Here is a 67,812-nt window from a genome sequence, read left to right on the forward strand (position 1 = left end):
GATGACCGGAGTGGCGTCACCACAGGTCCTTTTCCTGCACACAGCAAAAAAGAAGACAGAAGAGAAGCCGGGCTGCGCGAGTAAGTGGATTAAGGCGAGTTAAATTATTATTTTTTAACCCCTCCAGCCCTATTGTACTATGCATTCTGTATTCAGAATGCTATTATTTTCCCTTATAACCATGTTATAAGGGAAAATAATAATGATCGGGTCCCCATCCCGTACGTCTCCTAGCAACCGTGCGTGAAAATCGCACCGCATCCGCGCTTGCTTGTGGATGCTTGCGATTTTCACGGAACCCCATTCATTTCTATGGGGCCTGCGTTACGTGAAAAACGCACAAAGAGGAGCATGCTGCGATTTTCACGCAACGCACAAGTAATGCGTGAAAATCACCGCTCGTGTGCACAGCCCCATAGAAATGAATGGGTCAGGATTCAGTGCGTGTGCAATGCGTTCAACTCACGCTTCGCGCGGAATACTCGCCAGTGTGAAAGGGGCCTTAATGAAACATTTTGTTCCTCACTTCTCCAGAGGACCAATTAATAATTGGATTATGTAGTTGGAGCCATGGCATACCCAAAATAACATCAGCTGGCGGTTTTTCCATAAAAAACATACAGACCTCAGAATGAATAGCACCAATAAGCATGGAAATGTTAGGGGTACAGTACTCAATACAACCTTTGGCTAGAGGTGTATTGTCAATAGTGATGACCCAGACAGGATCAGGCAGAGAAAGTAAAGGAATGTGCAAGGATATAGCAAAATATAAATGAATAAAATTGGCAGTGGATCCAGAATCCACAAAAGCAATACCAGATTGTTTACAAGAATTCATAAGAAAAACATACTGATAATAGGTCAAAGTCCCCTCAATAGAAACAGAATCCCATTTTCTTTCGAAGCTCTCTCTGCCTTGAGGAGACATAGTAACTTCCAGCTGCTTAGGTTCATCAGTGGAAGCAGCTACCTTGGAGAAGGTGGATAGCAAATCTGGACTGCAAATTGGAACAGGTGTGGATGAACACTCTCTTCTGCATTCCCTAAGTCATCTGTCCAAAAGCCCAAATAAATTTGCAGTCTAGTCAAGATAGTCAGGTGAAGGTTAGCTCACTAATAGGTCCTTGAGTGTGTCAGAAAGACCCTGGCAGAATTGACATCTGAAGGCCAGGCTATTCCATGTAGATGCGACACAACACTTATGGAAATCCGCACAATAGTCCTCGAAATCTCTGTGTCCCTGAGGGAGTGAGCAGAGGCGTACATAGAAATCACTGGGCCCCATGACAAGAATCTGAATTGGGCCCCCTTGTGAGTGACGCATAGCACCCCTTAGGGTACGTGCACATCTGCTGCAGAGGTTCCAGCAGAAGCCTCTGTTGCAGATTCTGACAAAAACAAAGGGCAAAATACTGCTGCATGCCGGATCTCGAATGACCCCATGATTGTGCCAGCAGTGTTTGGCATATGCTGGATCTGGCAATTCTGGAATTCTGCTGGAACAGAATCACGAAATCTGATCGCAAGTAATTACCTAGCCTTAACCGATGAACTGTGCCCGCTGCTGCTACTTCTTATATAGAGTGCCATCCTTCCCTCATGGACTGTGCCTGCTCCTGCTTCACCTCCTCCCTGGTACTGACTTACTGTTTGTGCTGCTGGGAGAGCGCAGTCAGGGCCCGGGGCAGATCTTGACGGAGCTGGACTGGTGACACTGCTGGATCAGGTCAGGTCCGGACTGGTCAGTCAGATCACAGTTGCAACGCGTGCTGGCAGAGGCAGAGGAACAGGACAGGGACATTTTACAAGGTGTAGACACAGAAAACTAAAGGATTTAATCGAGTCACAACTTATGTTTCTCTGACTGCTGCAGAACCTCCAAATACACACCTCAGCTGCTGCAGAACTTCATAATAAACACCTCAGCTGCTGCAGAACTTTGAAATACACACATCAACTGCTGCAGAACCCCCTAATACACACCTCAGCTGCTGCAGAACTTCATAATACACACCTCAGCTGCTGCAGAACTTCATAATACACACCTCAGCTGCTGCAGAACTTCATAATACACACCTCAGCTGCTGCAGAACTTCATAATACACACATCAGCTGCTGCACAACCTCCTAATACACACCTCAGCTGCTGCAGAATATCATAATACATACCTCAGCTGCTGCAGAACATCATAAAACCAGGGGTGTAGAAATCGTATCGCCCAACGCCCGGGACATGCAGTTCCGGGCGCCGGGCAGGTAGTTTGTTCAGTAGCTTAGCCCTGCTGCGTGCAAGTAGCAGAGCTGAGATTACTTTGTTTACCCGAGCAGTGGATTGGCGACGAGCTGGGGCGTGGATCGGCGGTGACCGAGCAGTGGGCGTAGAGCAGTGACACAGCCGCGGGGAGGCGTGGTATAGTGACAGAGTGGGGAAGAAGAAATGACAGAGCTGGAGGCGTGGAGCAATAAAAGGTTCTGTCACGTTTCCGGCTCGCGGGGAGGAGCAATGACAGAGCCGTTACAGAGCCAGGGGCATTGGTAGAACTCTCAACTCTGCCAGCATGCCTCAGAGGACCCCCTTTCTGCAGGTGTTGTCAAACTGGGAAGGTGAGGGGGTCCTTTCCATGCCACATCAGCAGCTAATTTGCCTAAACCACCTAGAGGTACGGGTAGTAATGTGCTAAGAGCAAGAGTGTGCACTAAACTAATTGCTGTGATCACATTAAGGCCTCGTTCACACCAGGCAGTGGGTTCTGGCCTGATTATGTCCAGAATGCACTGCACCGCATTGCGGCCGGCTAACTATATTGTGGGCGTAGTGGTCTGTTGAAGTGATTGGCACCATAACCATGCCCAACGGCTGCAATGCGATCGGCTGCACAGGATGCCTGCAGTCCAGTCCAAACAAAATGCTGCAAGCAGCATTTTGACCGGACCTGTCACGGATGGTGTTGCAGAAAACTGGAAGTTATAAATAAACATCCCACTGACTTGATCCCAAACTAAGGAACATATGGGTGAGCCCTATAAAACCCCTAGAGTTCTCCCTGACTGCTATGCCCATGCAAAGATCTTTATGATAGATGATTGCATGCCCTCGTACCTAGACTGAGTGACACCTGAAAACCCTATAATAGTGAGGGGACACGACCACCGGCTCCCTGCACTTAATACGGAGGGAGTCAGGGTCACCTAGAATCAAGCCAGCACGAAAACACAAATAAAGGAAAAGACTTATCTGAGGAACCAGCAGTTGCAGCCTCTTGCAGTGAACACAATCCAGGAAGTAGTATAAACCGCAAAGTGAGGCAGTATGGGAGGGAATATAAAGGGAGGCAATCAGTGTAAATAGATGACAGCTGGGAGAGGGAGGAGAGATGAAAAAGTGAAACCAAAAACAAAGAACATCATGCAAGAGGTACAGAAGAACGTCTGCCACAGCTTCTCAGAGAGCTGGCGGTGACAGGACCTCAGGCATAATTGTGCCTTGCAATCCCGTGCATCTGATCGGCTGTGGCTACGGTGCCATTCACTTCAATGGATCGTCACGCCACCTCCTGCCCCACAACATACTGAGCCGGCCGCAATGTAGTGCATTCTGGACAGAATCATCTGGTGTGAACGAGGACTAAACTTAGAGTCATTTCACACCACAAAGACTGGAACGCAAGCCAGCCGCCTCCCTGCATAAGGAAGCGTGGCGGTGCATTGAAGTCAATGACACCGCAGCCACCTCCTCGCCCGCAGTGGTGGCACATTAGTGCCTGTGTTCCAGTCCAGTGCGATCTGCTAAAATAGTGCTTGCAGCATGTCCATGATGGTTCATGAGGGTGCCTCTGTTAACTTAAGTTTTTTGATAAAGTAAGCTACAGTTCTCGTTTGGAAATCTGTTCTGTTTAAGCTCACAATCTATTTTTTAGGTTTGTTTGATGAATTACAGTACATTTTGGGCCTGTCTTCTAAGTTGCTATCAATAAAGACCTTATTTAAATATGGTTTTGATTTGAAATTATTTTTTTTATCAGGACAAGTAGATTGTCATGAGGGACAAGTAGATCGAGCCCCTGCTTTAGGCTACGTCTACACGACGACAATAATTCGCGCGACAGATTGGGCACAACTACACTGCAACATTTGTAGCACAACATTTTGTTGCACCAATGTCGCACGACAATTTTTATAATGGCAGTCTATGGTGTCGCACTGCAACAGTAATGGCAGTCTATGGTGTCGCGCGACAGATAGGGCACATCTACACGATGTGCCCTATCTGTCGCGCAACTTATTGTCATCGTGTAGACGTAGCCTAAAGCAGGGTCTCGATCTACTTGTCCCTCATGACAATCTACTTGTCCTGATAAAAAAAATAATTTCAAATTAAAACCATATTTAAATAAGGTCTTTATTGATAGCAACTTAGAAGACAGGCCCAAAATGTACCGTAATTCAATCAAACAAACCTAAAAATAGATTGTGAGCTTAAACAGAACAGATTAGTCCTTCTAACCTCATAATACACATCTCAGCTGCTGCAGAACCTCATAATACACCTCAGCTGCTTCAGAACCTCATAATACACACCTTAGCTGCTTCAGAACCTCATAATACACACCTTAGCTGCTTCAGAACCTCATAATACACACCTTAGCTGCTTCAGAACCTCATAATACACAAATTAGCTGCTTCAGAGCTTCATAATACACACATCAGCTGCTGCAGAACCTCATAATACACACATCAGCTGCTGCAGAACCTTATAATCCTAGCTAGTCCTTCCTCTCAGTCCTCTGCCCTGCTCCTGACGAAGTGTCCGGCCCAATGGAGCTCTATGGGGGCTCATTTTTTGCAGGGCGATTTGAACTTTTCATTCATACCATTCTGGGGTGTGTATGATTTTTGATCACTTTTTATTAAATTTTTTTGTCGAAAATGAAGCGACCATTTGGACGCTTTTTTCCGTTTTGCGGTTTGCCGTATGGGGAATATATTTTTATACTATGGGCGTTTTCACACATCGCGACACCCGCAATGCGTATTTTTTTTATTTATTTTTTAGCTCTTATTTTTTTTGTGCATCTTATAGGTCCAAAAATACGGTATATATACACTGCTCAAAAAAATAAAGGGAACACTTAAACAACACAATGTAACTCCAAGTCAATCACACTTCTGTGAAATCAAACTGTCCACTTAGGAAGCAACACTGAGTGACAATCAATTTCACATGCTGTTGTGCAAATGGGATAGACAACAGGTGGAAATTATAGGCAATTAGCAAGACACCCCCAATAAAGGAGTGGTTCTGATGGTGGTAACCACAGACCACTTCTCAGTTCCTATGCTTCCTGGCTGATGTTTTGGTCACTTTTGAATGCTGGCGGTGCTTTCACTCTAGTGGTAGCATGAGACGGAGTCTACAACCCACACAAGTGGCTCAGGTAGTGCAGCTTATCCAGGATGGCACATCAATGCGAGCTGTGGCAAGAAGGTTTGCTGTGTCTGTCAGCGTAGTGTCCAGAGCATGGAGGCGCTACCAGGAGACAGGCCAGTACATCAGGAGACGTGGAGGAGGTCGTAGGAGGGCAACAACCCAGCAGCAGGACCGCTACCTCCGCCTTTGTGCAAGGAGGAACAGGAGGAGCACTGCCAGAGCCCTGCAAAATGACCTCCAGCAGGCCACAAATGTGCATGTGTCTGCTCAAACGGTCAGAAACAGACTCCATGAGGGTGATATGAGGGCCCGACGTCCACAGGTGGGGGTTGTGCTTACAGCCCAACACCGTGCAGGACGTTTGGCATTTGCCAGAGAACACCAAGATTGGCAAATTCGCAGCTGGCGCCCTGTGCTCTTCACAGATGAAAGCAGGTTCACACTGAGCACATGTGACAGAGTCTGGAGACGCCGTGGAGAACGTTCTGCTGCCTGCAACATCCTCCAGCATGACCGGTTTGGCATTGGGTCAGTAATGGTGTGGGGTGGCATTTCTTTGGAGGGCCGCACAGCCCTCCATGTGCTCGCCAGAGGTAGCCTGACTGCCATTAGGTACCGATTTGAGATCCTCAGACCCCTTGCGAGACCATATGCTGGTGCGGTTGGCCCTGCGTTCCTCCTAATGCAAGACAATGCTAGACCTCATGTGGCTGGAGTGTGTCAGCAGTTCCTGCAAGACGAAGGCATTGATGCTATGGACTGGCCCGCCCGTTCCCCAGACCTGAATCCAATTGAGCACATCTGGGACATCATGTCTCGCTCTATCCACCAACGTCACGTTGCACCACAGACTGTCCAGGAGTTGGCAGATGCTTTAGTCCAGGTCTGGGAGGAGATCCCTCAGGAGACCGTCCGCCACCTCATCAGGAGCATGCACAGGCGTTGTAGGGAGGTCATACAGGCACGTGGAGGCCACACACACTACTGAGCCTCATTTTGACTTGTTTTAAGGACATTACATCAAAGTTGGATCAGCCTGTAGTGTGTTTTTCCACTTTAATTTTGAGTGTGACTCCAAATCCAGACCTCCATGGGTTGAAAAATTTGATTTCCATTTTTTTATTTTTGTGTGATTTTGTTGTCAGCACATTCAACTATGTAAAGAACAAAGTATTTCAGAAGAATATTTAATTAACTCAGATCTAGGATGTGTTATTTTTGTGTTCCCTTTATTTTTTTGAGCAGTGTATATTTTGTATCACTGTAATCTCACTGGCACACGGAATAAAGATAGTGGGGCAGATATAATAAGACTTTAAGAATTTGTCGCATTTCCACACAGTCCATGTGCCAGAAGTTCAAATCTACACCAGATATGAGCTGGCATAGATTTGGACTATCATTAACGCCAGTTTTGGGCATAATGATAGTAAAACCGTTGGGTTGTGGAGGCAACACCCCTCCTAAGCCCCACACACTTTCCCTCAGCATTTTTTTTAAAAACGTAGCAAGAAAAGGGAAAAGTCTTCTTTGACAGCACTAAGTTGAATAAATGTCCACCAACGTGTCATTTAACAGCAGTGAATGCAGTAAAAATGAAGCCCGTGAAACAATGGCGCAATTGCATTTTTTCCCCAAACCTACCCTATTAATAATTTGTCTCCAGCTTCTCAATACAAACTATGTAATATTAAATGGTGCCATTAGAAGTTACAAGTTGTCCTGCAAAAAAACAAGCCCTCATAAGGCTGTGAACGGAAAGTAAAAGGCTTTTGGAAGGTAAAAAATGGTTATGACGGGAAAGGGCTAAACTGCTGTGGAAAAATAAAAGATAAGCTTTGATTTGTTGCCGTGGGCAACAAAGACATGTACTGAAAGACCCTTTATATAAGGTCCAATAAGCATTATCCTGTACAATCTACCCCCAAGGGAGACAGGGTTCTGGTCTTCATGGCCCACTGTGTATTTGCCAGAGAGGCCTTAGCATGCTGTATATCCTGGCACCTGGAGTAAGATGCCCCACTGCGGGCATGGTTATCTGTACCACCTCTATTCTACTATAGGTCATTGTCTCAGGTTTTTATATACTGGAATACTGGTGATACTATTTGCCAATATCTGTGATCCGGTATTTTTGTCTTAAACCTGACTGCTTTGGAGACAAGTTGTTGGAAATACTGTATCACTAAGTAGAGTCCCCCGATGAACCCGCACTCAGGGGGAAATGTGTTGGGACAGTATATGGATTGTGTAGGGTCCATCTCGGGGTAGGTTCCAGTGTGCCCTGTAACGTTAGGATTTCTTGGATGCAGGTTAGGGTCCCCAATCTTTCACACCCCACCTGTACCAGAAGAGCCTGTTGTAATTCCCCTACTGCACCCACTGAGGCAGTTACTAAGATCAGCTTTTTACTCAGGCCTTTTCCCCTCTGCGCTGCCTTTTAGATACGCCTAATTTCTGACGAGGCGTGTATCTAGTCATACATTAGGCACATCTATGGCAGTCCATGTGCGTGGAGTAAAAACTACGCCAGACCCTGGCTTTTAGCTAAGATTTGAGCCTGTTTCCAGGCTCCGTCATGGACCTGCACAGGTGGATCCACTCAGATAATACAACCGCATGCATCCATTCATTATCTGTTGTGCCAGTGAAAACTGATCCGTCCCCATTGACTTACATTGTGTGCCAGGACGGATCTTTTTGCCTCCGCATCGTCAGGTGGACACCAAAATGCTGCAGGCGACATTTTGGTGTCCGCCTCCAGAGCGGAACGGAGGTAAACTGATGCGTTCTCAGCGGATCCTTTTTTATTCGGAATACATTAGGGCAAAACTGATCCGTTTTGGATCGTTGTGAGAGCCCTGAACGGATCTCACAAACGGAAAGCCACACCGCCAGTGTGAAAGTAGCCTAAATCTGGTCCTGATTGTCGGTGACAATAGTCCTTTCTATCAATGGGAGCGAGAAAAATATCTGTATTTCCACAGTTGCCAACAGTCCCCAATTTGCAGGCACTGTCCCTAATTTTCAGAGATAGTCCGAGCAAATTCTTATTCTCACCAATGAGTGGTCCTGACTGGTTTGGGGGTCATTTTCCAGAGGAGGGCCATAAATGTCCCACATTTACCACCCACAACGTTTGTATGTATTTCGGTCTCCAGGTACCGTTATAGGAGCTGCTTCCCAAGAACAACCCTGTTTCAATGGGAAACGCTGGCTATTTTGCAAGTGGGGATATAACTGAGACATGGTCGCCCTGAAAAAGAGACTCCCCAGTACGTGCTCTCTTAGCCAGCCCTTTCTATGGGGAAGTGCTCTTCCTTTCCGCTTCTCTCCAGACTGGAAAGAGCAGCCCTCGGGGGATAGTTTGGATTCATCAGGATGCCGTCAATGGTTGTGCAGCCGGTACTAATCGGGTGAAGGAGCCGTCCAGCGAGGGAGGTCTCCTCCGCCCTCACGACCCGACTTCCCTCAGCGAGCGCTGGGCCTAAGTGCGGACGTGACTGGAGCCCGCGCCTTCTGAGGGGACGCGCCTGAGCGAGACGCTGCGCCCGACCGCTGTCTGCAGAGCGCCGCCCGTACTGCCCGCAGGTCTGCACAGGAGGGGAGCCATTACAAGAGGCGCTCGCTTGTAATATGTGAGTAGAGTAGACGCGCTGTGTCGGGAGCGCGCCTCGTCCCGTTGTCTGGTGTAGTAGTGACGTTAAAGGCGCGCTCCCGTAACTGTGCATTCGGGGTCGGAGTTCGTAGGTAAATGCAAGATGGCTGCCGGCGCGCCCCGGACCTCCCGCCGCCTTTGACAGCGGTGACTGTGCGTGTGTGCGAGACAGCTGCGGGAGAAGGCGGGCCCGGGCACTGCTTGTACGGCCGTCCTCCGCTGCCTGCTCCGCTGTGTGTAGATGCTCGCACTCCCGGGAAGCCGCAGCCACCCCGGAAACAACAAAGAGGTAAATCAGTAACGTCCCGAGCCCTGGTGACTCAGCGGAGTGTAGCATCCCTCTGCCGGGCGGCGAGGAAGGGGTTACGGAGCCGGATTGAGGGGGATTCGGGGCTGGTCCGGCCGAGCAAAGTTTCCTCCTGGAAAGAGGGCGCTGCGTGGAGATCCGCCATCCGCTCCATTTTGTTCCGAGCAGAAAATGGGCTGCGTGGTGTGTGCGGTATCCAGCCGCATGGCAGAGCCCGGAGAGGGGGCAGGGTACCTTCTGGGCACAGATGTAGACAGGTAGGAGGCGAGGAAAGTTGTGTCCTAGGAAGTCCCTAGGCGGACCTGTGTGAACGGGGTTCATCATTTGCCGCTGCTGGGCACGGGTTTATTTTCAGGGAATAGGAGTCGTGGAGATTTCTAGAAAGTCCAGGGTTGTGCAGATTATATTTTTATATATTTATTTTTCTATTTTTTTGCAGATTATTTTTGTACCAGATCTAATGAAGTGTTAATATCTGGCGGGGTTCACACCATCCGTTTTGGTGCTTTTTATTATATATATATATATATTTTTACCTAAATCCAGGGTTGGATCTAACTGGAAAAAGTATAGAAGGAAAGACTGATATTCTGGATCCACTTATGGGTTTGGCTGAAAACTGCATTGGGGCGGGAGGCTGCTTTCACAGTTTTAGCATATTTTTATTTTTTTTCTGCACTTTAGTGTTTTTAGTGGAAATTTGTGTGGTAAAAATGTTAGCTGAAGATCTATGGGAAATATGAGGCGCTGTCCTGTGGTGGTCTTTGCATTTTTGTTAATTATGTTGTTTTTTTCTTCTGCCTCTTCATATCCGGTAATCTCTATAGAGGTAAGAAACCGTGAAGAAATGATCAGGCTACGTTCACACCTGCGTTGTCTTCCGGTATTGAGATCCGGCAGAGGGTCTCAATCCTGGAAAAAAATGTTTCCATTTAGTACGCACGTATTCTGAATGGAAAGAGATCCCTTTAGGACGTCTTCCGTTTTGTGACCCGATACAAAACCGCTGCTGTTCTGTGTCCGGTCTTAAAAACGGATCCGGCACTGAAAACGATGTACGTCAGTGGTGACGGATCCGTTTTTTTAGGAGCCTAAAACACCAGATCCGTCATCCATTGACTTTCAATGTATTTAGTGACGGATCCGTTTTGATTTCACGCAATCGCATTCTAACAGAACAAATGCATCCTGATGTGCAAAATCAAAACGTTTATTTCCGGTATCTGATCTCAATACCGGAATTAAGAACGCAAGTGTGAAAGTAGCCTTAGTGGTAAGACTGGCGCTCATTCACAGTGGCCCTACGCCAGTGTGTTTTTAATTTTTTTTAAAAATTTTTTTACAAGCTGCGGTTGATTTCCGTCGGGGACACGGACTGCCCGAGGACGCATTTAATTTATGATGTAGGGTTTGTTCACCTTTTATGACCGTTGTACAGACTCCGCAGCGTGGCTGGACCTGTCTTGGTGATCATGCCTACCTGATCCATGGCGTTAGGCTCCAGCTCTGCAGTTCTTGGGCCTCCCCGCATCAACATCTGGTTTGATGGTGGGTCATGTGACCACGGCAGCCAATGACTGGCCTCACTAGGTGGCACGTGACTGCAGTGGTTACATGACCCAAAGTCCACACTGATGCAGGAAGACTTTGGACCTGCGGAGTCTGTGGGGCAGTGATGCAGCTGTAGTAGGATTACCACCCCAGGTCAAGCCACACCGGGGGGGGGGGGGGGGGGGGTGTCTGTAGGAAAGGTGAACAATTCCAGCAAGTGCATCCTCCGGAAGACTTGAGTAGAAATGTTTCTTGATAAATGACCCCCCCCCCCCCCCCCCCCCCACTGTGTGCAAAAGATGCCATAGAAGCAAAAACGCTGGCGTTTATACGGCACAATAAAAGCTACCAGTGCAAATTTCTGTGTACTGACTAGAGATGAGTGTTGTAGTCTAGTACTGACCCTTAGGGCTCATTCCCGCTTCGATATTACAAATCTGTAATTCTGTTGTTTTGTATTGAAAACCCAGTGCCACGTTTTTTATGCACATGGCATTTTTTTTTTAGGATGGCGCAAGTTCTGCTGCTGCTTTTAGCACATAGAAGTCAGTGGGTTGAATCTAAATGCTCGCTCCGTATTTGCATAGTCTACACGTGCAGATTCTGTTCCATTTTTCAGCAGCGTTACAAAAACAGCAACAGATTAGTCCTTTTAACAAAAAAAAATAAACCAATTAAAGATAAAAAGCAGAGCAGACGCAAATACCAAAGCAAAAAAAACCCAATGCGTATAGCATCCATGTATTGGTTTGTCTTTTCATATGCAAGTGCACAGGAGTTGTTCTTTACCCAAAGCCAGGAATTGGAGCAAAATGTAATGAGAAATCTTAAGGAGGGATTTATACTTCTCCTTCCTGCCGGTTCCTCTTCTGGATTTCTTCTTAGAAAACTGCGTGTGTGTTCTCAACCATAAGGCTCATGCACACCTCCGTATTTTATTTTATTTTTTTCGTGCCCGTTCTTTTATTTATTTTTTTGCGGCCTGTATGTGGAACCATTCACTTCATTGGGTCCGCAAAAAAAAAAAGAGGAAATGACTCATTCCGTTTCCATATGTTCGGATGGCTGTTCTGCAAAAAAGAGAACATGTCCTATTTGTCCTATACGTGGACAAGGATAAACATTGTTACAATGGATCCGCATAAAAAAAACAAGTGCAATATGGATGTCACACGGACGTCATCCATATTTTTTGCAGATTCGTGTTTTGTGGCCCGCAGAATACATATGGCCGTGTGCATGAGCCTGTAGCATGCAGTTGCTTTGGATTTCTTTTCAAAAGTGTGAAGAAGCTGCAATTTTCAATCATCTTTATTTAGGGTCCGCACATCGTCGGCACTCTCATAGAATATGCCTGTTCTTGTCCACAATTGCGGACAAGAATAGGACATGTTCTATTTTTTTGCGGATCCGAAAATGCGGACAGCACATTCTGGCACCATTGAAAATGAATGGGTCCTCACCTGTTCCGCAAAATTGCGGAACGGATGTGGACGTGTGAATGGACCCTTAAAGGGGTTATCCAACCCATAAAATGCCTCCCGGGCCCCCTCACACAGGTTGTACTTACCTGGCTTCCTAGCACCCGCATCGCTTCTGACGGCTGGCGCTGCATCTCCCCGTCACGCGGATGAAGACATCTGATTGTCTCAGCCAATAGCAGGCCACGACGGGAACGAGCCTCCCTTACATTACCCATGATGCTACAGAGGCTCGTTCCTGTTGCAGCCTGCTATTGGCTGCCACCCAGACGCTGGATATTTTCATCCGCGCGACAGGGAGCAGCACCAGCCATGCGGGCGTCAGAAACTACGTGGGTACTGGGGAGCCAGGTAGGTACAACCTGTGTGAGGAGCCCGGCCGTTTGGGGAGGCATTTTATGGGATAACCCCTTTAATGCAACAAAGCCTATAATCTAGAGGTATATTCATATGTGGCAAGTTTATTGCAAAGGTTTCTGTGAGTGTCCCATTTATCTGAATGGAACTTAAAGGGGTTTTTCTAGACCTAAATACTGATGACATGTCCTGTGGATAGAACATCAGTATGTGATCAGTGGGAGATCCAACACCCAGGACCCCTGCCGATCAGCTGTTTGGTAAGGACTCATGCATACGACAGTTGTTTTTTGCGTCCGCAAGTTGTGCGTCCGCAAAAAAAATACGGATGCGGTATCCATTTTCTTGGGAGGATCCGTTTTTTCCCCACAGATCCTTTGTAATAAATGCCTATCCTTGTCCACAAATGTGAAAAAAGTAGGACATGCACTATTTTTTTTTTGCTGAAGGGAAACACTGACAACGGACGCGGAACACAAACGGAAGAACTATCAGCATTCTTTTGCTGACCCATTGAAATGAATGGGTCCCCATCCTATCCGCAAAAAAAACCAGAACGGAGGCCGAGAAAAATAACTGTCGTGTGCATGAGGCGAATGAGACTGAGCTGTGATACCAAGCATAGCCTCTATACTATGGCATTGTGCTTGGTGGGCATAGAGAAGGCCACATTGCTCACAGGAGCACCGCTACCTTCCCAAACAGCTGATCAGTGGGGGTCCACTGTTCAGATACTGATGACTAGAGATGAGTCGGCTTCAGATGAAACATTAGAAGTCGATTTGCATAGAACTTTGTTCTAATACTGTACTGAGAAGGAGCGCCATACAGTATTAGAATGTATTGGCTCCGATGAGCCGAAGTTACTGCTCCGAACCCTTGCGAGACTTCAGGTAATAACTTCATAAATTAATTTGTACTGTAAAAAACCTTGGTACCGAACTCTGGTTCGGTTCCAAGGTACCTGATACAAGCAGGGGAGAGAATAAGACCAGCATTTAAAATGCTTTAATACATAGACCCCAAACTATTAGTCACTGTCACATGAACACTCCTATTGAATCAGTAATAAATGAGGTCTCATTGGCTGTGCTTTCACACTGGGTGATTATTGTCTTGATTACAAGGAACCTTACAAATTGTATTGATAATTGCTTTATGTAAACCCGCCTCACAGGTTAAGGGTTATATGTGTACTCTCTTTTTTTAAATGTAAAGATACACAAGAATGCCCACGTGCGACCGTGAGCTTCCACTATTAATTCTTCATCCTCATGATGCTGTGCCAGTCGCTAATCTAAGGGGTTACCGTGGTCCTCCAGTGGTGGGGAATAACCAGTCTGCTGGCAGCCAAAAAGTATCTCAGGTGCCCTTCTTCACATGAATGGCTTTAGGTTCAAAATGTCCTATGCAGCCTATAATAATACTGGAATACATGTGTGTATTGGATCTTCATACATATCGCTGGGCCTCTACTAGTGCACATAAAAGAAATCAATAGATACAATGATGTGAATAGGCTACATGCTGGCGATGCAGAACCGCCGCTCAGTATAAAGGTATGCGCCTCTTTATTATCCACTAATGTGCATGCATTTCCCTAGGAGACTGCTGACAGTAGTCCTATTCAGACATTGTCATACTTATGGAATTAAAACGTACTGAATATTTATTGTGTATCCGATAACCGTTTTCTTTCCTTGATGCGAGTACCGCTTGCTTCAGAATGAGGACAGTGCTTTTATTGTTGGACCTGTCATTGGGGAAACTACATCTTTGAGACTTTCTGTTCCAGGCACCTCTGCGGGTGTCGGCAAACAATGAGTCAGTATGGGGAAGAGAGATGGCCTTCGTGATCGCTCGTCCCCATACTGGGGAGGAGATTGCTGCCTGTAATAGTAGAGGTCTCCTCCTCTGACAAGCAGGCGACCGTCTGTTGGGAAAGAAGCGTTCCTTCCAATCTGCTGCTCTGTCATCCTGTGAAGCATGCACTAATACTACACCTGGCCATGGTTAGGAGGGGTGGCTTTCTGGTTGACCTCTCCTATACCTAGAGAGGATGCAGTAAAGATAAGAGGGGAAGTTATCTTATAGTTGTATTGTATCCACCCCTACTTTCCTTCCCATTCTACATTCTCCCTAAACAGCGAGGCGGACAAATTGACAACTGGGTGTTACCAGGTAAATGTCTGTGCCTCCTCACTCTGAAGAAATGAACACACCCAACAAATGGGTTCTAATCACTCACGGTCCCTACAATCTCGGCAATCTGCTGGTGTAGGAGACACATTTACAGGCAGCGATCTCCTCCAGATTATGCGGGGGAGTGATCGCTAATGCCATCGCTCTTCCCCATACTAACTTGTTGTTTCCGAGTAGCAGATCGTGATTACACAGTACAATCTGTTGTCGGGGAAACAAGGATTTTTGCGTTTGCACAATTGATCCAATTACGAGATGAACCAACATTTGCCCTGCCAGATCATCGCTAACTAGCATTACTATGAATCTGTCTGGTTCTCGGCCCATGTAAAGGGCCCTTTAAGGGGTTCTGCAGCTTTTTCTTACTGATGATCAATCCCCTGGATAGACCAACATCTGATTGCTGTTTTCACGCAGGCCCGGTGACGTCACGACTAGTGTCTCTGGCTTAGGCGCGGCTAAGCCCTATTGAAGTAAATGGAGCTTAGCCGTGCCTAGGCTGGTGATAGTCGTGATGTTATTGGCCTGTGGAAAGCAATAAGAAGGCCGCAGCGCCACTGCCTTCTCAAACAGCTGATCCTTTAAAGGGGTTGTCCGGGATCAAATATATATATATATATATATATATAATTTTTTTTTTCAATGTACTCACTATTAACAGTTGATTAAAGTTCCCCCCATATGTGTGGAGGTATTTTCGCCACTTCTACATGGCTCCGATGGTCCCCCACGCATTGTTTACATATATGTTTATCTTTGCCTAACTTCCTGCCGCACTGCACTGTGGGTTCCAGCGTAACGTGGCATCACGTGGTTACAGCTAACTATTGTCTCTGCCATAACTCCGCCCCCTCATTAATATTCCGCCTCCTTCATTCATTAGAAAATGCCATGCCTGGTGATGTCACCGGGCTGGAGGGGCGTGGCTTAGCACAATGTCTTCCAGCCTAGTTACCGCCCCTCCCTGCGATCTGAATAATTACAGAGGCTGTTGGTGACGTCACCGGGCTCCCTGCGAAGCGGAAGAAGAGGCTTCGCTCTGCAGCAAGGGACCCGGTACGTCACTGACTATGAGAAAATAGGCACTTCCGGCTGAGAATTTGCAATATGAAAACGGGGCATCAGACATGTGTGGCAAAGGTAGGATAGTCATGTATGTAATATTTGTTTTACTGTTGTACACTTAGAACAATGTCCCCAATCCCGGACAACCCCTTTAAGGTCTCTTTTTAGATGGGACAATTCTACAGGTAATTGTTGGAAAGGAAGCGTTCTTCCCTGGCAATCTCCTGCTCGTCCGCGGAGGAGACTGCTGCATTTACATGCAGTAATCTCCTCAACAGTATTGGAGGAGCCATCACTAATGCCATTGCTTGTCCTAATACAAACTCTGTTTGCCGGCAGCAGAGTGTGTTTCGATGGCACAATCTGCTGCCAGAAAATGATTTAGGTGCCTACACAAACGATCCAATTACCCGACAAACAAGTGTTTTGCTCATTCATCAAGTAATTGGCGGCACCTTTAAATCGGCAGATAATCTCTTAACGAGTATTCCTGGTGGATTCTCGACCCATGTAAAGGACCCTTAAAGGGGTTGGCCACTTTATGGTTAGTGACCAATGTGTTTGTGATATGACTCTTACTAATATAGTCCTTGTTGAAATTCTACACCATTTTCTACATTTCATGGTGTATGCTCCTTTGTTTACCAAGTCTTTTGTGCTGTCCACACAGAGGTCCTGTCTATAAAATGGCTGCTGATGGAGGCTCATGTGACCAGGCAAATCACTTCCACTTACCCAGTGACCTCCTTTTCATCTTTTTTGCCGCAGATACACAAACTTCCAGGCTTTTTTCTGTCATCCAGGTTGGTTGCACTGTTTCTCAGAATGCCTGATACACACTGTGCATTTTGTAGCCCAAGACACTTATGCTGCCCTTGGATTGGCCAGCAGCGCACATGTGGACATTGCTTGCTAATCCAAGAGCAGGGTTGGACAAGTAGGAAGTGTCTTTGTCTGCCGATGCACATTGGGCACCAGATAGTCTGAGAAAGCGGTCACAGGGTCCCTTTAAATCTTCAGATGCTGCAGTCAGTAGCTACCATGTAATCTGAATGATTGAGGTGCATTTACACAAGTGTTCCTCAACTCCAGTCCTCAGGGACCCCTTACCGGTCATGATTTGAGAATATCCCACGGAATGAATACATGTGGTACTTTCTTATGCACTGACACTTATTATATCACCTGCTCAATACTAAGGAAATCCTGAAAACATGACCGACAGGTGGGCCCCTAGTAGGGATCGACCGATATTGATTTTTTAGGGCCGATACCGATAATTTTGTGAACTTTCAGGCCGATAGCCGATAATTTATACCGATATTCTGGGAATTTTCATTTTTGAGAAAAAAAAAAAAATTCCTACACATCTGCTGAAAATTAATATGTTTATTGTTAATGTGTATTTTTTTTTTATAAGTCTTTTTCATTTATACTTAATATTTTTTTTTTTTTTTTTACTAACTTTTAGCCCCCTTAGGGACTAGAACCCTTGTCCTATTCCCCCTGATAGATCTCTATCAGGGTGAATAGGATCTCACACTGTCCCTGCTGCTCTGTGCTTTGTGCACACAGCAGCATGAAGCTTACCATGGCAGCCAGGGCTTCAATAGCGTCCTGGCTGCCATGGTAACCGATCGGAGCCCTAGGCTTACACAGCTGGGGCTCCGATCGGAGGAGCAGGGGAGAGGGGATCCTGTGGCCACTGCCACCAATGAGTAATACTGGGTGGGTGGGGGGGGGGGGCGCACTGCGCCACCAATGATTAATACTGGGGGACTTGGGGGGGGGGGGGGGGGGGTTGGGGCGCAGTGCGCCACCAATGAAGATAAGTCTCTCAATCATTCATATACAGGAGGCGGGAGCTGGCTGCAGAATCACATAGCCGGCTCCCGACCTCTATGAGCGGTAGCTGCGATCCGCGGCACCTGAGGAGTTAACTACCGCGGATCGCAGCTATCGCTCATAGAGGCCGGGAGCCGGCTATGTGATTCTGCAGCCAGCTCCCGCCTCCTGTCTATGAATGAATGAAAGGCTTATCTTCATTGGTGGCTCAGCGGCCACAGCCCCTCCCCTCCTCTTGTCTTCTCTTCTGTCATTGGCGGCAGCAGCAGCACAGGGGGAGGAGACACTGCTTCCTTCTCCCCTGTGCTGCGGAGGGAACACAGAACGCGCTGAGAGCAGCGCGATCTGTGTTCCCCATACGTTATCGGTATATCGGCAAAATAGATACCGATAACGTTCAAAATCCTCAATATCGGCCAGACCGATAATCGGTCGATCCCTAGCCCCTAGGACCGGAGTTGAGGAACCCTGATTTAGGCGAGTAGATTATGGTATAAGCTATTAACACCACAATCTCCTTTAGGGATTTAAGGCCGCAGTCCGCAAATCGCGGATCCCCAAAACACGGATGACGTCCATGTGCGTTCCGCAATTTGTGGAACGGCACGGACTGCCTTTAATATAACTGCCTATTCTTGTCCGCATTGAAGAAAATGGGTCCGAATCCGAGCTGCCAAAACTGTGGCTCAGATGCAGACCAAAGCAAAGGTCGTGTGCATGAGGCCTAAAACTGATATTCAGTGTAAAGAGAAGTCACGGCACTCCCCGGTTTTCATAAAATAGTGGGCTTTATTGGCTACAAAGCAGGTACGAACACGGGATGAAGACACACATCAGGCAGCCAACGGCCACTTCACGTGCGCAAGCACATTCTTGTGTCTAATGGGGGGTGCAACCACGCTTTTACCCCCTGCCTTGATGCACGTATGCAAACAAGCAAAGAACATTTAAAACGCTACAAAAATACATACGGTTGGTACATTATCACTTAAAAACTACAACAAACATATTACAAAAAGGAGGATAAATCATTTTTGCCATTTAAACCAATTGGACCGTAAGATTTAATGATCCACAGTGCTTCACACTGGAGTACGAACACTGCAGCCCTGCAGACTTCAATGCAGTACCATCCCCTCCATGTACATCTCTCTGAGTCTGGGGGCTCCTTTCCGACTCTCAATGGAATAAAGGTGTTTCCGAATATGCTTAAACAACAGATGAACTGTCTTTTCCACAAAATTACAAGAACAGAAAATGATTTCAGGTCAACATGTTATCAATTGTGAGACCGTATAGTGTATATGATCTAACCCCAATATACGCAATCTGACTACACAGAGCAATGTCCACATTTAAGTTCCCTTAGGTGCCAGTTCACTCAGCCAATTGGAACAACTGTCTTGAAATCTACCTTTTACGACATCTGACCGATATAATTGGTGGTTTCGATGTTTACTCTCGAAATTCAGAATCAGTTTTTTCTTTTCAAGTATCTTTTTATAGATTATTATATATTTTTTTCCCACCAAAAACATAATAAAGCAGTGCAATATGTACATATCGGTAGAGCACCATTCTCCTTGTAAGACCGATTGTGAAGATGAAGAGTGGTATTCCACTAGAGTAAACTTGGTCTAACACAATTTTATGATTGTATCAGCAAATGTAACTATGAGCCTTCCAGTCAAACAGAATAAGATAAACGAAAGAGGGTAACAGGAGTGTAGGGTAAGGGGATGCAGAAAAGTAGAAGTTGGGGGTGGTGTTGCTTGAAGCATCACAAGGTGGAACTTGTTTCTGAGAAATTATTAAGGAAAGACGTAGTCTTTCGGTAAGATGTCCAGGCCTGTATGAAACTGGAGTGTGACCTGGATTCCAAAGCTGATAACTCTGCCATATAAATGTGGTTTACTTTTTGCAACCATGGGTGGGTAAGGTCAGTTGATTCCAATGCTGCGGAATTGGAGATTTTGCAGCAGAGGTCAAATACAAAAAAGAACTTCCCTTTTGTGTGGGGAATATCTTGTAGTCCAATGTTTAGTAATACAGAGATAGGGGAAGGGGTCTTAATCAGGGAGCATATTTGTGTGATCGGCGATAGGCTCTTAGTCCAAAAAGGCTGCATCGCCGGGCAAGACCACCACATATGGAAGTGGGAGTCTTGCAATTGGGCGTATTTCCATCAAATGTGGGAGCTCGGACATTTCATTTGTCTTAAGTCGGACCGGAGTGAGATACCACCTGGTGATCAGTTTAAATGCATTCTCCTGAAGTCGTGTATAACTGGAAATGCCGTGAGAAAGGTGGTACAGTAGTTTTATGTCAGACTCTGCCCATGTTATTTCAAAATCTTTACCCCAGTCAGACACACATCCTCTGTTATGTGGGCGTTTCAGCTGTTGGGGGATGCTATACACCTGCGAAAGTAGCTTGGTAGCTATCAATTTTTAAAACTGTGAGGTCTCTCCTAGAGTCAGTCTGTAAGGTAGGGAGTCAATAATAATCTGATGTGGGTCTTCTGAAGGGAATACAGAGAAGTAAAAGATAATGGGTCTTTATTCGCCTCTGCGTCTATATAGGAGGAAATGGGGATAGATCTCAGTTCTGCGACATCTAGATTTGTGTCCTAATATTTGGGGAGGTTATAGAACAGGGAGATCTGCTATTGACATAAGTGGAGAGGGGGTGGGACTAAGACTATCTTTTATCAAGTCCCAGATGCTAAATGTGGATTTGGTTACTACGTTCCATGTATGCTGGCTAGACAGTATATAACCTCTGCTCCAAATAAGGGAGCGCAGCGGGATATCTGCCAGCTGTTGTTCCAGTGAAATCCATAGTTTTATTATCCTCTGCATTTGAACTTCGTAGTAAAGTCTCCAGTCCGGTAGTGCCATACCACCAAGTTTTCTGTGTTGAGTAAGGAGAATGTGTTTTTTTTTTTTTTAATCTTGGCATAGGTACTTATTTGTGAGTTTCTTAAGTGTGGAGAAGAAGGAAGACGGCAGGGAAATTGGAGTGTCTGTTAAGTATAGGAGTTTCGGTAACAGAGTTGCCTTTATGAGGTTTTTGCATAGTCTGGCAGTTGGAGAAGCGTATATCGTAAATGTAGCTTCTATAAAGGGTTGAGGGAAATTAAAGTGGTATAAAACCTGCTTCATGCAGGTCCAGTCCACCCTATCAAAGGCCTTATCGACGTCGGTTGCTTCTCTTGAATTGCGATCTGAAGAAGAGACGGGACCTGCGTAGTATTATCCTTCCCCTCTCTACCTGCCAAGAACCTGACTTGTTCTGGGGAAATTAGGGACAGCACTGGCTGTGTTCAATAAAGATATAGGTCTATAACTGCTGCAGAGTGCAGAGTCTATAACTGCTGCAGGATTGGGACACCTGTCAGATAAGCGTTGTTCATGTCTGTTAGGCTGGGTTCACACCTGAACGTATTCGATAAGTGCTTTTTACAGGCGTTTTTAATGGTCGGAAACGAGCAAACTCCCTTTTAGGCGCATTCCTGCTGAAGTCTGTGGCCGGGAACGCGCGACAATACGCCCCAAAGAAGCTCCTGTACTTCTTGGAGCGTAGGGCGTTTTACAGCGCGTAGGAACACACTGTAAAACGCTCAGGCGTGAACCTAGCCTTAGTTGTGGGAGAAGGATCTGTAATATGATCAGGGAAAGCCGTCTGGGGCTTTATCTTTCGGACACCTTAACAAGGTGGATCGGACCTCCTCTTTTAGAGAATGGTTTGAGCAGAGCTTTATGGGATGTAGTTGGGAGAGTGATGAATGATAGGGAAGTTCCTAATAAAGGGAATTCTGTCCTGTGTCAAGTTGACTGATTCTGAAGACCTATGTTGTTATAAGGAGGTGTACAACTCAATAAATTCAGAATCTGTTTCTAAAAGATGCCAGTCTTTTCTAATTGCATTCCTGATAGTATCTGCCATATATTTAAAGGAAAAAAAACAACATGCCGATTTTCTTTCTTCTTACGCTGGTTCTCACCTTAGCGTTTTACAGCGTGTATGAACGCGCTGTAAAACGCCCTACGCCCCAAGAAGTACAGGAGCTTCTTTGGGGCGTATGGTCGCCCGTTCCCGTACATAGACTTCCGGGAACGCGCGACAATGGGCGTTTGCTTGTTGCCGGAGCCGCGTCTGTAAACGCCTGATAAAATCATGCATACAGAGTGCTCCTTCGGTACGCTCAGGTGTGAACCCAGCGTTACGATTACCCAGTACTAACGATTGCCTCTCCTGTCCAGAGGCTCTAGAGAAAGTAGAGTTTATATCCCCTCTCGGTCTCTCCATGAGATCAGTAGATTGTTCCAAAAAAATTCCTGTATTTACTGTTTTTCCTACGTAGCCTTAAAAACTGACTATATGGCATAGCCCACTACAGCTACTGTAATGTAAAGGGCATTTCTTGCCGTAGGCTTCCTGTAACCCATAGTCACAATTTCTCCATCCTCCACCTTTATATGGATGTCAGGAAACGCTATATTTAAGCCACCAAGTTTTGCACTGAGTTGCATATTCTAGGTGTTCATATTGATAAAAAAAAATTGATGAACTTCATGAATTGATCTTCACTTTCTGACCGCACTACCAGCATCATCATCATCATCATCATCATCATCCCTAATATTTAATAAATCGAAAAAATGTATTTCTCATGTTGTAAATTTATTTCTCTTCCCGTATGGCTAAAAACTAATTGTCAGGTCGACCAGAGCCCCCATCGCCGTTCCGGCTCACTGGGCATACCACTTGTTACCAAACCTGAATACATTGCTATTCAAAATAAATTGTAAGCATTCATGAATAAACGGGGCATCGGATTCATCTTTCCCCGCTCTCTGTAGAATGATTGATTTTTATGACTGACTACTGGGGCTTTAGGTCAAATGATCTATACGTGCAAATGTTTCATAGAAAGGGGAAGGAATAGTGAAGAGCCTACGTAAAGTCCAAAAAATACTTTTTACAGATTTTAATTCCACATTAGGAAAGTTTGGAAATTGTAATCATATAATCATATAAACAAATCTAAAGCTGGCCATGCCCATTTCAGCAGAATTAGCTAACCCTTTAATGTGTATGGGAGCCCGTAACTGTGAGAAGGCTTCAGCACTCGCTAAGGGCTCATGCACACCAACGTTTTTTTTTTATTTTTTTTTTTTTTTATACACGGACCGTATGCGGAACCATTCACTTCAGTGGGGCTGTAGAAAATAAGGAAGTTACTCTGTGTGCATTCCTTTTCCGTTTGTCCGCATGGCCGTTCTGAAAAGAAGTAGTGCATGTCCTATTATTGTCCTCAAATCACAGTCCGAGGCCCCATTCAAGTCAATGGGTCCGCAAAAATAATATAATATGGAACGCACACGGAATACATCCCTATGTCATCCGTATTTTGTGGATCCATACTGAAGAAATGCTATGCCCAGACCATATTGCTAATGTGTTTGGTGATTAATCAGTTACTGTTTACGTTTCCGATTCGCTAAAACTGCTCAAATACGGAAACAATACGGATATGTTTTGTGCAGGAACGGAAGAGGACTTAAATCAGAGAGAAAAAAAAAACCTCAGATGGGGAACAAGGAATGCGTAAAACAACAGTCGTGTGCATGAGCCCTAAGAAAAACAACAGTCGTGTGCATGAGCCCTAAGAGTGACACAGCCTCTTCAAACAGCTAATTGCCGTGGATGCTGGGCATCGGGCCCCACTAATTAGAAATTGATGACCTATCCTGAGAATATCTTACTCCTGAAAAATCCCTTTTAATGTAAAGTCATCACCACCTCCTGTTATGTATATCAATAATGCATTCTGATTAGAGATGAGCGAACTTCTGTTTTAAGTTCAGCGTCTAAAGTTCGGCTTCCGGTTAGCGGAGGATCCCGATATGGATTCCGAATTACGTTGTGGTCCGTGGTAGCGGAATCAATAATGGTCATTTTGATTCCACTACCACGGACCGCAACGGAATTCGGAATCCATATCGGGATCCTCCGCTAACCGGAAGCCGAACTTTAGACGCCGAACTTAAAACAGAAGTTCGCTCATCTCTAATTCTGATATCTACTGTATATTTTATTTAAAGGAAACATTTCACCACAAAATACAGTGCAGGCAGCAGGTTATAGAGCAGGAGGAGCGGAGCAGACTGATAGTTTTATGGAAAAGATTCCGTAAAACTTGTGATTTATACGTTTGCTTTTTTCACTTTGTGACTACCTGTAGGTACAGGGAGACGTGTTATCAGTGACTATCTCTGTATACACACTTATATACACACTGCTGTCAGTCACTGATAACCCCTCCCGCCTGTACCGATAGGGATTTATAGGAGGTAGAAAAAGCAGAGATATGAATGTACAGGGTTGCCTACAAAAATATTTATCAATTGACTTGGCTTCTCCTGCTCTATAACATGGTGCTTTCAGACTGCATTGTATTTTATGGTACTTTCACACTAGCGTTTTTGCCTGATACGGCAGGGTTCAGCAAAAAATGCTTATGTCATGATAATACAACCATCTGTATCTGTTAATGGATCTGGCATTAATACCATTGTAAGTCAATGGGTGCTGGATCTCTTTTCTATTGTGTCTGAGACACAATGCAAGTCAATAGTGCCTCCAGATCAGTTCGATCATGCCGGATCCGTTTTGCTCCGCATCCCATGCCAGACAGAAAAGCGCTGCTTGCAGCGGTTTTCTGTGCGGTATGGGAACGCAACCAAATGGAACAGAATGCATTGTGGTGCACTCCATTCTGTTCAGTTCCGTTTTTTTTTTTTCCCTATTGACAATGACTGGAGACAAAAACTGAAGCGTTTTTCTCCGGTATTCAGATCCTTTGCCGGATTTCAATACCGGAAAAGTTAAACGCGACCTTAAATAGTTCAATATCTTCTAGCTTATTTGTCCTGTTACATTAAAGTGCAATTTGCCCACGACCTGCTAACTCTTACTTTTTCCTTGACAGTGGTGGACATGAGGACAGCGGCTTTCTTTATTACAAATGACACAATAAGGTATAGGATTTTCTTCCTATTTTGCCTAATACCGTAGGTCATGTGTGAATCTATACATATCCACCCCTCCCCTTGTCAGCCTTGCCAAACTTCATTGGAAATGTGATATGTTTGACATTGACTTAATTAAAAGCATATCAGATATGGAAGGCCTGACTCAACCGACGTTTTGCGCATTTTTCCATGGAATAATTGAGACTTCTCAATGAGCACGTATGACTAAGGCCTCATGCAACCGACCATTTTTCGGGTCCGCATCCGAGCCGCAGTTTTTGTGGCTCGGATTCGGACCCATTCACTTCAATGGGGCCGCAAAAGATGCGGACAGCACTCCGTGTGCTGTCCGCATCCGTTGCTCCGTTCCGAAGCTCCGCAAAAAAAATATAACATGTCTTATTCTTGTCCGTTTTGCAGACAAGAATAGGCATTTCTACAATGGGCCTTCCGTTCCGCAAATTGCGGAAGGCACACGAGCGGCTTCTGTTTTTTGTGGATCTCCGGTGCATGAGGCCTAAGGAATATGCAAGTTGTGTCCATGAGGTTTAACCTTCACAAATGAGTCCTCTCCATGTATGGGGCTCCTGTGTTGTGATTTTGAAGTTGTGAAAATTGTTAGAGGCGTATGCCCATCTTACAAAGTCATGTCAAATTTCATGGATGTGCCGTCACTTTGAAATCAATGTGGGGGGGGGGGGGGGGGGTGTTGACCTCTAGCACCTTCACAGATCTGGACATGTGTGGGCACTGGGCAGAGCATCTGTAATGTTTTACCGTAGTAGCAAAGTGGGTGCGAGTATCGTAAATCTTATCCACACACTGGGAATAAATTCCTTTCAGAAATTGACCTGCGTTGGGGATTTTAAATCTGCATGTCAATTCTTTCTGCGATCTTGCACCCTTTACAAGGCATAAGACAAATCCACAACAAAATCTACTTGTAAGGCTACTTTCACACTGATGTTTTGGCTTTCCATTTGGGAGATCTGTCATGGTCTCTCACAAGCGGTCCAAAACGGATCAGTTTTGCCCTAATGCATTATGAATAGAAAATGATCCGCTCAGAATGGATCAGTTTGCCTCCGTTCCGCTTTGGAGGCGGACACTAAAAGGCTGCCTGTAGCGTTCTGGTGTCCATCTGACGAAACTGAGCCAAACGGATCCGTTCTGACACGCAATGTTAGTCAATGGGGACGGATCCGTTTTCACTGACACAATCTGGCACAATAGAAAACGGATCCGTCTTGGCTATGTTAAAGATAATACAAATGGATCCGTTCTGCATTTTCTGAATGGATCAGTCTGTACAGATCCATGACTGATCCACACCGAATGCGAGTGTGAAAGTAGCCTAACACGTATTTTTTTATAATTATTTTTTTTTTCCGGTGACTTTGTGGCTAAACCATGCTGGAAAATTTGTCTGTGTAGATGTACCCTTAAGGCCCCTTTCACACGGGTGAGTATTCCGCGCTGATGCGATGCGTGAGTTGAACGCATTGCACCCGCACTGAATACCGACCCATTCATTTCTATGGGGCTGTTCACATGAGCGGTGATTTTCACGCATCACTTGTGCGTTGCGTAAAAATCGCAGCATGCTCTATATTCAGTGTTTTTCACGCAGCGCAGGCCCCATAGAAGTGAATGGGGTTGCGTGAAAATCGCAAGCATCCGCAAGCAAGTGCGGATGCGGTGCGATTTTCACGCACGGTTGCTAGGAGACGATCAGGATGGAGACCCGATCATTATTATTTTCCCTTATAACATGTTTATAAAGGAAAATAATAGCATTCCGAGTACAGAATGCATAGTTAAAGGGGTTATCCCATCATAATGATCACTGTTAAATCTGTTAATGATTTGACAGTGATCATTTTTGTAAATATACTTTATTAACAAATTCCCACCGATTAGGAGAAAATTCATCCCCACTTACCTTATTGTTGTGACTCGGTCTCCCCTGGTTACGACCACCGCTCTTCCGCAAAATCCCGATGGTCGCGCTTGCCCAGAAGACTTCTTCTTTTCTCCCGGCCGGGCCACTCGCTGTCCTGAACGCGCACGCTGCCGCGCATGCGCGACGGTGACTTCTTCCCGGCCAGAATAGTACAGAGCTGCGAACGCGCACGCCGGCTCTGTACTATACTGGCCAGAAATAAGTCACATTGCGCATGCGCGGCAGCGTGCGCGTTCAGTCCAGCGCGCGGCCCGGCCGGGAGAAGACTTCAATCAAGATGAAGCCCGCCCCCAGCCAGAATCCAGGAAGTGAACGCGCGGTGGCAGCAGGTAAGTATGAAACTGCTAAGTGGGATAACCCCTTTAAATAGCGCTGGAGGGGTTAAAAAAAATAAAATAAATAATTTAACTCACCTTAATCCACTTGCTCGCGATGCCGGCGTCTCCTTTGCTGAACAGGACCTGTGGTGACGTCACATGATCCATCACATGATCCATCACATGATCCATCACATGATCCATCACATGATCCATCACATGATCCATCACATGATCCATCACATGATCCATCACCACAGGTCCTGTTTAGCAAAGGAGACAGAAGGAGATGCCGGGCTGCGCGAGCAAGTGGATTAAGGTGAGTTAAATTATATTTATTTATTTTTTTAACCCCTCTAGCACCATTTTACTATGCATTCTGTATTCAGAATGCTATTGTTTTCCCTTATAACCATGTTATAAGGGAAAATAATACAATCTACAGAACACCGATCCCAAGCCCGAACTTCTGTGAAGAAGTTCGGGTTTGGGTACCAAACATGCGTGAGTTTTCTCACGCGAGTGCAAAACGCATTACAATGTTTTGCACTTGCGCGGAAAAATCGCGGGTGTTCCCGTAACGCACCCGCACATTTTCCCGCAACGCCCGTCTGAAAGAGGCTTTAGAGTTGTCTCACTTCAGCAAATGGCATTTATCATGTAGAGAAAGTTAAAGGGGTTGTCTCACCTTGTCACTTCTACCCTTCAGTCTCTCTGGGAGGGGGGGTTCCTGCTGGCGCGACTGGCAGCTCAGGCAAGCGGCGCTGGGATGCAGTAACCCTGCCCCTTGTCTGTGTGTGCCCACTTTCGAGGCTGCTAATGATTTAATAGCAGCCTCTGTTTGCTCAGCAGAACAATACCAGGAACGGGAGGGAGTTACTGTGCATGAGTGGCTATGCTCGCTCGCTCCTGCGATCCCGGCCACCACAGAGGCTGGCGCTTTACTACCAACTGAGCAGACGTGACCACCGCTGCTGGATTGCAGCTCTGGCCTTAAACCCTGACAACGAGCACTAAAAGCACTGCAAAATGCGACTTTGCAAGGAGAAGAGGCAATACTTTATAAAGAAGTATATTAGTACGTTCGTTATTTAAGCGTTCTACTAAACATATATATTAATGTTCCAAGTGAGACAACCCCTTTAATACTAGTCACTTACTAATGTATTGTGATTGTCCATATTGGCTGGTTGCTGACTGGATTAATTTTTCCATCACTTAATACACTGCTTGTTTCCATGGTTACAGCCACTGCTGCAGTGCAGATACGAGATGGCCGGGACGGGCACTGGTGTGCGTGCATGCCTATGCGCCTTCCCACAGTCTCTCCCACCAGAGAGGCCAGTGCTTTTTCCTATAGTGTGCAAACATGGCCATCACTGCTGCAGATAGCAGGGTGTGCATAAGCAGTGTATAATGTAATAGAAAATTGAATCAAGGAGGCAATACGGACAATCACAATACATTAGTAAGAGCCTTGTATTAACTTTCTCTACATGAGAAATGCCATTTTCTGAAGTCAGACAACCCCTGTAAGGATGTTAGCCAAGTTCCATGACTGCCAATAGTTGTATACTAAACATGGGCTGTGTCTTATCTTAATTGTTTGTGCACCTCTCTCAGTAACACGTGTTCTTCATGTCTTAGTTCGTTTTGCAGTTGCCGGAAGGATGAGCCATTCTTTGGAAAACTCCATTCCATATGAAGACTATCTGAGAATGAAAGCGCAGACTATTCCTCCCCACCGCATGAAAGACTTCTTAGATTCGCTGAATGGCAAGGGAGCAGAAGAAATGCAGCAGTTTGTTCATTCTCCAATTTCTGTATATCAGCAAAGAAACCATTACTTTTACATGGACAATTCTGATGTGGCTGGTTCTTTACTGGAGCTAGCTAGGCCCATCACTTCTCCTCTGCAACACTCTATTAGCCCCGGAGTTCCTCTTGATCAGCATCATGTCCAATTGCGACAGGGCCACGGTATTGATGTTCAAGCAGGGCAACCAAATAAGACTCTCCAGCAGCAGGTTGATGGACAGTCTGTTTCTGATGGCCAGAACGCTAGCATTGTTGGTACATCTGCTTCTCAAGATCGAAGAGCTTGCTCTTCAGGATTATCTCAGCCTGTTAAAAAGAGAAAATTTGATATGCCCATTGAGGACAGCTACACTATTAGCCATACATCTTTACAAAACACTCCTGCGGCAGTCGTAGCATTGCCTTTGCAAAGTCAGCAACAGGCTTACATTCCTCTACGGCAGGAGCTGCTCACTGTGGATAGTAGCCAATTGTATGGACTCGTACCTGCTAGTACTTCACCATCTGGACAGTTGCCTAATGTAGAATCTTGGGCGATATTCTCTGCCCATGCTACCTGTCCTGAATCTCAGACTTTAGTAAACACTTCTGTACCTCAGGACAGTTGTGGAGTAGTTCAAATGGGGGAGATTCCAATGCCCATTAGTAGTGTAAAACTAGAAGAGAGCAAAGAGAGCTTTGATGTGAAAAAGAACATCTCAGATAAAACAATGCATGCCGCTGGTACGTCTGGGTTTTCCATGCCATTGTTAAACATGAACGGTAACATTCAAATTCCCCTTTCATTACAAACAAGTGGACGTGTGTACCAGTCTTCAAAATACTGGGATCAACAAATGCAGGTAATAATGCTGTCAATATGCCCACGCGTTTTAAGAGTGTTTAGGTGTTTGAGTAAGGGCACATTCACACGTCTGCAGTGTTTTGCGGATTCGCAAAACACCAGGCCGGTCCCCTAATAGAAATGCCTAATTTTGTCCGCAGCTGCTGACAAGAATAGGACATGTTCAATTTTTTTTTTTTTTTCCGGGGCCACAGACTGGAAATGCGGATGCGGACAGCTGTCCGCATCTTTTCCGGCCCCATTGAAAATTAATGGGCCAACACCCGTTCCGCATAGTTGGGGAACGGATCCGGACCCATTGTACGGACGTCTGAATGGACCCTTATTAAAATATTTTGGAAATGAAAATCTGCATGTTCGGCCACTTTTTATTTTATATAATCCTTTTTAGTTACAAGGGTTTTTTTGAAAATAAACTGATCAAAGGTGTACTACTGTGTGACCCCCAACAGTCAGCTGAAGTTAGTTGTTCAGCAGCCCTGCAGTATCACCACGGGTGGAGATGAAGCATTACATGGAAGCTCCTTGCAGCTACACTCTTTCTGTGTAGTTTGGTCAATATTCAGTAATCCAGATTATTTGCTAGTCCAGCACCTAATTATGATATGAGATGAATTGTACACGGTATTTAAAGATCCTAGGATAAGTTCTGATTTACCTGCTTTTGTAGTAATGGGTTCAAACTGGATTTGCCATCAATGTCAGATAGGTGCTTATTATGAATAGAGAGGTGGCTACATGTATATTGCTCTCCATTCACTTCTATGGGAGTTCAGGAAATAGCGCAGCGTGCTTATTCAGCCGTTTTTGGAATTCCCATACAATTGATCTGAGAGAGCTCCACATACGTGGCCAACTCTGCTTACAGTGGCACAAAACGTGCTGGACTCGCGCCTTTCAGGTATTTATGTCTTAAATAAACCTTTGTCTTAAATAAACCTTTGTCATATTACTATAATATATGGTTCACGTACAACCTGAACTGGTGAGATATCTCCTCCACTTTGTCCCTTAGCTAGCTACGCATCACCCTTTGCCAACACAAGGACCTATTCCCCTGGATAAAATTAGCACCATGTACCTTTTGTGTCACTCTTCCCTGTTCATTTAGATTGTTAGCTCTTATGTGCAGGGACCTCAATGGAGAGATGGCTGTACAGTCACGTCTTACTTGCAGTCGGTTTAATTTTGCCCTGTAGGAGAAGTTAGTGTGCAGCCCACACTATTATAATGTTTGTTTGTTCTTCATACGCTCCTATGTGCCTTGATGGAGCTCAACCAAACTCTTATGACCCAACTTAAATACTGAGGGTTGTCAAGTCCAAATGTATAAATTATTCATAAGGAAGAGGATCTCATCTCTCATTTTGGAAAGAGGGGGCATGAGAGCCGGGTAAATACCATTAGCTTTGTTTAATATGTAAGAGAGAGATAACTGGGCACACCTAAGATATTGATAACTATTATTTATTAAAAATACTTGCAATAATTTAAGGATGTGGAACACCAAGGTATAGTTAGAATCACTATCACACTATTGGGCAACATACATGATGTAAATTCTGCGTATCAGTGATCGGGATGAAGCTGAAATGGTCACCGCCGGTAATTGATCAGACCTGACAGCCTCACTCCAGTCTCTGCATAGGCAGAAAAATACATAGAATATAAATTACATTTATAAAACAGCAATATATTAGCGGTAAAATATAATGATAAGAATTCAGTGGCAATGGAATAAAGTCTGATACCAATAGAATATAATTCAGGTAACGATATAAAATGGAAATTCGTTTGTCCTGAGGATTTCCAAATGTGCCAAAGGTACCCACAGGTTCGTTTTGTCAATGTAAAGTGACAAAGTGATGTTGTATAATATATTAGCAGCAGTAAAATCAGTTGGTTTATTCAGTCGTTGAACCAGCGGCGTCCCGCTTGCAGTCGGGTAGAACTCACGGTGGATGCTATAGATCACCTGTCGAATCACTGCACGAGGTCCCGCTTGTTTGAGTCCAAATGGAGTATCCCAACCTTCCGGGTAGAGGTTTCAGATCGGCTGTGTTTGATAAATCGGCTCAGAATTGTTCCTTTGTAAAGTTGATGCGGTGCACTCGCATATAATTGAATTTGGGGGGTCAGACCAGACGCGTTTCGGGGTTAGAGTCCCCTTCCTCAGTGGATAGCCACTGAGTTCTACCCGACTGCAGTAAAACCGGGATCAAGTTTCGACAGACGGCAGAGGTTTCTCTCAATTGTGAGAACCCTCCAGCATCGGTAAGAACGTTCCTCTATGTATCATTGTTCTATTGTTGGATTGATTTCAGACCGCAAGCGGGACGCCGCTGGTTCAACGACTGAATAAACCAACTGATTTTACTGCTGCTAATATATTATACAACATCACTTTGTCACTTTACATTGACAAAACGAACCTGTGGGTACCTTTGGCACATTTGGACATTTGGAAATCCTCAGGACAAACGAATTTCCATTTTATATCGTTACCTGAATTATATTCTATTGGTATCAGACTTTTATTCCATTGCCACTGAATTCTTATCATTATATTTTACCGCTAATATATTGCTGTTTTATAAATGTAATTTATATTCTATGTATTTTTCTGCCTATGCAGAGACTGGAGTGAGGCTGTCAGGTCTGATCAATTACCGGCGGTGACCATTTCAGCTTCATCCCGATCACTGATACGCAGAATTTACATCATGTATGTTGCCCAATAGTGTGATAGTGATTCTAACTATACCTTGGTGTTCCACATCCTTAAATTATTGCAAGTATTTTTAATAAATAATAGTTATCAATATCTTAGGTGTGCCCAGTTATCTCTCTCTTATATCTCTGTTCCCTTAGCAGCGGGGTGACGCTGCTAAAACTGAGAGCACCCTGTTTGGTGCATCAACCATCCTGTGCATCTAACTAATCTATTTAGTATTTGTTTAATATGTGTTTTTTTTTTTTCTTCTTTTCTAGACTCAAAGTGTTCAGTGTCCGCCATCTGAGCCACAACTGCGGTTACATAATAATACTGATTTTCATTGCATCCTTAAGCCAGAAGAAGGAGCTTTGTTTTGGAAGACTTGGGCACAGATTAAGAATGCAGAGACTCTAAAAGAAGCTGAAAACAAACCGTCGTGGTTAGGAAGTATGCATCATTCTTCATATTTTGGCAGCCTATTTCAGAAGCACTTATTTTTCAGCACTTATGATAATGTTGAAGCACATTCATGATTATGATATCATAAGATGTAGAGTAGGCCATGTTGTGATGTGAATGGTAACTTGTTTTATGTCCAGTCTAATATATAGTGGCCAACCCCAATAATTAGCTCAACAAGTCTGAAGAGGGAGTTTAACCCCTTAGTCACTAATAATGCACTGTGTACGTCATGTGTTAGTTACCACATCATGCCGTTTACAGTATGTCATGAGATCAAAGTGTCACCGCAAGTGCCATCGGTGCTGTTACTCATGTCGGCCGTTTAACCCCTTCCGTGCCGTGGTCCATAGGGACCGCTGTATGGAATGGGTTAACAGCGAGGAAGCTCCCTCCGTCCCCCATCGGGCACTGCGCTGCTGTGGCAGCATCCCAATTGATTATAACAGAGGGAGGGAGCTCCTCCCCCCCCCCCCCCCCTCCCATCAGGCCGCTGCTCTGCTGTGGCAGCGTCCCGATGGTTACCATGACAACTGGGCGCCTTAGGGTACTTTCGTTAAAGTTTTCCGGTATTGAGTTCAGTCATAGGGGCTCAATACCGGAAAAAACGCTTCAGTTTTGTCCTAATGCATTCTAAATGGAAAGCATTCCCTTCAGTATGCATTAGGATGTCTTCCGTTCCGTCCTTTTTACAGTATTTGGCCGGAGAAAATACTGCAGCATGTTGCGGTATTTTCTCCAGCCAAAATTCTGAAACATTTGCCGGAATGTCGGATACGGCATTAATTTCCATTGAAATGTATTAATGCCGGATCTGGTACCAAGTGTTCAGGAAATTGCGCAGACCTTTAAATGTGAAAAAAAAAAAAATACCAGATCTGTTTTTCTGGATGACACCAGAGAGACTGATCCGGTATTTCAATGCATTTGTCAGACGGATCCGGAAACAAATGGTATCCGTTTGCATACGGATTTCCGGATCCAGCAGGCAGTTCCGGCAACGATACAGTGTACTGCAGTGTATTGTAGAGCCATCAAACCCACTGGATCTTCGAGAACCAAGTGGGTCTGAGTCAAAAAAGTGTAAAAAAAAAAATTCCCCATATGCACATTTATAATTGGGTAAAAATGAAGAAAATAAAATACCCTAAACATGTTTGGTATCGCCTCGTCTATAACAACCAGCTCTATAAAAATATAACATGACCTAACCCCTCAGGTGAACACAGTAAAAAAAAAAAGACTTTTTTTTTTTTTTTTGTCCCTTACCATCACAAAAAGTGCAAAACCAATTGATCAAAGGGCGTATGCCCCCCAAAATAGTACTAATCAAACAGTCACCTTATCCCGCAAAAATAAGACCTACCTAAGACAATCGGCCAAAAAAATAAAAAAGCTATGGCTCTGACTATGGAGACACTAAAAACATATTTTTTTTTATTGTGTAAAACTTAAATAAGAAAAAGTATACATATTGGGTATCGCCACGTCCATAACGACCTGCTCTATAATGTCACATGACCTAACCCCTCAGGTGAACGCTGTAAAAATAAATAGATAAAAACTGTGCCGAAATTACCAATTTTTTGGTTACCTTGCCCCATTAATGAATGATCAAAAAAATCATATGTACGCAAAAAAGGTACCAATAAAAATGTCAACTCTTCCTGCAAAAAACGAGCCCCTGCACAAGACTATAAGCAAAAAAAAAAAGAAAAATTGAGAAAATGGAGACACAAAAACAATTTTTTTTTCAAAAATGCTTTTATTATGTAGAATTGAAGCAAAGTAGACATATTTGATATCATCGCATCCATAACAACCTGCTCTATAAAAAATGGCGCATGATATACCCTGTCAGATGAACATTGTAAATAACAAAAAATAAAAACGGTGCCAAAACATCCATTCTTTGGTTACCTTGCCTCACAAAAAACATGAGAGAGAACGATTAAAAATCATATTTACCCCAAAATAGTACCAATAAAACTGTCACCTTATCCCGTAGTTTCCAAAATGGGGTCACTTTTTGATTGTTTCTACTGTAGGGTGCATCTAGGGGGCATTAAAAGGGACATGGTGTTTAAAAACCAGTCCAGCAAAATCTGCCTTTCAAAAACCATACGGCGCTTCTTTTCTTCTGCGCCCTAATGCCTGCTATTTCAATGTGCATTAGTGCGTTGCAGCTTGCAGGAAGTAGGAGGCCAGAGTTAGACAGGGCCGCAGTAGAACACATACCGTACATGGTCACCGTTCTAGGCAGACATTACACCTTTATTCATTCGGGTTGGGGCGGCTGTAATATATATTGGGCTCTCTCCCTCTCCTCGCAGGTGAAGTTGTGAACTAATTCGCATAAGGCTACTTTCACACTCGCGTTTTGGCTTTCCGTTCATGAAATCCGTCATGGGCTCTCACAAGCGGTCCAAAACTGATCAGTTTTGCTCTAATGCATTCTGAATGGAAAAGGATCCGCTCAGAATGCATCAGTTTGCCTCCGATCAGTCTCCATTCCGCTCTGGAGGCGGACACCAAAACGCTGCCTGACGAAACTGAGCCAAATTTCTATGACACAATCTGGCACAATAGAAAACGTATCCATCTCCCATTGACTTTCAATGGAGTTCATGACAGATCCGTCTTGGCTATGTTACAGATAATACAAACAGATCCGTTCATGATGTTTGCATGCGGTTGTATTATTAAAACGGATCTGTTTTTGCAGATTCATGACGGATCCGCCCAAAATGCGAGTGTGAAAGTAGCTTAAGTTGTGACAGTTTTTTTTTTTATTGCCATTCCAGAAAGAAGACCTTTAATTTTTAAAGAAGATGTGCTGTCGGTGCCAATTGCAGAATTAAATTATGGATTATGTTTAATAACCAAAGAAGCCAAGAGGCATGATGGCTCTCCATATGATGCAGATATGATGTATTATTTGCTCCTTTGTGTACAGAAGGTAGGACTCTTCTACAGCTGATGTAGAGATTTTATCTATGGCCGAAGTGTTATGCTTAGAGGGGTTGTCCCATGAAATATATTCTACATTTTTCAAATCGGCACCTAGATATGAATACTTTTGTAATTAAAAATTTAGTATCGCCACCTGTTGGTTGTTTTCCTTATTTCTCTGGATTACAGATGTGGATGCACATGCACAGTTCCATCCTTCAACCGCCACCAGACCATTTACTATTAGAAGCTGTGAAAGTTAGTCAGAGCTGTGATAGGGAGACCTGCAGCAGAAAGGGCACGCCCTCTGAGCGGTGATTGGAAGAGATCTGCCAAAGAAAGGACAGGCCCCATGAGCTGCCAGCTTGAAATAACCCTAGCAGAGCAGTTGATGGGCAGATATCTGGACCCAATGGAAGGATGGCTGATTCTAACTTTGTCATGTACTGTATTATGTCTGATTTTAATTTTATGGGTAAACACTTTAAGCAGTGTTTTTTTGCCCAAGTTTCAGCTCTCCATTTCGGTCTTGTCTGCTAGACTGACTTTTTGTACAGCGTTGTCTTTTATTTCATTTATATCGGAGTGAGAGCAGGCAAATAAAAATACATAAGAACTGTGAAAAATAATTTAGCATCAAAGAAGGGCATTAGTCTTAAATAGAACACTAAATGACTGTTTAAGGCTACTTTCACACTAGCGTTTTCAATTCCGCTATTGAGATCCAATGAGGACAATGGGGACAAAACTGAATGGAACAGAATGCACCAGAATGTATTCTGTTGGATCCCCATCGCGGACAGAATAATGCTGCAAGCAGCGATGTGGTGCGGAGCAAGACTGATCCGTCCTGACACACAATGTAAGTCGATGGGGACGGATCCGCCTCCATTGACTTTTAATGGTGTTCATGACGGATCCGTCATGACTATAGAAGACATAATACAACAGGATCCGTTCATGATTGATGCATGCGGTTGTTTTATGGTAACGGAAGCGTTTTTGCAGATCCATGACTGAGCCGCCAAAAAACGCTAGCGTGAAAGTAGCCTAAATCACATTTTTGTTAGATGGCTTTTTACTTAAAGGATACTGCTAACATCTTGGTGTTAGATACTACAGTATACTTTCATTCAGGTATTGTGGGGTCCATTCCTCAACTTGTTACAGCTGTTGTGGTGGCATGAGGGTGACATATATACTTTTAGTATTGGGGGAGGTGTAAGGGGCAAAGAACAGATGAAACTTCCAAGATTAAAGGGGTTATCTGACCCCTGAAATGCCCCGCCCCCATATGCTCTGGCCTCTCACACGCGATGTACTTACCGCGCTCCCCGCCACCCGCATTGCTTCTGAAGCCTGCACGGTCGTTGCTGCTTCCATCTGTGCGTGGGGGAGGGGACTCCTATTTGCCTCTATAACCGAAGGGATAGAAGCTCCTATTGGGTAGACTCTGCTCTTCTCAGAGTACTTGCTTGTAGAAATTCTATGGAGTAAATTTGCCCATGACAACCAATCCCAGCACATATTTTATTTTTCAGGAGCACTATAAGAAATTAAAACTGCTATGATTGGTTGGTTTGAACCTAAGGGCACAGCATTCGGCTAAGCTCTTTTGCCCCCTTTCTTTTAGTGATCGGTAGGGTACTTGGCCTCAAGGATTAGGACATGTCACAAGTTTCCTGAAATGGTAGGTACCCTTCAAGCTTGTGCTAGAAGTGTAACTGTTTTTTTATTCTATTTCCAGCATATGTTTGACAACAACAGGATTGATAACGTTTTTGCTGACCTTTACTATTCAAAATTTCTGGAAAAACTTCATGAAGTGCTTAAGGGATATTGTCCAAGAATTAATCCATTTGGTAGGTTTATTTTAATGTTGCTTCCTTCATCGCTATATACTGTAACTTGACGGTGTTAGTGATTCCTGGACATTTCTGCTCCACAGGTTATGTCATATCCAGCTGCATCTCCGAAGAAATGTTGTGGGACTGCAAGCAACTTGGTGCTCATTCTCCCACCACTCTGCTTTTTACGCTAATGTATTTCAATACCAAGTAAGCGCACAGAGAAAATGTTTAGATGGTTTTCATAGTATACCAGCAGTTTCCATGGCTGCCTCTTTTTGTATTCTCTCGACTCCTAACATCCAGAAGACATATTCTGTCAAATGTCTACCATGGTATAAAAGAGATCTTGAATATCTCACTCTAGCCTGCCATAAGACAACAGAAACCACTACAGTGATGTCAGTTGTAAATAGGAACTTCTAACATCTCACAGTTAATAGAGTGGTTAAAGATGGTTGCCAATGTGTTGATCCGTGTCTTAACTTCTCACACCCCTCTCATCAATAAGCTGATTTTGTCAGCGAAAATTTCCATCTGCAAAATTTTGCTGTAAAATGGAAAGGGAGAAAACATTTTCTTAAGGTGCTAGGATTAGTCCCGGCAGAAGCAAAATAAAAAAAATGTGATATGGAAGAACAAAGGGTCTGAATTCTATCCAAAAAATATTAGGTCACTGGGGTTCCGACTGCTGGATCCCTGTGACCCTGAGAACACGGGTCTTGTTGAGTCTCCTGTCGAAATGAATGAGTAGTGTGAATGTTGGTGCACTGCTTCATTCACTTCTGTGTTACTGATGGAGCCCATTTCATCCTGTGGATAGGTGAGAAATGATGCTCTCTTTACTCCCTGTACATTCCTTCACTGAACTCCTCCATATTTTCTCTGAAAAGATTTAAAATTTATTGTACTGCTATGCTTTAATGTGTGAAGGACGTGATTGCTGATTCCTTGCTCTCCATTTGTTCCTTTGTTCCTTAGGTACTTTGTTTTGAAAACTGTAGAGCAGCATTCACAGTTGGCTTTTTCCAAGATTACAAAACAGACACGGAAAAATCCAGGAGTAGGAAAAGACAAAAACTGCACAATCCGCTTCTTGCGTCTTTATGGACAAGTTCAGAGTGGCTTGAAAGGTGAAAAACCTTTTATATTTGGTGATTATGACTCAAGAAGACCTAGTCCTTGGCATTAAATGTATTTAGTGGTGTATAAGGAGTGGAGGTTGAATGATGAAATTTATTTTTTTTGGGTAAGAGTAGCAATGAAAAAATGGCAAATTGCCCATTTTGACCCTTTTTTTTCCCATTACGCCATTCGCTGTATCAGTGTATGTGTGTGTATATGTATATATATGTGTATGTGTATGTATGTATATATGTGTATATATATATATATATATATATATATATATATATATATATATATATATATATATATATATATATATATATATTTATATATATATTTTTTTTTTAATTTTGTTCTTTTAGGGATTTTGTATTTGCCATTGAAAGTCAATTTTGCTCATTTCTTATCCTGGTCTGCCATCTGGTGACCAAAATAAGAATTGCAGCCTGAACACTTTAAGCCTCATCAGCGAGGCTGAAGGTGTTCAGCGCAAGTACTGATGCCCCATTTGGCCACACGGGGCATTGGTAGGAAGCATTTAGATGACGTGACCTCACTTGGTCATGGCATCTAAAGAATTTAATTACTGTGATTGGCATTATTGCAGGTCACGGTAATTAGCCGCAGGTCTCTGCTGTATGAAACTGCAGAGATCTGCCGGCCATGACGCCCGCTGCACGTGCAAACGGGCGCCATGTTCACACATTGCTCCGGCGCTGGTAGCTACTAACATGTCTTTCAGTGACCTTCAACTTTTAGGTAAATCAAAAGTTTCAGACTGGAGCCTAGAGCTTGAACACCCACCAGTTTTTGCAAGCTTCTGATTTGTTAAAACTGGAGGCATATGTTTCATGGTGCAGTTTATCCTATTAGGGTAAGGCCACACGTAGCAGAGTGTTTCGTGGTGGATGTTACATGCAGATTTTTCATCAGTTTTGCAGCAAAGGTAGACCTGCAGAACAATGAGCATGCTGTGGATTTTAGTCCTCAGACTGGTTTTTATTTCACATAGATTTATTCCACTATGGACTGGGTTTTAAGGCAACATCAAAAAATCAAACAGGACCACTGGTCTTTATATACAGTACAGACCAAAAGTTTGGACACACCTTCTCATTCAAAGAGTTTTCTTTATTTTCATGACTATGAAGGCATCAAAACTATGAATTAACACATGTGGAATTATATACATAACAAACAAGTGTGAAACAACTGAAAATATGTCATATTCTAGGTTCTTCAAAGTAGCCACCTTTTGCTTTGATTACTGCTTTGCACACTCTTGGCATTCTCTTGATGAGCTTCAAGAGGTAGTCCCCTGAAATGGTTTTCACTTCACAGGTGTGCCCTGTCAGGTTTAATAAGTGGGATTTCTTGCCTTATAAATGGGGTTGGGACCATCAGTTGCGTTGAGGAGAAGTCAGGTGGATACACAGCTTATAGTCCTACTGAATAGACTGTTAGAATTTGTATTATGGCAAGAAAAAAGCAGCTAAGTAAAGAAAAACGAGTGGCCATCATATCATTACTTTAAGAAATGAAGGTCAGTCAGCCGAAAAATTGGGAAAACTTTGAAAGTAAGGGCTATTTGACCATGAAGGAGAGTGATGGGGTGCTGCGCCAGATGACCTGGCCTCCACAGTCACCGGACCTGAACCCAATGGAGATGGTTTGGGGTGAGCTGGACCGCAGAGTGAAGGCAAAAGGGCCAACAAGTGCTAAGCATCTCTGGGAACTCCTTCAAGACTGTTGGAAGACCATTTCAGGGGACTCTTGAAGCTCATCAAGAGAATGCCAAGAGTGTGCAAAGCAGTAATCAAAGCAAAAGGTGGCTACTTTGAAGAACCTAGAATATGACATATTTTCAGTTGTTTCACACTTGTTTGTTATGTGTTAATTCATAGTTTTGATGCCTTCATATAGTCATGAAAATAAAGAAAACTCTTTGAATGAGAAGGTGTGTCCAAACTTTTGGTCTGTACTGTATACCATAGTTCATGCACTGGAGGTGCCAAAAGTGTTGGATTCTAGCCCTTGGGCCCATTGTATACAAAATAGCAAAGGAATACTACAGCAATCTGTGTCTTTCTTCCAAGATTCTTCAGTTTTATTCACGAAGACATGGCAACGTTTCGACTTCCATCAGTCCTTTTTCAAGCAGACATGATGCACTTGATTAGGACTTGATTAAGACTGGTGGAAGTCGAAACGTTGCATGTGTCTTGGTGAATAAAATTGTAACATCTTAGATGAAAGACACTGAGTGCTGCAGTATTCCTTTTCTGTTTTGGGTTTTTAAGACCCCTACCCATGTGTATTGGAATGTAAATTGATGCCACTTTTTTGTGTGGAATCTGCATAAATTCTGCTACATTAATCACAAAAAATGGTGGCATGAACCCTAGCCCATGACTTGATCTCGTATATCTTCTTAGCAGATGCTCTATCAGATGCCTTCACCTGCTCAGGGGGGAACGTACGACACACTGAATGTGTGATGGGGGTCACACATCAGTATATACAGTGTACAGGAGGTCACGAATCTCTATATGTAATGGTGGGGGTCACATCAGTATATACAGTGGTAGGGGTCACATATCAATTCTATGGGGGGTGGTGTCACATATCACTATATACAGTGTGCAGGAAGGAGAGGGCACACATTTACAGATGAGACCAGTGACTGCTGCTGCTATCACTGACCTCAGCCATACTGACAGCTCAGAAGGGGTTAAAGCTCCTAAGTGCTCACAGTGGCCAACCACTTTAAGGAGTGAAATTGCTAAGATACATCATGACTTTAACCACCTAAGGCCTCCTGCACACGGCCGTTTTTTTTCCCCATTTACTGGCCGTTTTTTGCGTTCCGTATACGGAACCATTCATTTCAATGGTTTCGCAAAAAAAAAAACGGAATGTACTCCGTATGCTTTCCGTATTTCCGTTTTTCCGTTCCGTTTTAACATAGAACATGTCCTATTATTGCCCGCAAATCACGTTCCTTGGCTCCATTCAAGTCAATGGGTCCGCAAAAAAAACGGAACACATACGGAAATGCATCCGTATGTCTTCCGTTTCCATTCCGTTTTTTTGCTGAACCATCTATTGAAAATGTTATGCCCAGCCCAATTTTATCTATGTAATTACTGTATATGCCATACGGAAAAACGGAACAAAAACGGAAACACAACAGAAACAAAAAACGGAACAATGGATCCGTGAAAAACGGACCGCAAAACACTGAAAAAGCCATACGGTCGTGTGCAATAGGCCTAACTGTTTTGCCCAAGTTCAGCTCAGGCTGTAGGAAAAGTACTTAAAGGGGTTTTCTCATCTCAGACAATGGGGGCATATCGCTAAGAACGGAGCCCCGAAAGTGAAGGAGAGCGCATTGTGCATGTGCAGCCGCCCTCAATTCATTTCTATGGGGCTCGGCTATTGCCATCTGCCCCATAGAAATGAATGGGAGCATGGGCCTTACATGCGCGGCACGCTCCCATTCACTTATATGGGCGAGGCGGGGATTAGCGCTTGGTGGTGGACGGACCCCGGGAAATCTGGGGTCCTCCTGTCACAGCGCTGCCCGCTCCGTTCTCGATATAGGTGCGGTCCCAGCGGTGGGACCTGCACCTATCAGACAATGGGGGCATATCCTAGCGATATGCCCCCATTGTCTAAGATAGGAATACCCCTTTAACTGTTCTGCCAGTGCTGGTCTCGGGAAGAAGTGGAGAGGGGAGGATTGCTTTATCTGCTAATATCTCTTGATTGATAGCAGCTAGAAGCATGGTCTTGGTCTTGTTTGAAAGCTGGCACTCGTTTCATACAAGACTATATGACCACATTAGCCCAAGATAAGCAGGAGATATCACTGTTAGAAATGGAGTCGGGAATAATCGCAGGTAAAACCTGCTTTTACTTTCACTTTAGCTGCAGCGATATCTTCCCATGTACTGAAGATGATGCTGTCATAAAAATAGTTAAAAAATTATTTATATATAGAAATTTGATATAATCATTGTAGTGACCCACATAATAAAGTTGTTATTTTTACCAGACAATGAATGCCGTAAATAAATTCCACAAAATGTTAAAATTGCTGTTTACCTTCCCCCTTTAAAATAAAATAATTTGTTTACTACACTAATCCTGCAAAATAAAAAAATGAATATAGAAGAAAAATAACAAAGTTATGACTCTTAACACAGTGGGAAAATATTATTGTTCCTTAAGGCTAAAATTCATTGTCACTAAGCGGTTAAAATGCAATTATGTCCAACAAGATTACAGCAGACACACATTAAAAACCTACAATAAAAAAAGATAACTTTTTGGGAGGGTTTTTGCAATTTTAATGTGACTGTAAGGAGGTTTAATTGGTAGTGGTCCAACCTTTAGAATCCTCACTGATCCAAAGAATAATAGCATTGTAGCATTGGGTCCCCTTCTACGTTTTCGCTGCACAGAGCTTCCCCCAGCCACAAAGCTGTGCAAGGGAACTGTAGCTGGCCCTATTCACTAGAATGGGGCTATGCTGGGGGTCTATTGTGCAGTAGAAAACTCACACAACAGCTATTTTTATCATAATATATTGTAGCATACCAAAGATTTGCTATATTTGCTCTTCTCTTCCTGTTCACTGGAGAAAAGTGGAATAAAAAAAAGACAACTACTGTATATTCCTGCGTATAAGACTACTTTTTAACACATGAAAATCTTCTCAAAAGTCGGGGGTCGTCTTATACGCCGGGTATGGCGGGCGCTGCAGTGCCGGGACGCCCGAATTATCAACAGAGAGAGCCCGGGCTATTGCCTTGTATCCCCAGCAGCTGAGAGCTGCGATGTAACCCACGGCATATGCCCCCCCTGCTCTGTACCTTGTATACCGCCCCCTGCTCTGTACTTTGTATGCTCCTTGTACCGCCATCCTCCCGGCCGCTCGCATCTCACTCCTACGCATGTGCGAGATTTCATGCGGCGAGCGTGGATACACGGGATCCTCACGGCCGCTCGCATCTCGCTCCTGCGCATGTGCGAGATCTCCGTGCGGCGTATCTAAGTGCGGCGCAGATGTGCATATGTGAATGTGAATATGAAGAATAACATAACAAAAACATGTTCAGGGTATAGGTGGCACATGTTTAGGGTCTGGGAGGCAGGGAGGGAGGACAAGGAAGGTGGTGGGATGCAGGGATGGTGGTGATACCATGGGATGGCGGTGGTACCTAGGGATGGTGGTGGGATGCAGGGATGGTGGTGGGATGCAGGGATGGCAGAGGTACCCAGGGATGGTGGTGGGATGCAGTAATGTACTGCTGTGTGTTGAAAAAGGGGTAGTCTTATACGGCGAGTATATCCCAAACTCTATATTTTCAGTGTAAAAGTTGGGGGTCGTCTTATACGCCGGCATATACGGTATGTAGACGCGATAACAGCACCACACTCCATCAAATAGATAGCCGGTGGTTGTTAAGGAGTTAAAGTATGCTCTTTTTTTTTTTTTTTTTTTTTCTTCTGTTTTTGAGCTGTATATAAATGACAGATTGCTTTTGTTTTCAGTTGCAGAAGAAACCTACGTAGAACAACTTGAGAATCCAGATAACCCACTACAGTGTCCCATAAAACTGTATGACTTCTATCGCTTTAAATGGTATGTCTTCAGAAACCTTTTTATTTACCAGTTAAGGTTATGTTGCCATTGTTCAGTCCCACCCTTTGGCTGTTGCTTTTGAATTATCTACTCAGAAATGTGTGACTTTTCTAAACATATAGCCTGTTTATGGTAGGTTTTTGGTGGATATTCTCTTCAGAAAGAAGCTTCAGTGATGACAATTTACAGGTTTTTTTTTCTGCTTCAGTAACAGCTGAATTAAGGGGAAGGGAATATTTTCTACAGAAGTGTTTCATTTGTCTTTTGAATCACTCTTTGCTGATTTGATTTAAAAACACACTAGGGAAAGTGGGTCTCCCGTATGTGACGTTAGAGGCCTCTTTTTGAATATACTCTCTTGAAAACAAAAGCAGAAATCTGGTTGCATGGGGTAACTGGCATTTTCGCAGAACAGTATGTGTGGCCACTGTTACTATATTATAGCTGCTTAGGCACATAGTTTTTTTAATTTGTCTTTTTTATTAACATATTCTAAATTTTACATCTAGAAAACCCCAACAGCCACATACCCTCCCCCCACAAAATATCCTGAAGATGCTCTCCATCCGCCACACCATCATTTCAGCGTGATAAATACCTGCTCCTCCCCTCCATAACTCCCATCAATACATTTGAATTAAATCTTTGATCCTGTTGATAAGATTACTTTTGTTATCGGGCACAGCTTCCCTTTTTTTTTTTTTTTTTTTTTAAATAGTGGATAGACATTCCTTAAGTCTGGCAAGAGACCGCCAAACACGGAACCAGATACACACAGCAGGCAGTAGTACCCCTCACACCAATCCTAATCGGTATCTCTGGAGTGACCTAGACGCCAGCCCAGGGGCATCAATCCAGGGAGTCCAAAGCTTTTCAAATTTGGTCAGAGCACCCCTTTTCCTATAGACTTCTCATTCCATTGATTAGCCAATGAATCTTTGCTATATATTCGGTTCTACTAGGACTACCCTCATCAAGCCAATGCTGGGCAATCAGTTTGAGCCATATATAACATTCTGGGCTCAGTGATTGGCAGGTCCTCCACATATCCCAATACACAAACAAATTGGGTCAGATCCAATTTAACTTCATAAAGGAAGTTAATGAGATGCAACACTGTGCACCAAAAGCCCTCCAGGGCCGAGCATGACCACAGCATGTGTGTAACTAACATACCTGCATCCTCCTCCCCACATCAAGGACATTTGGAGTACAAACGGAGTCCAATATTAAACAGAAACTGAGGGGTTTTGTAAACACGATGGATCAGGTACAATTGTGACAACCTATGGGCTTCACTTAGTGAGAGCTGCGGAGTCCTCTCCAATATCTCCTGCCATTGGTTTTCCTCTAACGGCCCCACCTCTACTTCCCACTTTGCCCTACTATTCACTGGGTATTCTCGCAGAAATAGGTCCAGTATAGCCTGACAGAGCAGGGAAATAACTCCAGATGAAGAATTCCTCTGGTCTACAAGGGCAATGATTTTGTTCTGATGTACAGTGTTCAACATACCATCATCATGGTCAGAAGGCATGGCACAGCTTGTAGGTACCTATAAAAGTCAGGATGGTAAACCAGCTTCTGTCTGAATTTGCTCATAAGTTTTAAGAACATTATGATAAAGAAGTTGGTGAACTCTGATAATGCCCCTGTGACGCCAACCTCCCATACCCTGCAGGGAGCCCAGATGCGGCAACCATGGAGTGTCCCATATTGAGGTATACTGCGTGAGGCCCTTTTTTTCCTTGTATGTCCCTCACGTTCCATCACGTCTTAGGCAAGAGAAGTATCGTAGGGAACACCAGACCTGAAATTTTCAGCTTATCTGCCTCTAACGCTTTGTATAGGTTTGGTACCGCCAGGAAGCCTCTCGGTAACCTATTTTGGGTATCTCTCTCCCCCCTTTCCCAACCCTGCATATGCTGAAGTTGAGCGGCTAAGAAATACACCCACGGATTCGGGAGAGCCAATACCCCATCAGTTTTACTCCTTTGCAGAGTCTCCAGTCTCCTGCCTCAACCGTGCCGAGCCCCCTCCCCATATGAGCTCCCTAAACAGCTTCTCAATTGAGTGAAAAAACCTGAGGCAACCATATAGGAGAATTATGTAGCAGTTAAAGTAACTGTGGCATCCAGATCATAATTAGATTAATCCGTCCTACTACCGACAGCGGCAGCCTAGACCACACATGCATTTTCTGTTTAAATCTGCCTATGAGGGGGGATAAATTCAGCTTCTCATATTCCGTGAGTTTCCTAGACACCACCACCCCCAAATACTTAAATTCCCTCACCACTTGCAGTCATGTCTGAGCATAAATCACAGAATTATCCACAGGGAGAAGGGACGATTTGCTCCAATTTATAACCAAGCCAGAGTAGCGCCCAAAAGCACCGATCACATCCATATCCATAACCACCGTTAGGGATTCCCTAGCCTCGGCCAGGAACAGCAAGGCATCGTCGGCATATAATGCAATTTTCTTTTGTGACCTGTCCCGGCTATGGCCAATGGCTCGATGGCTAGTGCAAACAATAACTGAAATAAAGGGCAACCCTGCCTGGTTCCCCTGTATACCCGGAATCCCTCTTATCCGTTCACCCGTACCCGCGCTGTAGGCCTACCATATAACAGCCGCACCCATGCTATGAAACTATCCCCAAACCAAACCTCTCTAGTACCTCCCATAGATACTCCCACTCAATACTATCAAATGCCTTAGCGGCATCCAGGGAACAGATGACCCTATCCCCTGGGTTTTCCATCGGAATCTGCATATTAAGATATAGGTGTCTGATATTAACCGCCGTGGATCTAGCCGGCAAAAATCCAGACTGATCTAGATGTATGAGGAAGGAGATAACCTTAGAGAAGCGCATAGCCAGCACCTTAGCCAATATCTTTGTCTGTGGGCAGCAATGATATAGGTTGGTATGAATCCAGGAGGAGAGGGTTTTATCCCGGCTTAGGGAGAACTATAATAGCCTCCTGCATGGATGCCAGAAGCGCCCCCGTCTCTGAGGCCTCCTGGTAAACCTGCAGCAAATGAGGTAGTAAAATATCTCCAAACTTCTTATAAATTTCTACCGGCAGCCCATCAGTACCCGGTGATTTATTATTTGTCATGGAAGACTCTGCCTCCTCAATTTATAGCCGTTGTAGCGGACCATTAAGGCATGCCTAGGCTGTCAGATCCAGATGAGCAAGGATACCCCATGTAAATATAATGATATATCTTCCCTTTTTCAACCTAGAAAGCTGATACAAATTGTCATAAAAGGAGCCAAAGACAGACACTATTGCCTGGCTATCCAAAATTTCCGTTCTATACACCCCCCTGTAAAGCAGTGACGAATGCCGACGTGGACTGTGCCCTAGCCACAAGGGCTAGTAGGTGGCCCGCCTTCTCCCCCTCATCATAATACTTCTGTCGCTGAAAGGATTGCTTTGTGCAGGCAAGTTCCACAACATGCGAGTTATATGCATCCTGTGCCTCCTTCCAGACAAAGACAGCTGATCGCCCTTCTCCACAAAGTTCTCCTCTGTCACCCCCAACCCGGTCCCTTAAAAATTCTCCAAACTGTTGGCTTTTAAGTTTGGCTCTACTAATTCCCTGAATAAGCACTCCCCTTAGACAAGCCTTCTTAGCATCCCATACCACCCTGCACACGGCTGAGCCTGAATTCAGATTAAAATACTCCTACTATAGTAGAACTAATGTATGAACAGTCAATTACCTGTAACCGAAAAGAATTAAATGTCCATAGCCATTGAGAGATTGGTCCACAGGTGAGGCGGACAGACGCAGGAGCAACGGGGAATGGTCAGACAAAGCCCTAGCCAAGTACTTCACCTCCACCTTCTGTCTGCTCACCAACTCACCAAGTCTTGTGCAATCTGGTATAGCAAGAGAACTGACGTACATTGGGATGTCGGGTACGTCACAAATCTATCAGAGCCACCTCCTCCAACAATCTACCAAAGGATGATACAGGACCATCTGCGTCTGCCGGCAGTCCCCCCCACCCCCCCCACCCCATATCTATCCCTGTAGGGTTGAATAGCCGCTGGCCCTATCTTATATAAAGGATGGCCTTATGCCTATCCCATGCATGCTTAAACTCCTTCACTGTATTTGCAGCTACCACTTCTGCAGGAAGGCTATTCCATGCATCCACTACTCTCAGTAAAGTAATACTTCCTGATATTACTTTTAAACCTTTGCCCCTCTAATTTAAAACTATGTCCTCTTGTAGCAGTTTTTCTTCTTTTAACTATTCTCTCCTCTTTTACCTTGTTGATTCCCTTTTTGTATTTAAAAGTTTCTATCATGTTCCCTCTGTCTCGTCTTTCTTCCAAGCTATACATGTTAAGGTCCTTTTAATATTTCCTGGTAAGTTTTATCCTGCAATCCATGTACTAGTTTAGTAGCTCTTCTCTGAACTCTCTCCAAAGTATCAATATCCTTCTGGAGATATGGTCTCCAGTACTGCGCACAATACTCCAAATGAGGTGTCACTAGTGCTCTGTACAGCGGCATGAGCACCTCCCTCTTTCTACTGGTAATGCCTCTCCCTATACACCCAAGCATTCTGCTAGCATTTCCTGCTGCTCTATGACATGGTCTGCCTACCTTTTAAGTCTTCTGAAATAATGAGACCTAAATCCCTTTCCTCAGATACTGAGGTTAGGACTGTATCACTGATTTATTTATTTTTTATTCTGCTCTTGGGTTTTTACGCCACAGGTGCATTATCTTGCACTTATCAACATTAAATTTTAGTTGCCAGATTTTTGACCATTCCTCTAGTTTTCCTAAATCCTTTTCCATTTGGTGTATCCCTCCAGGAACATCAACCCTGTTACAAATCTTTGTGTCATCAGCAAAAAGACACACCTTACCATCGAGGCCTTCTGCAATTTTGCTGATAGACATTAAACAATATGGGTCCCAGAACAGATCCCTGAGGTACCCCACTGGTAACAAGACCATGGTCTGAATATACTCCATTGACTACAACCCTCTGTCTGTCCCTCAGCCACTGCCTAATCCATTCATCAATATGGGAGTCTAAGCCCAAAGACTGCAATTTATTGTTAAGCCTTCTATGTGGGACAGTATCAAAAGCCTTACTAAAGTCTAGATAAGCGATGTCTACTGCACCTCCGCCATCTATTATTTTAGTAACCCAATCAAAAAAATCAATAAGATTAGTTTGACATGATCTCCCTGAAGTAAACCCATGCTGTTTTTCATCTTTCAATCCATGGGATTTTAGATGTTCCACAATCCTCTCCTTAAGTATGGTTTCCATTAATTTCCCCACTATTGATGTCAAGCTTACTGGCCTATAGTTGCCCGATTCCTCCCAACTACCTTTCTTGTGAATGGGCACAACATTTGCTAATTTCCAATCTCCTGGGACGACTCCGGTTGCCAGTGATTGGTTAAATAAATCTGTTAATGGTTTTGCTAGTTCACCGCTGAGCTCTTTTTTAATAGCTTTGGGTGTATCCCATCAGGCCATTGTGACTTATTTGTATTAATTTTAGACAGCTGACTTAGAACCTCTTCCTCTGTAAAGATACATGCATCAAAAGTCATTAGTCTTCTTTCCTAAATGAGGTCCTTTTCCTTCATTTTCCTTTGTAAAAACTGAACAGAAGTATTCATTGAGGCAGTCAGCTAGTTCTTTATCTTCTTCCATATACCTTCCTTCTTTTGTTTTTAACTTTGTAATTCCTTGTTTTAGTTTCCTTTTTTCATTTATGTATCCTAAAGAATGCCTTATCGCCTTTTTTCCCTGACTGAGCTAATTTCTCTTCTGCCTGTGCTTTAGAAGCTCTTATAACTTGTTTAGCCTCTCTCTGCCTAATTTTATAAATTTGCCTGTCATGCTCTTCTTTTTTTTTTTTTTTTTTATAATTCTTAAATGCTATCTTTTTGTTTTTAATGATTTTGGCCACTTCTGCTGAGTACCACAGTGGTCTCTTCCTTTTTTTGCTTTTACTGACAAGCCTAATGCAATTTTCTGTTGCCTTCAATAGTGCCACTTTTAAGTAGTCCCATTTCGCCTGGACTCCAATGAAACTGTTCCAATCTGATAGGGACTCGTATACCACTAATCTAATTTTAGAAAAGTAAGTTTTTCTAAAATCTAAAACTTTTTTGTTTTTGTGTGGTGTGACTCAGTACTGTACTTATAGTAAACCACACTGACTGGTGATCACTAGATCCCAAGCTTTCCCCTACAGTAATATCAGATACCAAATTCCCATTTGTAAATACTAAATCTAAAATGGCCTCCTTCCGGGTTGGCTCCTCAACTACTTGCTGTAGAGATAATCCCAGTAGGGAATTTAGAATATCTGTACTCCTGTCAGAACTAGCTATTTTGGTTTTCCAGTTTACATCAGGAAGATTGAAGTCTCCCATAATGATAACTTCCCCCTTCAATGTCGTTTTAGCTATTTCCTCAACTAGTAGATCATCTAATTCTTTAACTTGGCTAGGTGGTCTATATATCACACCTACACGAGTTACCTTATGATTATCAAGCTGCAAGGTAACCTAAACTGACTAAATTGTTCTCGCTAACTTGCATCAAATTAGATTTTAGGTTATCTTTCACATACAGGGCTACCCCTCCCCCTTCTTGCCTTCTCTGTCTTTCCTGTATAGAGAGAACCCTGGTATTGTTATATCCCAGTCATTACTCCCATTGAACCACGTCTCAGTAACAGCTACTAAATCTATATTCTCAGATGCCATTATAGCCTCAAGTTCATTGATCTTATTCCCTAAACTGCAAGCATTTGTAGACAAGAATCTGAGCTTGTCATTTCTTAACTTTTGTGCTACTGGCATCTTCTGGCATTGTTCCGGGGGGCAGTTGGACTGCTGGATTATCACTCTTTTGCGCCCCTTTCCTTGCAGTACCTGAGAGTAGCCAGCAGCATGTTTGTAACGATCATTTTCTTCCTGCAGGGAGATGAAGCAAAAGAAACGTTCTTTAATCCCCTGCCGGCGCGCTTCTCTAGTCAGGCTTGAAGTCATGGAGGCAGCGGCCTCCTTGCTTCAAGTCACGGAGGCCGCTGCCTCCGTGACTTCAAGCCTGACTAGAGAAGCGCGCCGGCAGGGGATTAAAGAACGTTTTTACAGCTTTTGCTTCATCTGCCTGCAGGAAGAAAAGGATCATTACAAACATGCTGATGGCTACTCTCAGGTACTGCTGCCAGCTTGGGATGTTTGTTGGAGGTGACAGGTTCCCTTTAAAGTCTCTCGCCATAATAATGGGTATATCAGAGTTATCATTAATAAATGTTCAGGCACCTCTTAACGCCTCACTGCTATAAGGTGGAGGTATATATAGTGATACTAATAGATACTCCTGCGTGAAGATGGTACAGTGTATGCAAATAAAGCGGCCTTCAGGGTCAATACTGGATGACTGAACCTGGAAGGGAATTGATTTATGGACCAGGACGCTGACACCTCGGGAATAGCTAGATAATACCGAATGGAAAGTATGACTCATCCACGACCTGTGGAATGCCCGTGCCCCCTCCTTTGTAAAGTGGGTTTCTTGAAAACATACGATAGAGGGGAAATACGGGCGTAGATAATCCATCACAGCAAATCGCTTTGACGGGTCACCCATGCCACGCACATTCCAGCTCACAATATTAATTACACTAGCCATACTTAAACATCAGAAATATGACCCAGCTGATAACATAATAGGAGCTTTGTAGATGAAAGCAATACAATGGCGGTACAGTACCAACAAGCAGGCATGATATTACAGATACAGAACATCAAAACGGACATGGTATAAAAAGTCCCCAGAAAAAGGGAACAACAAAAACCAGAACCACAAAATCGTGCCTGCAGTGCCTCGGACTGTTCGATGATGCAAAAGTCCTCCATGAAACCGGACATAAAAGCAACGTTTCAAACTCTCTACTTCTGCTGAGCGAGATTGTCCCCCGCCATAAAAGCATACACGTGCTCCGTGGGCAGTTCAGTAGTAGAACAGTAGAGGGGTAACTTCCCAACAGGTCACTCAGTGATAACCGAGGGTACAAACTTGAAATAAATGGATGGCCATCATCTCTCCTCCTGTCGAAGCTGACGTTCATGCTGGTCAATCCATGTGGCTGCATATTTCGGTGCATTGAAGAAATGGACAGATCCCAGCGCAGGCACTCGCAGACGTGCTGGGTACAACATAGAATAGGACACTTGCAAATTACGAAGTCGCCGTTTGACATCCAAGAACTGTCTCCGCTTCTTTTGGACTTCTGAGGAAAAGTCTTGATAAAACGCAATAGTTCGCATTAATGGTGATGTCAGGGCGGTTTCCGGCTGCCCGCAAAATAGCATCCCGGTCCCTGTAGTTAAGTAACTTAATCGGAACAGGTCTTGGGGGGTGCTTTTGGCGGCAAAAGTCTGGTGGGGACTCGGTGCGCCCGTTCCACCGCATATAGTGGTGAAAGCACCTTTGTGCCAAAATATAGGATCTTGTCCCTCAACTTTTTCAGGGATCCCCAGAAGTCGTACATTGTTGCATCTAAGGCGGTTTTCTAGATTGTCAGTCTTGGCTATCAATGCTGAGATCTGCTGTTCATGGGTGCGGGATGCCCTGGTTAGATGGGGCAGCTTATCTTCCACCTCACTGACACGGCCCTCCACCTCTGCAATTCTTTCATTAACTTTCTGCAGGTCATGTCGAATAAAGGAGAACTCTTGCTTCAGGGACCCCATTTGCTGTTGTAGCGCTGTCAGGGCCACTCCACACTGGGTAACTGCCCCGAAGACATCTTTTAGTGTCTGCTCTGCACTCTGGGGAACTATGGCACCCTCCTCCTCTGTCAGAACTGCCTCCTCTGCCCCTGCCACTCCAACCTCCATATTTTCATCTTCTTCCTGCAGTAGCCTTCTCTCTTGTCTGGATTGCCTCCTCCACCTCCAGATCCTCTTCCATACAGGGCCCCTTCAGCTCTGGAATCTTCTGTGGTGCCCTGGAGCTGACTAGAGCCCTCACTGCCACTGACACACCTCCCGCTCTTCCCTGCTTCTTCACAGTGAGCAGCGTGCCGGCACCATCTTGTGCACCGCACTCAGCACCTCCCGCTGTCTCCTTACTCTTCTTAGTGTTTCCTCCGGCCATGGGACCCCACCAGAGGGACTCTGGTCAATAAATGCCGGTATGAGGAAAATGTGGTCAGCCCCAGGAAGGCTCAGGTAAGCCCACGGAATAGGTTTTTGTTACAGGTGGCGGGAGCTAACTCGCGCTGCTGCCGCTCACATCCCAGGCCACGCCCTAGCTTAGGCACATTATCTTTGTGCATGGAAAATAGGAGGGAAAGAGAAAAAAAATAATGAATTGGCGTATGTAAAATTCCGCCTCCTTGTATAGACGGCATGTTCTCTATAGATGCTTCCCTTTTAAAAGACAAAAAAAATTCTGCAGAATCTATACCACTAGATGCAATCCCTTAATTGTTAGTCACCAAGACTTTTTTTTTTTTAGCTGTAGGGTACCTTCTTTATTAGCTGAGTAGAAAGACTATTTAGATATCTTACTTGGAATTATGTGGTGGAGAGATATCTGCATATTAATAAGGCTAGGTTTTCATTGTGTGATCCAGCACCCGATGGCTCCCATTGACTATACTCAAGTACGTCAGGTTTTCTCTATGGATTCTAGCGCTATGCTACACAAAATACCACTTGTGTGCTGCCCCCATCTGTAAGTACATTCCGCGACCCTGCAAAAAATAGAACATGCCCTATTCTTGTCAGATTTGCAGACGAGGATAGGACTGTCCTCTAGAGCAGTGTTTCCCAACTAGTGTGCCTCCATCTGTTGCAAAACTACAACTCCCAGCATGCCCTCACAGCCAAAGGCTGTCCGGGCTTGCTGGGAGTTGTAGTTTTGCAACAGCTGGAGGCACACTGGTTGGGAAACACTGCTCTAGACTATTGAAAAAAGGCTGCATGCTCACAGCTGGGATCCGTGTTTGCAGATCCGGGATTTGTGGACGCCAAAACACGGCCGTATGCATGAGCCCTAACAGAAATAGAATAATTGTCTCCAATTTTGGTTGTTTGTACGCTCCATTGAATGCATTGGCTGGCACAACTGGGAGATTAGTTTATGTTGCTCGAAAACACTTTTCTTATAAATCTGAATACACCATTTCTCCTCCAGTTGCATTCAGAGATGCTTTTGTTTGACCTCACAGGTTTCATGTGACTACGGTTGAGCGAATTGGGCTCGGATTGCTGTATCAGAACCCAAATCTTTTAAAAACTTTAAGTGTATGGGCTCCATCCTACTGTAAAATGTATGTGCTCCACGGAGGTCTTTCTGAGCCAAACTCTGCTTCGTACCGCATTAACTAAGGGCTCTTTCACACTTGCGTTGTCCGAATCCGGCGTGTACTCCATTTGCCGGAATTACACGCCGGATCCGGAAAAACGCAAGTGAACTGAAAGCATTTGAAGACTGATCCGTCTTCAAAATGCGTTCAGTGTTACTATGGCAGCCAGGACGCTATTAAAGTCCTGGTTGCCATAGTAGTAGTGGGGAGCGGGGGAGCAGTATACTTACAGTCCGTGCAACTCCCGGGGCGCTCCAGAATGACGTCAGAGCGCCCCATGCGCATGGATGACGTGATCCATGCGACACGTCATCCATGAGCGTGGGGCGCCCTGACGTCACTCTGGAGCGCCCGGGGAGCCGCACGGCGGTAAGTATACTGCTCCCCCACTCCCCACTACACTTTACCATGGCAGACAGGACTTTAGCGTCCTGGCAGCCATGGTAACCATTCAGAAAAAGCTAAACGTCGGATCCGGCAATGCGCCGAAACGACGTTTAGCTTAAGGCCAGATCCGGATTAATGCCTTTTAATGGGCATTAATTCCGGATCCGGCCTTGCGGCAAGTGTTCAGGATTTTTGGCCGGAACTGAAGACATCCTGATGCATCCTGAACGGATTTCTCTCCATTCAGAATGCATGGGGATAATCCTGATCAGGATTCTTCCGGCATAGAGCCCCGACGACGGAACTCTATGCCGGAAGAAAAGAACGCAAGTGTGAAAGAGCTTTAAGCTGAGTTCAGCTTCGTAATTTGATACATTAATTTGTGATTAAACTGACTCGTGATAGGTGAGACGAAGTAAGTCTCATTATATTTGCTGAAACATTGGAAAGACATCTGTTGAGGACATCTATTATTATTATTTTTTTCCTCAGTAGTACAGAGCCTATATTCTTAACAAAGTTTTTAAAAGAATCTCTGGTTCAGATACAGCTATCCGAACCTGATTTGCTCAACCCTATTTGTGACCATTGTGGAATCTCCTGCATGATGGTGACTAGGCTTTGTGCAGTCATCTCTTATCTTTATATTCTGCCTTTACATTTTCTTAATGTACTTCTATGAAAAATTAATGTATTTAGATGTTTAATATTAGAATATCTGTGCATAGGTGACATAATGTATATTAGCAAGTTTTCCCATTTACAATATGACTGTTACTCATTTACTCTTCCTTTTCTTTTCAGTCCTCAGGGAGCCCGAGGACCCACAGATGCCTTCTATTTGGTCCCTGAACCAGTAGTTGCACCTAATAGCCCCATCTGGTACTCTGGGCAGCCTGTAAATGAGGACGTGATGGAGCAAATGCTGACTCGTATTTTACTTGTTAAAGAGGTCCAGGAAGCTCATGCTTCATCCCGCATTTCTGCATATTAGTGACTTGCTTGTACTATATACCTGTATTTTGAACTTTGTATATACAACTGTTTGTAAAGCATGAAGAATCTGTGTAGACTCTTTACTGTACTCTATCCCACAGGAAAAGCAATTGCTTTGAGAATACAGAGCATTTACTGACCACAGTCTGTTATGTTTGCAATGTACGATAAGCACATTCTGCAGATTTTTTTAGGACATATAATTTATGCTGACACTACATGGAGCACTATGTAACACTGTATATGCAGTGCTGAAATCACTTGTGTGGAGTAAATTTCCACTCCAGATTACCTTTTTTTTTGTTGTAAATATTCTGCATTTTTTGTGCGCATATAAGCGAATGCATATAAGATCAATTGTTATCTTTAAGTCTTATGATTAAGAAATATGTACGATACGATAGACTGTATGTATGAAATCATTGTTTGTAACAAGCGCTTAGCATTTGTATAATTTATTAATCAGTTTAGTGCAATGCAACCATAATCATGTTCTGAATGAAACATGCTGAAATTATGGAATCGTACTGTTTTTTTCCTTTACGAAAGGAGAAGGCTTCCATGACTGGCCTACTTGCAGAGGAACAGAGTTTCCAAGGAAATACTCAGGTCTTTGCAAGAAATGCAGACATTCTAAAAAAATATCTACATGCGATGGGGAGATGAAACCATGTTATTTTGTTCTTTTTTTCTGTTCATTAGTTGCTGTTATGAAAGAAAGTGTAAACCGGGTTCATGGGAAACTTCAATGCTGTTGGATTATTTCCAGCCTTTGTGTTTGACGTAGTGGGTGTATTTTGTGCCTAAGTAAAATGTCACTACGGATTTGACACTTTATTGGTTAACACCTACATTTGTGTTTGCACAGAGGGATTGCACATCATGCTGAGAAAAGAAAAACTATACAACCTTACCTCAAAAATCCAGTCATGCCGTGCCTTAACACAATCCAGGCACTTGGATTTCTTTCAGTGGTGACTGTAATGTAAATTTTGATTACTTGTGTTTTTAGTAAGTTCACTTTTACAGGGAGATTTGTATATTTTCACAGAAGATTTAACATGGAAATCACTAATAGGTAAATGAGTTTGTTATATCTGATGTATGCTAGATTTCTGGTATCTTTGTTATTTAATACAGATTGAGCACTAATTTTGATTTGAAATAAAAATCGCAATTGAATGTATTTTGTTGGCTGTAGAAACCTATTTAATTTGTTTCATACCATTGTTTAGATTTTATCCCTGGACGGGCCTTGGTGCCTTATTGTTGTAAGGGTATATTCATACAGCAATATGCTTGGTTTCTTAAGTCTGTAATTTTATTTTTCATATATTATCAAAGGAGGTTTTGGAAAAGTTGTATACGGTACATATCCAGCATGGTCTGGACATGTGGCTGAGTGAACAGATCTAGAAGAAGGCTTTAGAATAGATTTAAAGGAAATCTGTCACCAGAATCATCACCATTAAACTAAAACTATTGTTTTGCAGCACTTACTACCTCCTTTCCAGATGTGCTTTTCTTTCCTTCCTGCTTGGTTTCTATCTTGAAAAAATCCACTTTATTCCTTATGCAAATGAGCCAGTAAGGTGCCCAGAGGGGTGTTATTTTTGTTCAAAGGTGCCCAACAACCCCCCCCCCCCCCCCCCATTGACTGCCCAGACCCGCCCTCCAGCAGAGCCCAAGCATGCCTCTCCTTGGATCATACTCTACGCCCCCAGCAATGCCGTCCCCCCTCCCACTAAATCACTAACCGCAGATAACCCCCGCCCACCCTTGCTTTCAGCGTCGCTGACAAATCTCGCCGGGCTCCTTTTTTTCCAGCAGGGGATGAAACAGTCACTGGGTTCGGCACATGCCCAGTAAAAAATGAGGTGGATTCCGTCAGTTGAACCGGAAGAGTGGAGGTGCAGGCAGTGTTCTGAACTGAGGGCATCAGCCTCAAATGTTTCACTGGGCATGCGCTGAGCCTAGTGACGTTTTCATCCTCTGCTGGAAGAGAAGAAGCGCGGCAAGATTTGTCATTGACACTGAAGCAAGGGGTGGGCGAGGTTATCTGCTGTTAGTAATGTAGTGGGCGTCAGCAACGGCGATGTGGGGGGGGGGGGGGGGTAGAGTATGAGCCAAGGAGAGGTCTACTTGGGCTCTGCCAGAGGGAGGTCCTGGGCACTGAATGGGGGCGTTTCTGGGCACCTTTGAACAAAAATACCGCCCCTCTGGGCACCTTACCGGCTCATTTGCATAAGAAATGTGGATTTTTTTCAAGATAGAAACCAAGCAGGAAGGAAAGAAAAGCACATCTGGAAAGGAAGGTAGTAAGTGCTGTAAGACAATAGTTTTAGTTTAATGTTGATTATTTTGATGACAGATTTATTTTAATAGGTTTAGGAACCTACCTGTAAAACCCAGCTTTTGCTGCAGTATTGCTACCATCATTCACCAGCTGTAAAACATTAATGCATGTCTTGCCTACAGTGAGAGGATCCTTTAAAACAATATGGTTGACTCTTCTATAGAAGATTTTATGTCCTAAATGTCAGGTGCATGACTGGTCCATTCCCTAAAGCACTGCATAGCTTATAATCTATTCCATTACTCTGCAATTTTTGTGACAAAAAGGTACTGGTGTGTATGGAAATATTACATAAATTGGTGTGGTGTTGTCTTATTATCTGCATGCATATATACAGTCCTCGTTATTTGAAATTGCAACACCAAAAAGGACAAGCTGTAAGTTTATGCAAAGTGAGGAAGTAGCAGGTGTTGCTACATTTTTATTTTTTCTTCTTCTAACCACCTGAAACCTCAAAAATCGGATCAAGTCACGTGGAATGGTTTTGTGATGCGTCTGATGTACCCATTTTCAGAAACTGAGAGGGACAAAATCCTTGAACTGAAAGACCTTGATTTATCGTTCTGTTAGCTTGCTGTGTGCCGAGGTTGAGATGTCAGCATGGATCAACGATAACTAACTGGAAAGATGGCAAGAGGTGAACAGATGGATTGTCTGATTAGAAGAATAGTGTGCAGTGATCCATTCTGTACTGTAAGTGAAATTGGGTGTCACATCTGAAGCCTAGGGCGGCAAACAATGTCTGCATAAACCATCAGAAGGTGTTTGTTACATTGGGCTATGAGCCAGACACCCAGCTACAGGTGTTCCATTGCTGTCATGCCTCTGCTCTTAACCCTTTTGCTACTAGTGACGGATAAACAGGGCTGGTGCCATGGCCAGCGGGATTCCACTGTTTTAAACAGCAGAGACCAGCAGCTAATATCCGTGACCAGCAGTGATGCAGATAGTGGTCATTAAGGCCTATAGATGCCGTGATCAAGGCATCTAAAAAAACGAAACAAAAAAAAAAAAAAAAACTGGAAGCTTGTGCTTCCAGGCTTTTTACCAGCATCCTCTGTGGGCAATGAGGATGCTGGTAATTGGTTTCATATGCTGGTTCTCTCTGAAGAGACCCAGGGTATTGGAGCTGCAATTCTTATTTTGGCCTACATAAGAAATTACCAATTCTAGTACCATTATGGATCTATATGAAACAAAATAGTACGGAATAAAAGAAATACTGAGTCTTGTAGCCTTAAATATGCTTTTAAATCACCCCCTTTCCATAGAATAAAAAAAAAATATACCGTATATAAATAACAAAAAAATATAAACATCATGGGAATCAATGTGTCTGAAGCTGCCCGTACTATTAAAATCTAAAAATATTTTTCCAATACGGCTTATGGCGTAATGGTAAAAGTCAAAATGGCCGATTCGCCATTTTTTAATTACCGTACATCTCTTACCCAAGAAAATTGAATAAAATGTGATCAAAAAGTCACATACTCTAAAATGGTATCAATAAAAACTATAGATTGTCTCGCAAAAAAAATGTACACCAACACAGCTCAGTAGATATAACTATAAAGTTATGGGGGTCAGAATATGGTGATGTAAAAAACATTGGAAAAAAAATTGTTTTAATTTATTTTTACACTTTAGACATGAAAAGCTATACATATGTGGTATTGTAATCATATTGACCCAGAAAATCAAGGGCACGGGTCAGTTTTGCTGCAAAGGAAACGCCGTAGGGACAAAACCCATAAAACTGTGGAGGAATTGTTTTGTTTTTTTTTTCCTCCCAATTCCACCCTATTTGGAATTTTTATTCCCTGCTTCCTGCTACATTGTATGCCATTAAAAAAAGTTATGGCTCAAGAAAGATAGGCTAGAAAAATGAAAAAAAAAAAAATGGTATCCAAGGGGTTAAAGGCCATCATGGAGCATAGCAGTGGAGGTCTTATCCCCTTCAGTGAAGAGTCCTTTTGTCTCTGATCCAATGATTGCCAGAGACCACATGGGCAATGCCATAAAGAGGCCTTCACAAGGGATCGTCTACCCCAGTCCTACTACCAGGTGTATGGTGTGGGGCAGCATAATGTACAGTAGCCTGACCTCTCTAGTCTTCATTTCAGGTTCTCCTATAGCTCGGCATTACATTGATTTGGTCATGGAACCAGTGATACAGCCATTTCTCCAAAGTGTCCCAGCTGGTTTTTTTTTTTGTTAACAGGATGACAGGCACCATGTTGCTCATGCTACTGTGGGCAGTCTCAATAGCCTAAACATGCTACCAGGGCCTGCAGCATCTCTCGGCTTGTCTCCCATTGAGCACTTCTGGGATGTCATTGGTTAGTAATTGAAAAGACCATCCTGCAATGTATAGTGATGATTTGAGTGCCCAAGTGCATTCAATATGGCACGACATTACTCGGGCAACCATTAATAACTTTACTTATAGCATGCCAAAGCGTGTAACTTCGTGGCACTCATACTTGATACTGCAAAAAAATCAAGATGTTTTGAATATTGTTTCCATTTTATCAAAGACATGTTAATGATATGCAGATATCAGTCTTATGATTTCCACAACTATTCCTTCTTGGTGTTGCAATTTCAATGTTGTGTGTATATATATATATATATATACACTGCTCAAAAAAATAAAGGGAACACAAAAATAACACATCCTAGATCAATTAAATATTCTTCTGAAATACTTTGTTCTTTACATAGTTGAATGTGCTGACAACAAAATCACACAAAAATAAAAAAAATGGAAATCAAATTTTTCAACCCATGGAGGTCTGGATTTGGAGTCCCACTCAAAATTAAAGTGGAAAAACACACTACAGGCTGATCCAACTTTGATGTAATGTCCTTAAAACAAGTCAAAATGAGGCTCAGTAGTGTGTGTGGCCTCCACGTGCCTGTATGACCTCCCTACAACGCCTGTGCATGCTCCTGATGAGGTGGCGGACGGTCTCCTGAGGGATTTCCTCCCAGACCTGGAATAAAGCATCTGCCAACTCTTGGACAGTCTGTGGTGCAACGTGACATTGGTGGATAGAGCGAGACATGATGTCCCAGATGTGCTCAATTGGATTCAGGTCTGGGGAACGGGCGGGCCAGTCCATAGCATCAATGCCTTCGTCTTGCAGGAACTGCTGACACACTCCAGCCACATGAAGTCTTGCATTAGGAGGTACCCAGGGCCAACCGCACCAGCATATGGTCTCACAAGGGGTCTGAGGATCTCATCTCGGGAACCTAATGGCAGTCAGGCTACCTCTGGCGAGCACATGGAGGGCTGTGCGGCCCTCCAAAGAAATGCCACCCCACACCATTACTGACCCAATGCCAAACCGGTCATGCTTGAGGATGTTGCAGGCAGCAGAACGTTCTCCACGGCGTCTCCAGACTCTGTCACGTGCTCAGTGTGAACCTGCTTTCATCTGTGAAGAGCACAGGGCGCCAGTGGCGAATTTGCCAATCTTGGTGTTCTCTGGCAAATGCCAAACATCCTGCACGGTGTTGGGCTGTAAGCACAACCCCCACCTGTGGACGTTGGGCCCTCATGGAGTCTGTTTCTGACCGTTTGAGCAGACACATGCACATTTGTGGCCTGCTGGAGGTCATTTTGCAGGGCTCTGGCAGTGCTCCTCCTGTTCCTTCTTGCACAAAGGCAGAGGTAGCGGTCCTGCTGCTGGGTTGTTGCCCTCCTACACGTCTCCTGATGTACTGGCCTGTCTCCTGGTAGTGCCTCCATGCTCTGGACACTATGCTGACAGACACAGCAAACCTTCTTGCCACAGCTCGCATTGATGTGCCATCCTGGATAAGCTGCACTACCTGAGCCACTTGTGTGGGTTGTAGATTTCGTCTCATGCTACCACTAGAGTGAAAGCACCGCCAGCATTCAAAAGTGACCAAAACATCAGCCAGGAAGCATAGGAACTGAGAAGTGATCTGTTGTCACCACCTGCAGAACCACTCCTTTATTGGGGGTGTCTTGCTAATTGCCTATAATTTCCACCTGTCGTCTATCCCATTTGCACAACAGCATGTGAAATTGATTGTCACTCAGTGTTGCTTCCTAAGTGGACAGTTTGATTTCACAGAAGTGTGATTGACTTGGAGTTACATTGTGTTGTTTAAGTGTTCCCTTTATTTTTTTGAGCAGTGTATATGTGTATATGTATATATATATATATATAAAACAAAAGTATTGGGACATCACTTAAAGGGGTTGTCAACTTTTTTCAGGATAGGTCATCAATATAAGATCGGAGGGGGGCTGACTCCTGGCACACCCGACGATCAGCTGTTTGAAGAGTAAGCAGTGCTCATACGAGCACTGCTGCCTTATCTTTTACCTGCTGGCATCCACAGCAGTGAGCAGGTGTAATTACACCTAGGCCGTGCCATTCACTTCAACAGGATGGCTCTGTAATATTCACTTGAATAGGAAGGAGCCGTCCCATTAGTTGTAATTACACCTGGCTACCGAAGAGGAGAACGCGCTCGTAAGATGCTTTCTCTTCAAACAGCTGATTGGTGGGGGTGCAGGGAGTCAGCCCCTAGCTGATCTGATATTGATGACCTATCCTGAGGATAGGTCATCAATATAAGAAATAAAGTGGACAACCACTTTAATATTTGAATTCAGGGCTTTCATTCAGTCTCATTGCCACAGGTGTATAAAATCAAGCACCATACAGTCTGCCTTTGAATACATTATGCAAAAGAATAGGTTGTTCTAAAGAACTTAATTTATTCAAACTTGATCCTGTAATAGGATGCCACTGTGGTAACCAATAACTTTCAACTGTTAGTAGCTTTATTGGAAAGTGGAAATGTTTTGGAACCACAGCATCTCAACCAGAAAGTGGCAAATCGTGTGCAAGCGGGGTCAATATGTGCTGAGGTGCATAAGAATCGCCAATGCTTTGCTTCATGGCATTGGTTTCCACAGCTAGATGGAGTGATCTAAAGCAGTGGAAACAAGTTCTCTGGATTGATGAATCCCACTTCTCTTTCTGGCAGTCTGATGGATGAGTCTGGGTTGATTGAATGCCAAGAGAACATTACATACCTGACTGCACTGTGAAAACTAAAGATTGGTGGAGGAAGGATAATGCTATGGGGTTGTTTTTCAGAGGTTAACCTAGGCCCCTTAGTTCCAGTGAAGGGATATCTTCATGCTTTTAGCATACCCAGGCATTTAGAAAAAAATTGTATGCTTCTAACTTTGTGGGAACAGTTTGGAGAAGGCCCTTTTCTGTTCCAGCATGTCTGCTCTAGTGCAAAAGCAATGTCCATAAAGGCATGGTTTGGTCATTGGCCTGCGCATATCCTTATCGTCAACCCCATTGAACACTGTTGGGATGAACTACAATATAGATTGCCAGCCAGGTTCTCTCTCAAGCATCAGTGTCTGACCTCAAAAAATGCACTTCTGGATGAATGGACAAAAATTCTCACGGATACACTACAAAATCCTGTAGAAAGCCTTTCCAGAAAGTGGAGTTCTAGCTGAAACTCAATATTAATTATTGTGGATTTCAAAAGCTCCTAGGTGTCCAAAAACCATTTATCTACCTACCTACCTATATATATATATATACACACACACACACACACACACACACACACACACACACACACACGACAGAGTGCATTAGGAAAGTCTTAAGACTCATTCACTTTTTATGTTGTGGCCTTATGCTAAAGCGATTAAAAAGTTTCCCCTGTCAATCTGCTTTCAATGCCCCATGATGGGAAAGTGAAAACAGAATTTTAGACATTTTTGCTAATTTATTAGCATGCAGACACTTTCCTGAGGGACTTAAAATTTAGCTCTGAGGGCCTCCTATTTCACTTGATCATCTTTGAGATGTTTCTACACCAGGGATCAGCAACCTCAGGCACTCCAGCTGTTCCGAAACTTCAAGTCCCAGAATCCCCCTTTCACTGCTGTGGGAGCTTCAAGAACAGCTGAAGGTTGATGATCCTTGTTCTACACCTTGATTGGATTCCACCTGTGATAAATTCAGTTAGGCCTCATGCACACGACCGTTGTGTGCATCCGTGGCCGTTCCGTTTTCCATGATTTTCTGCGGACCCATTGACTTTCAATGGGTCCGTTGAAAACTCGGAAAATGCACCGTTGTTCATCCGCGGCCGTGATCCGTGTTTCCTGTCTGTCAAAAAAATATGACCTGTCCTATTTTTTTGACTGACAATGGTTCACGGACCCATTCAAGTCAATGGGTCCGTGATAAAAAACAGATGCACACAAGATTCACGTCCGTGGCCGTAGGCTACTTTCACACAGACGGATCCGCAGATCCGTCTGCATAAAAGCTTTTTCAGAGCTGAGTTTTCACTTCATGAAAACTCAGATCCGACAGTATATTCTAACACAGAGGCGTTCCCATAGTGATGGGGACGCTTCAAGTTAGAATATACTACGAACTGTGTACATGCCTGGCAGCACCCGATCTCTTACAGAGGGCTGTGATCCGCACAATTAACCCCTCAGGTGCCGCACCCCCCTCCCTCCCCTGTATTACATTCATTGGTGGCCAGTGCGGCCTCCCCTCTCCCCCCCCTCCTAATTAAAATCCCCCCCCCCCCCTCCCTTGGTTAGTTTAATAGCGGTCTGCAACCAGCGCAGGATAAATGTCTGCATTTAGGCTACTTTCACACTAGCGTTCAGAGCGGATCCATCTGATGTTTCATCAGATGGATCCGCTCCTATAATGCAGACGTTTGCATCCGTTCAGAACGGATCCGTCTGCATTATAACTTAAAAAAATTTCTAAGTGTGAAAGTAGCCTGAACGGATCCGTCCAGACTTTACATTGAAAGTCAATGGGGGACGGATCCGCTTGAAGATTGAGCCATATGGTGTCCTCTTCAAGCGGATCCGTCCCCATTGACTTCCATTATAAGTCTGGACGGATCCGCTCGCCTCCGCACGGCCAGGCGGACACCCGAACGCTGCAAGCAGCGTTCAGGTGTCCGCTCACTGAGCGGAGCGGAGGCTGAACGCTGGCAGACTGATGCATTCTCAGCGGATCCGCCTCCACTGAGAATGCATCAGGGCTGGACGGCTGCGTTCGGTGAGCCCCTTCAAACAGAGCTCACGAGCGGACACCTGAACGCAGGTGTGAAAGTAGTCTAATCCTGCATATAAATGTATATATATTGTTTGATACCTCCATTTGCAATATAACACAAAAAAACCTAACATGAGCAAAAGCTGTTCCCTTAGACAAAATACAGTCAAAAACAAATATTGACTCAACATCATATCCTCTTAAATATCTCCGTGTCTCACTATCTACACACCGCGCACGTCTGACCTGGACATTTAAAATCTTCACTAAAAAAAATATATGTATATTTTACCTGTTTATAAGCTTATGCTGTTGCTATTTCTCATTGTATATGTACATATATCTCAGCAAGCATGTGCTGACTTCTGTATGGCCTTTAAGTCTGGGCCGGCACCAGGTGTAGATGCCCATCATTGGTGGCAGCGGAGAGTTCCGATCGGAGTCCCAGTTTAATCGCTGGGACTCCGATCGGTAACCATGGCAACCAGGACGCTACTGCAGTCCTGGCTGCCATGGTTACTTAGCAATTTTAGAAGCATTATACTTACCTGCGATGTCTATGACCGGCCGGGCGCTCCTCCTACTGGTAAGTGAAAGGGCTGTGCTATAAGCAATGCGCCGCACAGACCTTTCACTTACCAGTAGGAGGAGCGCCCGGCCAGCCACAGACAGCGCACGGAGATATTTAAGAAGATATGATGTTGAGTCAATATTTGTTTTTGACTGTATTTTGTCTAAAGGAACAGCTTTTGCTCATGTTAGGTTTTTTCGTGTTATATTGCAAATGGAGGTATCAAACAATATATATACATTTATATGCAGGATAAATCCAGACATTTATCCTGCACTGGTTGCAGACCGCTATTAAACTAACCAAGTTAGATTTTAATTAGGAGGGGGGGGAAGAGGGGGGCAGCACTGGCCACCAATCAATGTAATACGGGGGGGTGCCCCCTCCTGCCTGGCAGCACCTGATCTCTTACAGGGGGCTATGATACGCACCTGAGGGGTTAATTGTGCGGATCACAGCCCCATGTAAGAGATCGGGTGCTGCCAGGCAGCAGGGGGCAGTCATGTACAAAGTTCTTAGTATATTCTAACTTGAAGCGTCCCCATCACTATGGGAACGCCTCTGTGTTAGAATATACTGTCGGATATGAGTTTTCAGGCGGACACCAAAACGACTTTTTCCTTCATGTCCGTGGATCCTCCAAAAATCAAGGAAGACCCACGGAAGAAAAAACGGACACGGATCAAGGACCCCGTTTTTGTGGACCGCAAAAAAAACGGTTGTGTGCATGAGGCCTTAACTGGACATAATTTGGAAAGACCAATGACTATCCCAGTCTATAAAATGTCTCACATTCGAGCAAAAACCAAGCTGATGGCAGCATCATGCTGTGAGTGTATTTTTCAGTGGCTAGGACAGGGAGAGACTGGTCAGGGTTGAAGGAAAGCTGAATGAAGCAAAGTACATACAGTTGTGTTCAAAATAATAGCAGTGTGTTTAAAAAAGTGAATAAAGCTCAAAATCCTTCTAATAGCTTCTATTTCCATACACACAAATGCATTGGGAACACTACACATTTTATTCCAAATCAAAACATGAAGAAAATATATCAAATTTGTGTTGTTCCGCTAAAAAAATGGAAGAAAAGTGAATATTAGACTGTTCAAAAAAATAGCAGTGTTTGTATTCTCCTTTACAAACTCAAACATTCACTATATAAACTGAAAACAGTTTGAAGATTTTGCTTTCCTTTGAATCACTTAACTAATATTTACTTGTATAACATCTGAGAACTGCTGTACATCTGTGTTACATGGAGTCAACCAACTTCTGGCTCCTGTGAACAGGTATTCCAGCCCAGGATGATTAGACTACATGCAAAAGTTCTTCTCTATTTCTTGGTTTTGCCTCAGAAACTGTATTTTTTA

General features: G+C 44.0%; 1 protein-coding gene across 2 annotated transcripts; it reads left to right on the plus strand.

Moving 5' to 3' along the window:
- The first annotated feature begins 9,036 nt into the window (after positions 1-9,036).
- On the plus strand, positions 9,037-57,592 carry LOC120982130 (glutamine-rich protein 1-like). 2 transcript variants are annotated; one of them, XM_040412094.1, is made up of 10 exons: positions 9,037-9,069; positions 24,895-24,943; positions 28,865-29,877; positions 32,871-33,042; positions 35,859-36,013; positions 37,754-37,868; positions 37,955-38,063; positions 38,835-38,986; positions 44,541-44,631; positions 56,215-57,592. In XM_040412094.1, exons 3-10 carry the CDS (start codon positions 28,888-28,890, stop codon positions 56,402-56,404), a joined length of 1,974 nt encoding a protein of 657 aa, XP_040268028.1. In that variant the 5' UTR covers positions 9,037-9,069; positions 24,895-24,943; positions 28,865-28,887; the 3' UTR covers positions 56,405-57,592. The 2 variants fall into 2 exon arrangements, with proteins under 2 accessions (XP_040268028.1, XP_040268020.1); XM_040412086.1 differs by lacking the exon at positions 9,037-9,069 and adding an exon at positions 9,170-9,378.
- Positions 57,593-67,812: the final 10,220 nt, after the last annotated feature.

This window comes from Bufo bufo, chromosome 1 (assembly GCF_905171765.1).
Source record: "Bufo bufo chromosome 1, aBufBuf1.1, whole genome shotgun sequence".
In the NCBI taxonomy this organism is placed as follows: domain Eukaryota; kingdom Metazoa; phylum Chordata; class Amphibia; order Anura; family Bufonidae; genus Bufo; species Bufo bufo.

Bases quoted from the DNA above. Each gene is read 5' to 3' on its own strand.
- LOC120982130 (XM_040412094.1), top strand. From the start codon at position 28,888: ATGAGCCATTCTTTGGAAAACTCCATTCCATATGAAGACTATCTGAGA. The intron at 36,014-37,753 runs GTAGGACTCTTC...TTCTATTTCCAG, and splicing joins TGCTCCTTTGTGTACAGAAG to CATATGTTTGACAACAACAG. The intron at 38,987-44,540 runs GTGAAAAACCTT...TTTTGTTTTCAG, and splicing joins AGTTCAGAGTGGCTTGAAAG to TTGCAGAAGAAACCTACGTA.